The following is a 72,089-nucleotide window of genomic DNA, read 5'->3' on the forward strand; positions in this document are numbered from 1 at the left end:
TGTCTTATTTAGAGTTGGGCGGAAATGGGCCAAAAAAGCAGCAGGTGTACCATCCACTGCATCTATGTCAATAGAACTGTAAATAAGACGGATTGGACGGACTTCAGCTGACATAAGATTCACCGTAAAATAGTACAGACACCTATGGGCCTCATTACGAGATCCCTGGATTTTTTACTTGTGTTCCCCTTCCTTTTACAAACGTATCAGGTGGCAAGAAATGTCCACTTTTTGGCAGATGTTTAGCATTGCCAAACTCTACATTTCTTATCTTGGTACATGGGAACAGAGCCACGGGACCATGTTTTGTGTTCTAATTCAAAGTTAAATATTTACTTTTCATGCTTCTATACCAAGGATTGTGGTGAACTCAAATTAAAAAAAAATCCAATTGTAATTGCTATGTGCATTTTTATGGACGTTCCAAAGACAGACAATACAAAATTGTTAAATCTATGGGTTATTTTGTTTCTAAGCATTGTCATGAAGATTGTCTCGCAGATTAATTATACAAGAGACCAAAATGTCAATGCCTGTCCACCACTAGCTTCTTTGAAACCAGTTTGGCTTTTGTCAACAGACAAATAATTTAGTTGTCAATGAGTTTGGTCCCGGTAGAACTATCTTCTTGTAAGAGTGGAACAACAGTACTTTTGGCTCTATCTATGGATTTGATGGGACAATTTTGGGTCATTAGTCTGTTGGATGATGGCATTTGTGTAACCCCTCATTTCTGTTTGTCTTGTGTTTTGCCTTTAAAGTAAAAAGCATGTGCTTTCTTGCATGCTCCTTCTCGCGTGTTGTATTACTTTGTTTAACTCTCTGATGCTCAATACTAAGAGATATCTCCATGTATATATTGTTGATCAAATATATCTATATTTCATGAGTTAAGGTCTTAATGATCCCCTTGTCAGCATTTTGTTATTTAAAGTTTAAATCTAGCAATCTTGAGACTTTTGGCCTACTTCTCAGCAATATGTTGAAATCCTGTACGCAAATCTCCAAGCATCAATACTGTGTGCACACCTTCTCTGGAAAGTTGTTGAACCCAGTTCCGAGAGTTGTCCCATGTAATGAGAAACAACATCCTCAAGTGGTCTTTGCAACCAGTTTTACACAGGCTATTTATTGCGCTGTTTTGTCCTCACTAGTTCCTCAAGGTAGAACTCGAACAATTACCCCATACGAAAGCCGTTACCAAGCTCAATCTGCACCAAATCCACAATATGTTCAAAGTGAAAAATCAGTGCAATAAACAATTTCAACTTACAGCTTCATGTTTAGCTGCCCATATTTTATATGTGTAAATTGTGTAGCTGGTAAAAACTGATACCTGTGTGATATTTGCCAGGTACACAATATTGCACATCACTCCAAGTACTAGGCATTAGATAAGTGATAACATGCTTAGAGCCTATATTTCCATCAAATTGAGGTGCACAAAACTCAGAGGGGCATATTATCAAGTGGGTTTATCTCCGCTTTTTTGGCTTTAAAAGCCAAGAAAGCGGAGATAAAATGATCTCCCTATTACCTAGCTGTCGCTAACACCAGTTATCGACAGCTAGTAGGAGATAGCGACCATCTTGGGCCCCACTTTGCATGTCAGTGATATTTATCACTAATGACATGCAAAGTGGGCGTGCCAAGATGCTAGCGACTGAAAACAGTCGCTAACATCGCTAGCTCCTATTACCAACTTTTGGAGATATTCGCGCTAAGCACGAATATCTCCAAAAGCTAACACCTGCCCTGAGCAGTTCTTAGCCATGTTATCCAATGGGAGGTGGATAACATGGCTAGGAGCATTAGCTCGGTAATGCATGAATATCGCGGACTTTTCAGCGATATTCATGCATTGTGGCGATTTTTATCGCATTTTCGATAAACCTTGGTAATACCAAGGTTTATTTGCGGTAAAAATCACCGCAGCTCAGCGGTAAATTTTTGTCTCTAACCAAGCAATAGCGATAATTTTCGCTATTGCTTGGTAATATGCCCCATTATTCGTACAGTTTTGCTGTATGATTTGCACCATTTTACCTGGGCAAACCCCTTGTTTTATTAAAGCGTCATTAGCGCTCCATTTGTGATGTCACTTTTGTTGCAAACAGGAGTTTATGATTGAATCAGGATTTGTGGGTCACTCACAACGGGGGCCTGAGTCTACTCTTAGTTCAGCCATACACCTCACAATGTGTCTTGCCTTCTGCACCCCACACTCTCTCCCCACTCCCCCGTTTGTTGATGTTCACCTCAAAGACTGACTTTACCTTTTCCTTGCATCTGAAATTCATCGAAGTGGGGTTGACGCCCTCATTTGCCGTGAAAAAACTTCTAAAACAGCCCTTTTACGGACCTGCAGGAGCAGTGAAAGGTGTCTGATTTGAAGAGGGTGAATGGACAGCAAAGAATACAGGGCCTCTACCTGGTAACAGTGGTCCGAGTCAGGGCCGGCTTTCGCGCCGGTGGCGTCCGGTGCAACAACGTCTGCTGGCGCCCCCCAATGACCATCTCCACCGCGGATTCCCTCACCACCCACACCCTTTAATAGTGCCCCTCAAATTTCCAAAACCACTCTCTCTCAGATGCATTTAATTAGTTATATAGAGCCGCTCATACCAATGTAGGGTGTCAGAGTACTTTGCATCACACACATTACACAGAGACAACCAATCATACGTTTGAAAATCAGTGTATAGGAAATGTTACATAAGCCAGAGGACTACAAGGTGTAGGAGTGACTTGTCTTCCATACTGGTAGGCAGTATAGTATAATTGTGCTTGGTCTGGAGAAGCAAAAACTCACAATTTTAAATGGAACACCATAGTTGGGGGTTCTCTTTAATAATAAGAATCAATGTCTATTGAAATGAACCCTTTTTGCAACATTATTATATTCTCTTATCTATGCTTTGCAGTGTGCTGCTTGCAGTTCATTGACGACAGTTAATAGCTCACTGTATTAGGATTTTAACTTATAAACTGTAAGTAACAAAAGGTTGTCTCTTACAAAAGCAGTAACCCACTGACCTATTTACCTTACATGCACTTTGTGATCTGCATGGTACACGTTCTTTGCAGCAGGCACATTAAACCTCTGCACTACTTTATGATGAGTCAAAACCTCAACTAGACAAAACTCCGATCTCTCTCTAGGAAGAACATTAATCAGTGGAGTTACTTGACATTTTTATTGTTGCCTGTAAATTGTAGAGGCAAGGATCGCGGCAGCAGGTACTTTTAAAACCATGACAAGCTTGCAAACACAGCACCGTCCTAAGTCAGAGCCCGGTGCGGTGGCACCGGTCGCACCGCCTTAGAGCCGACCCTGGTCTGAATAACAATGGTTCAGCAAGAGTGCTATGATGCTATGGGACCTGATACAAAGAGAGAATTGTGCCCCCTTGCCCACTGCTTGGATATTAAACTACAGTCACATCGGGGTTCAGTGGGCCCATAAGACTCCTGGACCCCGATGCCATTATATCTGCTGCACTGTTTCTAGCAACACCCCTAAACTTTGCACTAATTCCTTCTTTTGTACGTCATCAAAAATGCAAGATTACTTTAGTTTGTGAAGAAACACGGAAACACACATGCAGGTTGTACCACAAGAGCCATATTGGTTTGGCCCAGAAGGCAAATGTCTTTATTTCCCAAGAACCCCCTCCCCCCCACTGACCCCACCCCTGCCAGAAGGCTCACTACTCCTGACTTAACTATTTAAATGGGGGAAAGTTTGATCCAGTTGTTGTGTTCGTCCAATTAAGAAGAAAGACCTGAACCACATCTGCACCAGTGAACATGTCAGGATCAACAGCACCACTCTGGTCAATGCACAATATGACGTGTTATTTGAAACGCCGGGTTCACCACGTTGGGAAAGCTTGGCGCTGATTAACAGATGTTTATTGTCAGGGCCACTGGAATAAGGCGACTCTGTAGCAGAGGCATTTTTCCACAGCTAAGGATTTGCCGCTTTTGCCACATGACATAATCCATCATCTGCTGCATAATCTGCGGATTTTGACAAAAAACATTGGGGCATATTATCAAGGACGGCGTCAAAATTATCTCCGGGTTAGCGGCAGAAAACCGCCGCTGAAGCTGTGATAATGGGCTTGATAATATGCCCTGGAGAATTCCAATGGAAGCCCATGTTCACACCAGAACATGGGTTTCTATTGGAATTCTCAAGGGCATATTATCAAGCCCATTATCGCCGCTTTAGCAGCAGCTTTCTGCCGCTAAACCGACGATAATTTTTAAGGCCGTTCTTGATAATATGCCCCATTATTTCTAGCTCAAACGAATAAAAAAAGACTAAAAATAGAGCTCCGTGTTCCTGCACACTAGTAGGCCCGTCCCAAAGCATTTTTCAGTTACTTATTGCTGTAAGTAGCTGTTAAATTTGTGCTAATAAGGTGAAATCTTTTCCCACACATTGGTACCAAAATAGCATTATGCTGCATTTGTATGCCTTTTCTTGCTGCATTATTGAATAAATCCTGCCGCATAATGTAGTCCTCCTCTGCGGCATAATTGAAGTTGCCGCTTATTGTTACCCTGACTGAATGGTACTCCTGTTATTGACCTTAGAAGGGTGAATGAACCAGCTGGGATGTGCATCTGCGAACCTAGGAGCATATTATCAATGCTGGCGATATGCTATTTTTGCCGCTTTAGCAGCCGTTTTCGGCCGCTAAGCGGCGATAATACTATCGCCCAATTAGCAAGCTGTCGCTAACTGATGTTAGCGACAGCTTTGAGGCGATAGCGAGTGATTTGGGGCCCCCTTTGCATGTTAGCAATAATTATCGCTAATGACATGCAAAGTGGGCGTTTCCAACCCGTTAGCGACTGAAAGCCGTCGCTAACGTCGCTAACGCCTATTAGCAAGGCAGGCTTAGCGATGGCAATATTTGCGCTAAGCGCGAATATCGCCAAAAACTAACACTTGCCCAGACCAGTTCTTAGCCATGTTATCCATTGGGAGGTGGATAACATGGCTAAGAGCATTTAGTCGCTAATGCGTGAATATCGCTGTATTCTCAGCGATATTCATGCTATCACCGGAAAAATTATCACTTTGGAGATAAACGTAGCTAATAGCACGTTATCTCAGCGATAATTTCCGACGATGCTTAGCGGAAAAAAATCGTTGCTAAGCCTAGTTAGCGATAAATATCGCTAATCCTTGGTAATATGCCCCTAAAGACTCCTGTTGCAGGTGCATTAGCCCACTTAGCTACCAGAGCCGGCTGCAACTCAGCACTCTTTTAAGCAAACAGTCTCCTGCAGTGCAGCGTGCTGCCCGTCCTCTAATGTGGTTTCGGGATCCCACTGCAACACAATACTTCCGCATGTTAAAAGTGACGCACCGGCGGGGTAAGGAGCTTGTAAATATGCCCCAGAATGTCTCAAGCTGCACATACCTTGTTTGCAACTCTTGCCTCTGCCTCTCAATATGTCTTCCAGATTTGTTGTGCTTTGTGTCTAACTATATTGTGCTCCTTCTCTGTGCTTGCTCATCGACATGACATGCGCCCATGGTAATCGACTGGCACTGTACCAGCCTATAAAACTGTCCTATGCGAGGGCAAAGAAAGCAAGGGTGCCTGGAAGCAGTACAGGCGCCCCGCGCGTGGAAGGAGGCACGTGCCGCACACCCACAGGTACATCAACAAACCTGTCAGCTCAGATTCACACGGAAGCTGGAGAGGAAAGCACACGCACAGCAAATATGTCACACGCGAAGGAAGGTGATAAAACCTGGGAGGGAACTCTGCTGTGCTGCCAGAGAAAAGCCACAAGAGAACGGAACTGCCGCAAGCAAAGGTAATTCTGCTGCCTTGCTCTCCCAGCTAAAGGGTAATCAAATATATCTCGAGGTGTGTTTAAAGGTCTTCGCTGAGAGTGGCATTAGCTGTTTGTTGCTACCCTGATGATGCCTGACATGGTGGTAATATAGAAGACAATGCTACCTCCGTGCTGCCTTATACAAATTGTAAATTAATCACAATTGTTCCAATGACCTCTCACACATTTTTAGATCCGGCTGAAGAGAGCTTTAGCTCACTCATTATCTAGTGCTCTTGGGAAAAATAAGTCCTTCTTGCTTTCTGCTGGGACAGTAATGGACCTGGACAAAAGAGGCAGGGCTCACACTCAAATAGTTGCACTGCTTGTACCTATGCCGTGCCACCCTACTGTTGTGTGCCTGCTTTTTTCACAGCTGCCAAGAATCTCATCATTGTGCTTCCTTACACTGCAAGTAGACAGCCGAACAGGCACGCGTGGACAATGTCAAACGTACAAACACCCACTTAGGCATGCAGCGGAGCTGAGTGTGTGGGTGGCAGGGCGGGAGGAGGCTGCAGGATGTACAGCAGCTAGCTAGACTGCCAACGGCACACTCAACTGAAGAGGGGTACCCACCGCCTGCCTGTACTACACCTGCCAACATCACCAGCCACAACCTCCCATTGGTCCCGTCTGAGGATCTTGTCTAAGTGGAAGCTAAGAGCAACAAAACAAAGCTGTCAGCCCTGGGCACCATGGACAAGTCTGAAAACTGGCAATGCATGTCACAAGTGAAACTCGTCATTTCTGATACCAGGTATTTGGAAGCTGGGAATATCTTTCACCGGGCATATGGAAAATGAGCATACATGCTACTGGGCATATAAAAGGTGGGAATGACTCGTAATAGTTGTGTGAACCCGGCTTTAACTCTTCCTGGATATGTGAAGCTCGACATATCTGATAGTGGGTGTTAGACCTGTCAGCCTTAGTGTGGTCTTTCCAAAACTTTCTGCCTTACTCCTCCATACTTTTCTGATCTCGTTTTTGATGGCCATACGACTCTGTGCATATTACCACGGCTAACTAGTGCTTAAGTGTGTACTCACTCATTAAAATGTGATAACATTGGTTTCTGCCCCGATTAGCATATTTTAATTTACTTGTCAATTCCTAGAAAAGTGGCAATACCTGTGTCCAGGGCTTGCTACTAGTGGGCTTGTAATACTGATTATCCCGCCCTCTTAAGTAGCCCTTTAAACATGTCAAAGGCCTGTCATTGAACTGCTGTCAACTTTTCAAAATAAACCTTTTGCCAGGCTCAAACCTTCCTTTTTAATACATATGTCACCCCTAGGGTGGGCAGTAAGCAGCCCAAAGGGCAGGATGCAGTATATTTTAAAAGTTGGACATGTACTTTTAAGTTTTACCTGTCCTGGTAGTGAAAAACTCAAATTACTTTTTCACTATTGCAATGCCTACATCTCCCATAAGACAACATTCAACAGGAACATAGCCTGGCTAGGACACATGAACACCTAACTCCTCAGGGCGAGGGAACATTGCCTGGAATCCATTCTGAAGGAGGAATTATCTGACTGTCCTGGGTGCCTAGATATCTTACCTGTAAATGAAGGGAATGGGTCACAAAACCCTGCAGGAGGAGCTTATTGTAAACTGCACTGCTGCAATTAAGTCTGGGGTTCATCCAAACGAGACGTGATAGGCAAGTGCGCTGAAGTTCTTGCGGTACTGAGGATTGGGCAGTGTGACCTTTATCATTTATCCCCATTGTAGCAGCGTAACTGAGACACTATCAAGTGTTCGTCAAAAAGGAGGGAGAGTGATCAATTGATCAATCGGACACTATTTACCACTCAGGAGGGTGGAAGGTCCAGTTTCAGCCTGTGCCCGTGTCAAGTATAGGTAAAGCAAAAGGGGTTGCTGAACTGTTCCTTTGGAAGAGGGGAATTAGGTGTAACTGGCGTGACCGGAGCCCCTCTCAGAGGTGAGCCCGTTGGGGATTGCACTGCCTCCCCGATGAGGAGCAACGCCTATGATGAAGCATGACACCCTTATGGGTGTGTGAGGCAAATACATCCAACAAAATGGATGCCCAAAGGTGTTACATCTACACCTCCGGTCACGCCAGTTACACCTAATTCCCCTCTTCCAAAGGAACAGTTCAGCAACCCCTTTTGTCTATCAAGTGTGACATTGTGTTGGATCCAGTACGAAGTGACCGGAGAGGTGCCGTTCAGGTGCTTCATGAAGAATCAAAGTCAATCCCTCAAGGCTCTGTGTGCTGAAGATTGCTCCTGACATTTGCCATGCTAAAAAATTATTATCTGCAGGCATGTGACCAGCAAGCTCAAGAAGCAGCTCCTAGTAATCACCAGATTGTATTAGTTAACTGTGTCATGAATCGACTACCCACCAGATCACTGGAGGGAGCAGCAATCTTCTGTCCGCTGTCCAGACAAGAGATCTCTTCGGAAGCCCCCACTCATACCGTGACCATCCAATTGATGTGTGTATGGCTGGCTGTCACACTGGCTTCAGAAGACTGCCATGTGGTGCCTGGAGGCTCCCGTTTCCAGTGATACTAAGTGCTAAGACAATGGTGGCCAGCAACAATAAATTATGGTGGGGTGCGATGCCCAAAAAACTCACCATACAAGTTGCACGGAGCCACATCTAGTGTCTCTCTTCTCGGTGGTGACTCCAGCAGGAAAGGGAAGGACGTCCTCCCTTGTGCAACGTGACTCAAACCAATCTTGGAGCTGCAGTGCATTATTGATTGTGTAGTGGAAGTTTATGTTTCTGTCTAATTGAGTAAGTGTATTCTCTTCAAAGCACTGGGCTGATCTTATTGTGCTGCTGGGGTGTGGTATTGATTCTTGAGCCTGAACCTCCCTGGGAAACTTGTGACTGCTCACCCTTGTTACTACTGAGAGTCAAGTGCTGAAGGGTTATACTTGGCCCACTTTGCAGAGCCGCAGTAGGGCAATCCCCGGGACAGTATCCGTAAAAGGCCTCAACCCTCATAGTTGCAGCCCCTGAACTCCTGTTTGCACCATGGTCTCAAAAACTGGGTCTTACAATTGATATGTTTTGTTGTGCTATGTTATGGTATACTGTGTTATGTTATGTTATGTGATGTCAATATATGCTATGTTTGGTTACGTTTATGTTAACAAAGGTTTGTATAGCACTGTATTGCCATTCCTAGCCATAACTCACGGGGGACCATATCTTCATTAGGATATAAAATAACTCCTGTTGTGATTATACTACAAATCTACATAATTTTCAGTTCCTTTACCGAACCAACTAATAAGAGTGCATGCTCTACCAATTTACCATTCAGACTACCGAAATACAGTACCTCTCAAAGCTTGAAATGGAGGAACGAACCACTGGTCAACCACCAAGAAGTGTCATCATGCATCCCTCTTTGGTCGTAGGCTATGAATGCATTTTTACCATGTTCCTGTATCCTTTGGCAAGCACATCAAGCATATATCTCTGACCAGGTGATAAGCTATGCCTTGGGCTACTATACATGACGCTAGTCTTTACAGGTGGACTTCAACCAGAAGACATCATTCCATCAACCTATGGGTTTAGGACAACATTTTCATGTGCTAAAGTCACTACAAACATTTTTCATATTCTGTTGGTAATTACTGAATGTTGTGCGGAACATTAGGGAGTTACTAGAATCACCTACACAATCTATCATTCAGATGTCATCCTCTTAGTAGCATTCAAATGACAGGCAGTGGGCACCACCCCAACTTTGAGGATTGTAAATGGGTCCTCTACATCCAGGCCTGTGCACTAGCAGGCTTGCATAATGGGGAAAGTAGTTTCAAATTTACAATAGGTCCTTCTCCCACCTGAAACCGTATACCATCCATCTAAACACACCTTGCTATACCTCATGCCGCATCACTCCATGGATAAAACAAACACTCTTCTCCTTTAGTACTTTGTTCACAAGTATTACAGCTGTACAAAAGTCAGATTTTAGATATAAGATGGCAGAAGATCTTTCCCCCCAGTTACGTATCACACTATGTGACTTTGGTTTATAAACAATCTTTTGGCTCCACAGGCTTCGACTCTGTTTACAAAGAATGGTGAAAGCTATTTTTCAGCTTTGATGCCAGATTTAACACTTTGGGGCCGATTACGATATGGTCGGAAACTCTTCCGACCGAATCAGTTTCGGAATTGTTTCCATCAGAATCGGGTATTGCGACTCCGACTGACCAATTACGATGCTTCCAAACATCTTTCGGCAGGACTCAAATTAGGAGCCTGTGTTCCGAATGAGAACACAGGCTTCCATTGAAAAAAGTGGTGGTGAGGAAAACCTTGCACACTGTGGCGGGCACCTCGTGGTGCCTGCCACACTGTGCATAGTTGGAAAGAAAGGGCCCTTGGGTACACCCTTTGGGCCCCATCCAGAAGCCTACGGGTGAAGGTAGCCTGCTACTGGCCCCCAGGGTCAGATTCCATCAGCCATTTTGTGTTGGGTAGACCGATTTGGAAGGGCTGTCAGAATTGGATATCGTAATCGCTCAGTCAGAAACGTGTTCATAGAGCTGTACGATTTGGATCCGAACGACTCGGGCTGTCCAAATGCCAATCGGATTCGAATCGGACAGCCCACTGGTTCCTTGTATAATAATTGGTTGGTCGGAAAAGCATCCGATACAGTTGGAAACATAGGTTCTGAATCGGATTCGGGCAATCCGAACCCCGTTCGTAGCCTTTCCGACTGACATCGTAATTGTCCCCTTAGTATGTCATCTATGACTGTGCACTAAAAGTTAGCATATGTACTTAGGATTCAAATTTGAAATGTATGATGTAATAACCCTTGGTTTCAAAAAGGTAACAGGAGTCAGAAGGTTATAGGAGCCTTTCTGCAGCAAGACTGCAGAAAGGCCGCATTTTTAAAGTACACCATTTATTGATTAAAACTGTAAACATCTACAAACTCCATTTTTAAAGTAAACGTGTAAATACATATCGCAATACCAATGGACACATTGGATTTCATGTAACTACGCTGCCAGCATGGCTTTTGTAAATTTCCCATTGCACATGCCTTAAATGTATCTTCTATGGGCAATGTCTTTCCTATGTCAGAATCTCAGGTGGTACAGAGGTAACTACAGACATTAAAACCTCATTGCCTTAGGACTGGGAATGCCAAATATTAATTGTCCTGGCCCACACCCATGCCATATCTGCCAGTTAATAAAAATGATGACATTTGTTCCCTTTGTGTGTAAGGGGTCGTAAGAGGAGCCAGGCCAAGTATTAAGTGGAGGGCAGTCGTGGACAGGAGGGATGGGATTTTTCCTGCACCTTCTGAAGGCAGGAGTAGGCCTGTTATTATTTTATTTATTTATTTATTATTTAGAAGTTTTCTATAGCGCTAACAAGACAGCGTAGTGCTGGAGAGCGTGCAGAGAAGGCTCTTTTTATTTTATTTAAAGTGCTGTGTACAGCCAATCATGCTATTTATGGTAAAGCCTCTAACTTTATTTGGAAACCTATTTCGTAGTTTTTACCGATTTCGAATGGATAAAAGAAGGGCTTCTCCAATTTGTTAGTTTTAGCTGCCAAGAGAAGGAGCTTGTTACTTGGCAGCCCGAGATCCATATATATCTGAGTGCATTCAGGAAAGATTCTAAGAGCTGGCTTCGTAGTTGGGCACATCAATAGCTGGCTTAGGGGCATATCATCAACAATGGGCGATAAATATCGCCAAATGCGTCTGTCGCGTTTCTCAATATCGCCGGATCACATCGCCTGTTTAGCAGCGTATTTTCAACGATATGCCAACATATACGGCGATTTCCATCAATATGGCCTGAAAACCAGCGATATCTGGACTGCGCTGTTGAAAATGTTGATAATAGGGAGAAGTGGATGTAACCTCACAATCCACCTCCCATTATGCACATAGCTTAGTCGACAATTTTGCAGACGTTAGTATCCGGCAATGTCTGCGGTTAGTGCAGCTTTTTCCATCTCTACGCTTTGTCTTGGCCAGCTTGTTAATACTGCGATGTGCGGTTAATGAGCATTTTCATGTTGGTTCCTGTAGGTACGCCTACTTTGCATCTCATTAGCGATGCGAAGCAAAGCGATACCAAAACGGCTGCTAATATGCGCTACTGCATATTAGTGCCCCCTAGTTAATAGGGCGATGTCATTTCCATCCCTTTTTTGGCATTTAAAGCCAAAAAAGAGGCGAAATGGCCATTGATAATATGCCCCTTCAGTTATTTTCTTCTTGAGTAGCATGTGATATCAAACTGTGAGTGCAAAAGCTCCTAAAATGATTACAACAAAACTTATGCTCTTGTTAGCTGGAGGACAGTAAGGCACCTTTGTGAGAAGTATTGTTGTAAAACCTGGGTTGGGAAAGTGCAAGAACTTTAGTCTGATTTGATTAGGGGTTGCCACCAATCATAGCTGAGTTTGTCTTTTAACATAGCCCTCAGAAGCTACAGCTAGCCACGTCACAAGAGAAGAAGTTTGCCTGCTATTTCATATTTACTGTAAATCTCTGGTGGTAGCCAGAAGGTAGCATCTTGCTGACCAACGAGTGCCAAGATTGAATGGTCTTCTTCATGGAAGGCCTGCTTGCCTGTTGAAGCGCAACTCCTAAAGTGGTAAAGGACTTGGAAACAACAGAAGATGCACAAATCCAGAAAGACTACTACAAACTGTATATTTTCTTCAGCCAGCCCATGTGTAATTTTTTTACCTTCGTACGGGGAGTGGCAAAGGCCCTGCAGACTTTTGAAGTGGTGCTGCTAGAGTGGGCAACTCGAAATCATGGATGGTGTGTAAGAAATGTGGTTTTGAAAGCTTAGCATTTCTCTCACTAGTTCTGTTTTAAGCAAGAACATTTGCTGCGACACAGGAATCAAACTCTGTTTCCGATAGGAGGTAACACTTCTAAGACTCAAAATTTCCAGTTTACCATTGCTTTAGTTCATTGCCAAAAACAAAGCGAACTACAGGCAGTAGTACAATGCTTAATTTGATGTTGCTTCCAGATTCTGACTTTTCTTCATATTCGGGATGTCAGTTCTCCAGATCCCTGTAATAGATTCCATTAATTTTAAGGTCTCGGCTTTAGACGACGCGCATGAGCTGTATCAAAGAGACATGCTATATCTACTTCATGGCCTTCGTTGCCAATGGCTTCCCATTTTCGGGCACCATTGTTGCTCCATTTCACGCTCTTCTCATTGGTCAAGGGCATGCATGCGTCATGCCTCTTCCGATGTTTAGCCCTCCCAGAGAGCACCGGCCAAGTACTGTTAAACTTACACAGCGGCCATTTTCATCTATTTTTTCCTGACTACATTTAATTTTTTTTTTTTTTATGGATGACCGGTCCCGCCACTCTTTTTAGCAGCACTGACGTTTTAATTAGCGCTGAGTGCCTTTTTAAATTATTTTATTAACATCCTGTGCTTCTGTATGTGTTTGGTCAACCTCTTCTAAGCACCTCCTTTAACAACGGCCAAAATAGCGGTTCTTTGTAAAGCTTTATATAATGATTTTGGTTGCATAAAAGTTAACACTCGAAGAGGCTTTTTTGGAACCTAAACATTTATTTTAAATGGCAATGCTTTAAGCAGTGACGTCGACATTGCGCATTTACTTCACAACAGTCGTACTAAAGATTACATGCAGACAGTTTTAATGGCCTTCCCCGGCTCCCATCACATTTTATTTCAATACTACTGTGTGCGGTGCGGTGTGGTGAATGAGGGAAAGCACAGTAGTGCACCACTCAAATTAATTTGTGTTGACACCTGTATAGGAAGTGTATACCTTGAAAACAGCTCTGATGCAGTTTCCGAGCAATACACCGGAAAGCATTTCTAAAACTGAGAAAATTCTAAGGGAAACCAAAACACAGACTGCAAATTCCACGTGCCAAGAGCCCTATCCGCGAAGAACACGTTTGCAGTCTGATTGAGGTGTTGTTAGAATGGATCACAAGACACGCCTTATTGGGGGGAGGGAGGAGGTGGGGAAGGGGGAACGGTCCATATTTTTCTTTTGCTTTCCGCTAACAAGCGAGGCAAGACACGGAGGAGGCGAATAAGGCTTCCGATTGAACAATGTATGCACTTTTAGCCTGAAGCAATTCATCCATGCCAGGGAGTAGCCAGGAAAATAAAACACCCCCTACTTTGAGGACCATGGCACTGAACGAGCAAGCAAAGTGAGCGTTCCAATCATTTCTATAAAGGTTTCATTGAATTCTCCCCATGGGGAAAACAAAGGTGCATTTAAAGCACGATTTAAAAAGAATTTGGATAAACACCTGTTTCTTTTTCACTAATGCTTTCCTTTCTATGTTTTCCTTTAATTGTTCAACCATTTTTTATTTTCTATTTTCGCCATTCATTCTTTCCTTCCTTTTGATCCTTTATTCCTTTTTTAGATCCTTATTTCCTTCTCTTCTCTCATCTGTCAATACCTTTTATTTTTCTTGTTCTATTCTTCTTTCATTTTGTCTCACCTTCTTGCTATCGTGCTTCTTTTTATTTTTATTTCATTTGATTTCCTTCTTTCCACTTTCCATTCCTTTTTCCCATTCCTCGTTCATTATTATTTCTTACTTTTTTTTTTGTTAAACCTTTATTTTAGCATTCAGTGGAAATACAAGCATGGGCCTACAACCGCTGAGGCCGGCCGCTAGACAAATTAAAATTCGTTGATATCACAATACGACACAGCTCATCAGCCCACAACCCAAAGGTCCGGCGGCGATTCAGAGTAAAACTTGTATTGGAATGCATAGCTGGATTTCAGGATGAGACAGAGGTTTCATTTTATATTATATAAGAGAGGATCAGGTGCCATACAATCAAACAGGAGAATGCGGGGGGCAGGGTGAGAAACAGGATATACATGTAATGATCACTATAATGGAGATTTGGCGCCAGAGTATATAGGTCGGTACAAAAGAACACACAATATACAGTTCCATGCTGCGCCAATACTCGAGGCCTGCCTGCCCGCCCATAAATCAGGATATCATAAAAGCAAAAGCACGAAGTACAAGCATACTATAAGAATCCGAATGATTCGTAGCTATACTGACCCTGCGAGAAAGAAGAGAAAGAAGAAAGGCCATAGAAAATAAAAAAGGCAAAATAAAAAAAAAACTCCAACCCCCCACCCTGCACCCCTGCAAATGGCTACAGCCTAACCCCACTAGCAGCGTGCCTGTCGCCCCTAACAACTAAAACCCCAAAGGGAAGGAAAAAGAAGAACGGAGGAGGGCATATCCATGTGGTCTCCCAGCCCCTTTAGACCCCCCACCTGAAACAGCCACCCCTATCACTAAAAGACAAACTTATGACAGCAATGTAGAGAAATGAGAGGGTACCGTGAGACACCGCCCAGCCTCTTAGAGCAAACTGTTGCCTGTCCAACACTTGTAAAAGCCATGCCAACCCATCCCGATCCAGCCGATCTCAACCTTGGCCCTTCTGAACGAAAACACGAACCCCTTCCAGCGAGACCCAAAGGCACACAAGGAAGCAATAAAGAAGAAAAGAGTCAGCAGAAATCAGCCCATGGCTACCAGCAGTCAGTGAGTCCTCTGGAACTGTAGATGCAGACGAACTCTCCCTCCGAGATGAACAGTCCCAATGTGTCTTGGACAGGAGTCGTAGCGTCGCCAGGAAAGGAGAAGATGACCACAAAATGGATGGAAAGTCACAGACAAAAGTCTCCGGGAGTGGAACGCCTGACGATATCTCCAAAGCCGGTAGTGGTGGAAAGGTCAGCAATACATGCCATCTTCGGAAACACCGTCCACCAGGGCACCATCCGATGGTTCCAGCACTCGTTTCTTCACGGGGTTCTCGCACGGAGTCAAAATGGCCGCGTTTTGAATGGCTGCAGAATCCCGTTTCAACAATAAGGCCGGGCTCGGTTCAACCAGGAGCATTTCAGATAGGCGCGTGTCCAATTTGCTCAACAAAGTATCCACATGTGAGCGGAATGCCCAAAGTTCTGCCAGTATTAACCTCAGCGATGGCTCATGCACCGTTCGATCCATATTCTCTTGCTCGATATCAATCACTAACACCTCCCCGGGTGAATCCGGCATCCTCGGGGGGGACCAACAGGATCTCGAACGTGCAAATGCGAAGGGTGACCAGTCTTTGTTCGCAACCACGGTCAACCCAGTTAAGGCCGCAGGCCGGTGACCCCGAACCACCGAACCCCGGTGGGCGGGAACCGGGTCCGCGGGACGGGGGCCCCCACTCGCAGCCAGCAGCACGCAGACTCACTCCTCCGTCGATACTGAGCAATGAAAACGATCGCCACCAAATCCGGGCTGAAACAAAGCCTCCACTCCGGTCGACCGGGCCCAGCCTGAGTCTCCTGGCCGATGTTGTTGCACTATAGCCCGGCAGTGAAAGTACTCCAGGCCCCGGCTTCACCGCTGGAGCAGGCCGCAAACTTAAACTCGATGCAACTCCGTCAAACAAGCCGATAAAAGTTTCCGGATTTCACCATCGAAGTGCGGGACAGTTCATGCACACAGAGACTAGGCGTTAAGTCTGGATAACATGCAGGATATCGCGGCGGGTTACGAGGGTCGACGGTGCTGGGAGCCTAAGCAGCCATCTTGCTTGCTGACGAAGCTCCTCCCCCCTATTTCTAACTTTCTGACCATCCTTCTCCCTTTCTTTTCTTTAGTCTATCCCATCTTTAATTCTTTCTACTCTCTCTTCTTATTACTTTCTTTTCATTAAACTTTCTTCCTACCTTTTAATTCCTTCCACTGTGTCACATCCCCATATGTTTAATCTTTGTTAGTTCATTATGTTTTCAAGATTTTCTTGTTTTTCCCCTGCTTCCAATTTTTATTTTTTATTTTGTTATTACTTCCTTCTTTTCTTCTTAACCCTTCTTTAAATCCTTCATTCATTCATTCCTTCTTTTTCTTTTTTCTTTTCCATCTGTCTTTCCTAATCTCTCTATCTCTTTCTTTAATCTTTTCCTTCTTTCTTTCTTTCCTTCATTCCATTCATGGTTAGTGTTAGTCTTTCTTTACTTCCTTCACTTCTGCTTCCTTTCTTTCTAACCAACTTTTTCTCTTCTTTACAATTTTATATCCTGTCTATGTTCTCATTCTGTCACTCCATTAGCCTCTCACTATTTTCTTTTCCATTTACATACTTTCTTCAATTCTGTCAAGTGTATGGACCCTCTGACACCCCTTTGCCTGCACCCCACAGCTATGTCATGTTAGCTTCTTTCCTGCAATATTTATTTGCTTCTATTTTGTGACCTGAGTTCACAGATCAAAGTCTATTATAGGCAGGACCACTAGAATTGTAAAGTATGGAAGGGCCAAATTATGTAGCAAGGGAGGACTACATTATGCAATAAAAGGCAAATTATGTGGCGTAATGCGTAACATTTTGTGATAGTATTTAATATTTTCTCATCTTTACACTTGGTAACTCTGGGCGTAGCTTGCATCAATTAGTACGAGTTTTACAACGAAATATAGCAATAAGCAGCAGAAACCTTTCAAAAAGGCCTTCCACTGTGCAGCTACACGAATCACTGCATTTTCAGTAACTTTTGAACCATTTGAGCTAGAAACCAATTCTTGTTGAAATCTGCAGGTTATGCAACAGATGATGGATTATGTGGAAAATGCGGAAAATTCATATTTATGTGAAAAATGCAGCAGCTGAACAATCACATAATTTCATTTGTCCTGATTATAGGCCATCAAGAGCAAGTCATTCTTACGCCTACTGCAGCTGGTATAGGAGGCGCTTCACTACCCCTTGCATCCAATAACAAGCATTTACAATGCAATGGTCTCAGCACTATTAAAGGTAGAGCTATTGGCATTGCTCATGACATTTCTTTTTTTTTTTTTAAATCATAAATAAATGGCATTGTCATTTACATTGCCAATAGCTTAATCGCTTGCATATGCAAGATCTATTGCATTTGCACCCGCACACACACACACACACACACACACACACAGAGCCCCCTCACACACACACAGAGCCCCCCCACACACACACAAAGCCCCACACACAGAGCCCCCCCCACACACACAGAGCCCCACACATAGAGAGCCCCCCACACACACACACACACACAGAGCCCCACAGACACACACAGAGCCCACCACACACACACACACAGCCCCCCCCACACACACAGACACACACACACACATAGAGCCCCCCCCCCACACACACAGAGCCCCCCACACACACACAGAGCCCCCCCCCACACACACAGCCCCCCCCACACACACAGAGCCACACACACACACACACACACACAGCCCCACACACACACAGAGAGCCCCCCCACACACACAGAGCCCCCCCCCATACACACACAGGCCTCGGTCTTCATCAAATCTCGGACATTTGTTAAGGCCGCTTCCAATAGGCCTGGGGACGTGTGGTTAAAGAAGGGTATGGTGAGGTCAATTGGACCACAGAAGTCAATGCTGCACGTAGGAGGCGTTGGCGTCTTGGGCAGTGGTCCGATCCCCCTTTCAGGAGGAAGTGCGGCACGGAGGCGGCCTGTACTCAGCGTACAGCGCGGCTCCCCCTTGTGCGGTGCGGCCTCGGGGACAAGGTGCGGAATGAAGTGGGTACGCTTCAGGCATACGTCATGGACCTCAGCTCACTCATTGAAGGTTGGTGAGATGTTGGTACGCTCCACCATACGACACGGACCTCAGCTCACTCCTTGAAGGTTGGTGCGATGTTGGTACGCTCCGGCGTACGACATGGACCTCGGCTCACTCCTTGAAGGTTGGTGCGATGTTGGTACGCTCCGGTGTACGAGGCGTACGGCGGCACAGTGCGGTTTGATACGCTTCAGGTGTATGAGGCATACGGCGACACAGTGCGGTTTGATACGCTTTAGGCGTATGAGGCATACGGCGGCACAGTGCGATTTCGGGGGCTGGAGAGTGCGGGCAGTACTTTGCAGGGTACGAGCTGGCTGTTCCGGTGTGGCTTGAAGGCAGTGGCATGACCAGGCATGTGCAGGCCCAACCAACAGATAAAGGGATCCCGGCTGCCACAATGGGTTTTAGGGGGGAACTCAAGAATCCGAAGGTCGTAAGTTCGAATCGAGATAAGACTGTGACCTCACCTACCAGAGGCATAGAACATCAACACTCACTGGAAACGGGCACAGGGATTGAGCACATTTAAAAAAAAAAAAACACTTTTTAAGCAGAATGCGGATAAGAAGTGGATTGTAGGACTTTCAATATAAACTTTTACGGTATGGGCTTTTAGAGGAGAGCGTCTCCACCCACGCAAAACACACGTGCATGATGATGTGCAAGTACTGTAAAAAGGCATTCTCGATAGTGCAAGTACTGTAAAAATGCATTCTCGATAGCTATCACGTCTGAATAAAGGAGAGCTATTAAATGAGGCATGCACGCAGCGTTGTGTCGCAGCTTAGCAAGTTTAGTCGCAGTACTTTAGCGTTAGAAAGGCTGTGCCTCAATAGCAGATGAAGATGCCCAGGTGATTTCCAGGTAAAAAAACTAAACAAGTTTGGGTTTGAAATATATATATATATTCCCTACAACTTGGAGGTTGCTGCGGTCTGGGGGCCCGAGGAGCAAAACAAATTTTGTGGGACACTGTGACGTTGGGTGCTGAGTAAACAACATGGTTCATACTTACTTCCACCACCGCGAAGCCTGCCATCAAATTACACTGCATTCTGGAACCTGTAGGCGCTAGGGCCCGGGCGTCCAACGGAAGGCATATGCAAATGGACTTCACCTGCAGGGGGCGGAGGGACCATCAAGTATTGAGGATGGGGCGGGGTATTTAGAACCCACAACTAACCCCTACATCCCAACAACACCCTAGGTGCTTATGAAGGCGTACACAAGCCGAAATGCATTCGCCAGGAACGGTGTTCTTTGAATAAAGTTTGCTCCAAACGGTTCCCCTGCTGTGGCCTCTTCTCTTTTTAGGAGGAGGTATTTTGGATGTTTTGCGCGACCTCCAGTGTTGCGCTAACGAGGCCCCCGCAGCATCAAGTTGGCCTTGCACCTACTGGCCTCTGCCTCAGCGGAAAACGTTGTTGTTTCCAGGGTTCTGGATTTTGCAAGGCCCACCTTTGGATTGGGGAGGACAGGGAGAGGTGTGGCAGTCATTTGACTGCACGTTGGACTTCGTGGATTTCCAGCCTTGCCCCCACTGTCAAATTCCCTACAAATTGAAGGTTGCTGTGGTCTGGGGACCTGAGGAGCAAAACAAATTTTGTGGGACACTGTGACTTTGGGTGCTGAGTAAACAACATGGTTCATACTTACTTCCACCCCCGCAATGCCTGCCAGCAGTTTACACTGCATTCTGGAACCTGTAGGCGCTCGGGACCGGGCGTCCAACGGGAGGCATATGCAAATGGACTTCACCTGCAGGGGGCGGAGGGACCATCAAGTATTGAGGATGGGGCGGGGTATTTAGAATCCACAACTAACTCCTACATCCCAACAACACCCTAGGCGCTGATGAAGGGGTACACAAGCCGAAATGCATTTGCCAGGAATGGTGTTCTTTGAATAAAGTTTGCTCCAAACGGTTCCCCTGCTGTGGCCTCGTCTCTTTTCAGGAGGAGGTATTTTGGATGTTTTGCGCAACTTCCAGTGTTGCGCTAACGAGGACCCCGAAGCATCAAGTTGGCCTTGCACCTACTGGCCTCTGCCTCGGCGGAAAAATGTGTTGTTTCCAGGGTTCTGGATTTTGCAAGGCCCACCTTCGGATTGGGGAGGACAGGGAGCGGTGTGGCAGTCATTTGACTGCATGTTGGGCTTGGTGGATTTCCAGCCTTGCCCTCGCTGTCAAATTCCCTACAACTTGGAGGTTGCTGCGGTCTGGGGGCCTGAGGAGAAAAACGAATTTTGTGGGGCACTGTGACTCTGGGTGCTGAGTAAACAACATGGTTCATACTTACTTCCACCCCCGCGATGCCTGCCAGCAATTTACACTGCATTCTGGAACCTGTAGGCGCTCAGTATCGGGCGTCGAACGGGAGGCATATGCAAATGGACTTCACCTGCAGGGGGCGGAGGGACCATCAAGTATTGAGGATGGGGCGGGGTATTTAGAACCTACAACTAACGCCTACATCCCAACAACACCCTAGGCGCTGAGGAAGGCGTACACAACCCGAAATGCATTCCCCAGGAACGGTGTTCTTTGAATAAAGTTTGCTCCAAACTATTCCCCTGCTGTGGCCTCGTCTCTTTTCAGGAGGAGGTATTTTAGATATATATATAGCATTTAATTTGAAAAGGGGTCGTTGTCTAAGTGGAATAGAAGTTTTACTACAATGAAGATGCCCAGGTACTTCCCAGGCATAAACAAGTCTGGGTTAAAAAATATGGATATATAGTATTCATTTTGAAAACGAAGGTGTCTTCTGTAATGTAACTGGTGCCCAGGTGATGCGCTCGGCATTTTCGATATACAAACCCAAAACACGAGCTCCCCTAAAGTTGAGCTGCGATTTCTTGGTGTATATTTGATGTAGCGCGGACTTTCCCACAAGGGGTCAGTGCGCGGTACAATACCTTTTGACCTGCGGGTGCCTCAGCAGCAACATGATATGGGTAAAGTAAACACTTGGGCAGCAATGGGGTCCAGCATAGAGCACCAGAACAGGTCTTATTCTATATACAGACCGATGCAGTCAGGGAAGGAAGGTACCAGCAACCACGTTGCGCATGTAAGCACAGGGCTCGGTGCCTGTAGATGCCAAATCAAGTAAAGCATTAGCTGTACTGCCTAGGGCCTTACCACCCTGAATTCGCCCGATCTCAGAAGCTAAGCAGGGTTGGGCCTGGTTAGTACTTGGCTGGGAGACCCCCAGTTGCTATGTGCTTTTGTGTTTCTGGGTTTTGATATTAAAGTGAGTTACTCTGTGGAGCGGGCATCCAGCGCTGATGGAAGCCTTCCCTTTGGTGACATCAGAGTGAGCTAACAGCTAATTATGTATCTCTGACCTTCCCGTTCTTGGGAGCACGAGGGGCCATGTCTGAAATGTAATTCACCCGCAATTAGGCGAGGAGGTTGATAGAAACACTGAACTGCTAGTAGGAAATAAGAATAATAGCCCCCGCAGTTCCTGCAGTTGAACGCACTATTCTAAGGGTTGAATAGGACCACGTGGGGAGGCAGGTCACCATAGGGCGTCCAGTGTCAGACGAGTCCTAGTCAGGTCCTGAGGACCTACGATCTGCCTTGTGCAGGGTAATTGGCAATTGGCACCAAGGCTGGGTAACGGTGGGGAACACCATCGCAACAAGTGCTTATTAAGCGCAGGTACCCTTGAGGCCCAGGAACAGTTCTAAATACAAGCGCGCTACCACAATAGGGAAACCCCAAAGGTGACGCTGCAAAGCTAGCCTTAAAGCAGCCGAGAGTACGTGCAGGCCACAGTCCTAGAGCATGCGTTTCAAGTCACAGAGAAAATGTGCTGAGGCATGATCGGAGCGAGAGGGGTCTCAGTCTATTCACGGTAGGCAGTGCTCAGGGTTAGGAACCAGCTGCACAGAACAGGTAACATGAAGGGGGATCATGCGGGCTGATACTAAATCAGTGCAATGGAGTTGGGCGACAATAAACACCTGTGACCCAGTGCATAGATGGGGGTGGACAGGCACTCTACAAATAGGCGGGATTATGTTCCCTGTGTCCCCGGTTGTGCCAACTCGTGAAAATAAGAAACTTGTACAGTTCAGCGGGGTGGCTTATATACGAAAAGTCTAACATGATAGTACTAAAATGAACTAAAACAATCTAGAGCAGCTTCCAAGACCTGTAGCTGACAAGGAGACAGATGTCTCGAGCTGGTCTCAGGGCGACCAGTCCACGGTGCTGCGGATGGTTCATGGTAAACATAGTAAGGGGACACATCAGTATGAAAAATTAGTACCTTGGAGTCGGGGTGACAATAAAACAGCTGCCATTCAGCCCTAGGACCTCAATGGGTGTAAGTGCACTTTACAAACACATAGGTGTGGCTCTCTGCACCCCCGGCAGTGTCTACTCAGGATTTCATCCTTCCAAAATAAGAAACAAGTAGTAAAGTAGTGAGCGCTGCGTGGGGCGAGTAAGAAAGGAAGGGCATGTACCCGAACGGGGCACAGCGGAGGGACTGCATAAGCAGCATAGGACGATATGGCTCCATCATACCGCACAGAAGAGTCCATAGCAATACGAAGGTTAGGTCCCCGTGCCTCCCGGCGGGGCCAACCTGGAATTTCCACCGTTCCACAGTAAAAAAATAATGACAGTGCAGTGGACAGGGTGTAAAGAAAATGTCCAATGCGAAAATGCCACAACAAAATGCAAAGTTATGTGGTAAAAGAATGGGTCAGGGATAATGTGATACGAATGAGGGTGGAGATCATGAAAGTAACATATGTTGTATCACGCCTCCACAAGTGGCATCTGACTGTGTCTCAATTTCTAATTTCATGTATGGCCCATGGTGAGAAGAGACGGTTCTGTAAGACTCCAACTGGGACACACATGTGCCACGCAGAACGCCAAGGACGGAGCAGAGCACACCATGGCGTTTGTGGGGAAGATTGCAGTCAGACCTTACCAGATGTCAGCCTACTGGAGATACAGCTAGAAGTTGGTACCCCAGCGCTCGAGTGGCACAATAGCATGGGCAGGCCCACAGAAAGAGGAACAGAGGCGTGAAGAGACTATGCAGGGTAGGGGGAGCCCCAGGATGACGGAACCCTCCCTGGCGGCGTGGCGGAAACAAAAGGTGTATTGGTTTAGTTATGGAAACACACCGACAGGGCGGTGTGTAGAAGGAAGGCCACTCACTCTCAGATGCCTCACGGTTGGGTGAGTACACCTGACGACAAATCGGGGTAGCAAACGGAGATGGCACTCGCAGCCCAGCCCCCGCCAGACGGCAGGGCGCAGGAGAGACTAGCAAGGTAGCGAGTTGGGCCTGACTCCGGAAAAAGGCTATCCCCCACACGCAAAGGGGCGTGGAAAACAACAAAGAACAATCTACAAGCTGTCAGGGTTATTTACGACCCTAGGATATGCAAATGAGCAAAAGACAAACCAGTGATTTATGGTCAGTCGATGATTTATGGCGGATGATTTATGATGCCCATGCAGAATGATTTGTGATAACAAAATGATGACAGATTTGCGACCAAATGATTTATGGCAGCCCGATGATTTATGACCATGATTCATGATGACTGATTTATGACAATCAGGCAGAGCAATTTATGACAACAAGATGATGACTGATTTGTGACAGAATGATTTATGATACCCGATGATTTATGACCCACGATTTATGATGTCCAAATGACACTGAGCGGTAACCAATTGTGATAAAGTATGATAATAATTCATGACCCCCGGCCTTAGACGGTATCCAGGGGAGTTGTACAAATATGACGTATGTCATGAGTAATAAAACTGCGGTCAACAACCACCACAAAAAACAATGTCTGTTGGCTGTGTGAAGTAATACAGGTACACAGGTATGGTACGGTTACGGGAATGGGCGCAGTGCGGCCGTTAACAAAAGGTTGGTGCCAACTCTGTAAAATACGTTTACCTGGAATTGTTTGAGGTGTGCAACATCGATAGCCAGTCATGTCTTATTGTTTGGAGCAAGTGCACCATTGTGCAAACTGAGGGGGACAATATTAGAGGCTGAAAAAAAAGAATAAAACTCTTGAAATGTAAGATGGGTCTTGCTACCTTTTGAGCATTGTTATGTTGTAGAAGAGTCATCAGCTAACATTCAAGGAAGTAAAAACCAACTCAGTATCCAGTGGACTGTTTCCTTGTATATAAACTGTTCTTGCGCAGATGTTCACTTTTGTTACACAATTGCACTTACACTGTGTCATCACCAGGTCATGCCTAAATGCCTAAAACTAACAGTTACTGCAGAAGTTTTACTATTGTACAGATCTTGGACAGAGGCATGCCCCCTGAGTACTGGCGAACAGGAAAATTGGTAAGCCCTATTCTCAATGCCTAGCATACTTGGTTGTAGGCCCAATAGATGGTGGCACAAGAAACAATTCAGGCTGGACTCTACCCATGAGGCACAGGGTCAAGGATGATTTGCATATGGCTGGGTCTGCACTGGGGTGGCGAAGTGAGCTAAAGAACGATGAAGGATTCAACCTAGATCTTTGACTGGGGGTGAGTGTCTGAAAAGTTTCAGCGCTCCGTCCATCATCTCCTTGTGTTTGCAATAGATCGAGGGGCATTAATGGTGAGCACATGGGATGGTTGAATGTTTAAATATATAAATAAAATAAAAATCTGAAATGAAATAATAACCGTTCGCTAACAAGCTCTAAAAGGTAAGTGCTGAAACTTTTCTAACACTTTAGGAATGGCACATTCCTAAAACTAACTGTCCATATTTTCTGAGTTGAATCAACAAAGATTTTTTAGGTCTTGGCTAGACAGCGCTTGCGCTGTCTCTTCAAGACATGTTGTATATACTTTGTGCGTTTCAGCCCACCCATAGGCTTCCCATTTGATGGCTCTCTCATCGCTCTGATTTTTTTCTCCTCCTTTGTCCATGGCATGCATTTGTCATGCCTCTTCCTGTGCTGAGTCCTCACAGAGAGCAGGGGTGAATGACACTATCCCTCCACTGCTTTTATTTTAGGATCTGTTTCAGGAACTACTTTTTTCTTTGTTAAAGAGCACCTAACACCAGAGCACGTATTTTCACTTGCTTCAAACTCCTCCGTCAACATACCTGTTAATCTTGTTCGTATCTCACATTTGCTGTGCATTAAAAAATTGAGATCAAATGTCCCCAACCCCCACCCACTTCGCTACTTGAATAGGGCTTGGGTGAGTGACAAGTCTGCTTTTTTCATTTACATTTTGCTTACTGGGACTGCTTGCATCAGGTCACAGGAGCTGCCGCTGTTCATTCAAAGACCGAGATCAAATGTCAGATGATGTTTTCAAGGGTGCCTGTTCTGTCCCCCAAATCCCCTTCCACTTCACTGCTTGTTTTAGTTTCTTCACCCCTCCTGCCCATGCATGCAATGTTGCTTCTTTCCGTCCCAAAACACCTACCTCCTCTGTCCCTGTTTCTTATTATCCCGAACCCCTGCCCTCCATCCCTGTTTCTCGTTTCACTGCTGCGTTGCTTATCAGCATCATTTAGGGCACTAAAGGAGTCACACACAAGACACCAAAAAGCCATAAGCACACTGATAAATGAAAAAATACAACTTGTTCTGCTTTTGTAGTCTTTCCAAGAGGGCTTTAGTGTCAATGAAGTTGAATATCTGCCAGTGATACTCTAATCATGCCTGCCATCTCCTACTCCTCCCCTAGGCCTGCTTAATTGAGGCTAAGCCCCGCCCACTACACTATTTGCAAGTTCTATTTGTTGTAAACCAGAACGCTGCAGAGAAAAGGCAGACGTGTCCAGTCAAAGAAGTCATGTGATGTTTCTGCGCTTCTGCAGCACATGCTTGCTACTGGCTGAGGGGATGCTTGTTGTCTGTTGTCACGACTGACCGGAGAGGAGACGGGAGAGACGTATAGTCTGACAGCTGGCTTTCACTTTTTCTTTGAATGTGCAATGCTGTCAGCAGAGTTTTTTTGAGAAATAGAGAAAATCCAAATGTTGGGTCAATCTTTAATGCAAGCAGAGTGGAACAATAATATTTTGTGTTGAGTCCTGTCCGTTGCATCTGTTGAAGGGTTTGAGGAGGTCACTCGCTAAATCCATATCCGTTTGAAATGCTCTTTATGTCTCTTTACTATTGATGAAGTGCACAGTCTCAAAGGGAGTTTCTCCTTCATGGAGGTGAGGTCATGGTTGCCAGTTTCTAAACCATGAGGAAAGGGTTCTTTCATTTTTTACTTCATTATCACACATGAAAGAGCTTTCAAATATGTAAGTTCAGAATATAGGGCAGTGTGCTCTTGCCCAAATATTTCATCTCAGAAAAAAGTTCTGATTCATTATCAATGATAAAAACGCTTTGAAATTTCTGAGTTCAGAATACAGCGGAGTGTGCTCTTGACCAAATATTTTATTACAACAAAATATTTCTCTTCATTATCGTGCATGAATTTTTTCCTTCATTATCGCGCATGAAAGCGCTTTCTAGTATATAAGTTCAGAATACAATGCAGGCTGGATCACATTGCTTTTTTATATAACATTCAGCTATTCTGAAAAGCAGACGTGCTGCTACATGGCTAGAAGACAGTGACGTTGGCAATCTCAATTGGTCTTGGATTGCCGAGACCGATTGCTTGAAACTGCTTATTCTTTCCTGTTGCTAAATTAATCCTTATCTTTTTAACTAATTTGGCTTAGGGATGTATTGCTTCTTTGGTCAGCAGATTTCAAAAGAAGGGAGGCAAGCGGACACTATTTACCACTCAGGATGGTGGAAGGTCCAGTAGCAGCTGAGTGTCCGTACAAAGTACTGGAGATGCAAAAAAGGGGGGTTGCTGCACTGTTCCTATTGAGAGATAAGGTAGGAGGGAAAGTTTTATCTAGCGTGACCAAGGGTGTTCCAATGATACCCTGGGGCATCCATTATGTTGGATGTAATTGCCTCACACACCCAGAAGGGTGTCATGCTTCATCATTGGCGGTTGCTCCTCGTCGGGGAGGCGGTGCAACCCCCGACGGGCTCACCTCAAAGAGGGGCTCTTTAGCGGAGATCTTTTTTCCAACAGCCTTATGGTGAGGTGGGGGTATGTGGGCAAGATGGTATTCTCCTGTGATGGGATAATTAAAATGTAGCAAAGGGTACCGGAATTGACTTTATTCTGGGGGTCCCTTGGCTGCAATTAAAAGGTGGGGCTAGCTCGCTAGGTGTCAACTAGTGAAGGTTATGTGACCCTAGAGGAGACTAGAAGTGAATGTGGTCGACATGTTTCTCGCTGAGGGTTGATTACCCGCGATTCTTCAGGACCTATTTACAAAAAGTGAAAAGAAAGGAAAACAACGACATGCTAGTATCATATGTGTTGTGTTTGTTACCTCAGTGGATTCTCCTATGCCTAATGGTCATAAACTAATGGCCGCATGAGGGTTCGGCGGGACAGTACATCAGAGCTGAGCCCATAGGTTAATGGCTCCAGTCCTCTGTGTCCGTGTGTTGTGACCTACCCATTACCGCCGAGCTCGAGTTTATGACCATTAGGCATAGGAGAATCCACTGAGGTAACAAACACAACACATATGATACTAGCATGTCGTTGTTTTCCTTTCTTTTCACTTTTTGTAAATAGGTCCTGAAGAATCGCGGGTAATCAACCCTCAGCGAGAAACATGTCGACCACATTCACTTCTAGTCTCCTCTAGGGTCACATAACCTTCACTAGTTGACACCTAGCGAGCTAGCCCCACCTTTTAATTGCAGCCAAGGGACCCCCAGAATAAAGTCAATTCCGGTACCCTTTGCTACATTTTAATTATCCCATCCCAGGAGAATACCATCTTGCCCACATACCCCCACCTCACCATAAGGCTGTTGGAAAAAAGATCTCCGCTAAAGAGCCCCTCTTTGAGGTGAGCCCGTCGGGGGTTGCACCGCCTCCCCGACGAGGAGCAACCGCCAATGATGAAGCATGACACCCTTCTTTGGTCAGCAGTCATATATGAATTGCACGCCTTTCTATGAGGGAAGCCTTGCTAATTAAGCCAGAAAGAGTAGTGAGACAGGTATTCCTCACAGAATACCAGTTTATCTCACATGGTCTAGATTTTCAGGCTTTTGTGGGTGTCCAATGTCAGGGACTCTGGCAAGGTCTGGTGGCAGGGTAGAAAAAGTAAGCAGAATAATGAGTGCAGAGCTGTTCAAATTCGCACATGGATTTAGAGGAGAAAAAGGGATACAAAGGGGAAGTTCTGCACATGGGAACACGATGGGTAAGACTCCGAGAGGACACGCACTCAAGACACAATTTAGCAGTGGGACTAACTAACATCCAGGAAAAACATGCACAACATACATTAACAATAAAGTGAATGTAGGGTTAAGTACTTGGGAGCTCCAAAAGGTAAGACTGAAGCTCAGTAAATTGCTCACCCACAATTGCTGTTACAGATACTGACTGCAAATACCCACATAAAGGATATACCTGCAAAGGCATGGTGTGTGGAGCTGATACATATGGGGATGTTATAAAAGTAACTCAAAGACGATACTTACAGTGGACAAGAAACACCACCTTAATTGTCAGCTGAGCCCACTGATCCTGCCGATCAAACAGGAATACACAAGGCGGTAACAACAAGGGTGTAGAACTAAATACTCAGCCACACTAGACAACGAGCTAGCAAGGAGAAGTGCTGAAACTAAGGTAAATGGAAAGAAAGGTATAGACTGGGAAAAGATTAATACAGTAGGATAGAGAGCTACGGTTGCTCTAAATTGGTGCCGGCTCTGGAATTAAGTAAACATGGAAGCACTGCAGTCAGTGCTAGTACAGGGAACAAGGAATTAGCTACAACTGAGGAATCAAGGAACAAGGAGAGCAAACAGGGACTAGCAAATGCTCAGGAACTCAGGGACCTCAGGGTTGGTTGAACAGGAAGATCTTTACAATGACCAATGCTGTGCTGAAGAGGACTCGGGCTTCAAAGAGTTTCCTGTGATCACAAGCCTCTGGTGTGAGCAGGTTAGCAGCTGCCAGCCACAGGTGTTCTTAATTCCTCATCCCATCCTAGGTCTGCAGGGGTGGAGATGCAGGGCCGGTCCTAGGCATGGGCGGTATTGGCAGCTGCCCAGGGCCTCGCGCTCAGGGGGCCCTGCCGCCGACCCCGCAGTTGCGGGGAATAAATGGTAACGGAAACAGAAGCGCTGCGCGCGCACTTCACAGTGCTGCACTCTTGCGCTCGCGCAGGGCCCCAGGCAGTAAGACAGAGGCAGGAAGGGAACTAGTCCGTCACTAGTCTGCGCACGCACGCACCCCACCCCACCACCTAGCTTAGTGGTGGTGACTTGCGCAGTACGCGGGCGGTAGGCCTTGCTTCTTGATTCATGCGGGTGACAGTGGGTCCCAGGGCCGTCAATCTGGTAGCGCGCGAAAGCTCTACCAATGACGGCCCTGTCCATCAAATTGTTTTTTGTAAATTTCTCCCTGAGTGTACTGGGGTAGCTCAGACGTGGGTCCCAGAGCCTCCACACCACTGGAGTCAAGCTAGCCGGGCTGATGAGAGGTGTTACCTCGAAACCGGTCCGGTCCTCGGATGCTTGATTCCGGTCTGGGAAAGATATGGCTGTTGTAGTTCGGACTGGACTGTTCCCATGGGGCATAGGGTCAGAGCTGATTTGCATAAAGCCATTATCTGACCAAGGGTGGTGTGGAGTGCAAAAAACGATGGATTTAGGCCCAGATCCTTGTACTGGGGTGAATGTAAGACATTGATCTACATTCTGTCCATCAAATTGTTTTTTGTAAATTTCTCCCTGAGTGTACTGGGGTAGCTCAGACGTGGGTCCCAGAGCCTCCACACCACTGGAGTCAAGCTAGCCGGGCTGATGAGAGGTGTTACCTCAAAACCGGTCCGGTCCTCGGATGCTTGATTCCGGTCTGGGAAAGATATGGCTGTTGTAGTTCGGACTGGACTGTTCCCATGGGGCACAGGGTCAGAGCTGATTTGCATAAAGCCATTATCTGACCCAGGGTGGTGTGGAGTGCAAAAAACGATGGATTTAGGCCCAGATCCTTGTACTGGGGTGAATGTAAGACATTGATCTACATTCTGTCCATCAAATTGTTTTTTGTAAATTTCTCCCTGAGTGTACTGGGGTAGCTCAGACGTGGGTCCCAGAGCCTCCACACCACTGGAGTCAAGCTAGCCGGGCTGATGAGAGGTGTTACCTCGAAACCGGTCCGGTCCTCGGATGCTTGATTCCGGTCTGGGAAAGATATGGCTGTTGTAGTTCGGACTGGACTGTTCCCATGGGGCACAGGGTCAGAGCTGATTTGCATAAAGCCATTATCTGACCCAGGGTGGTGTGGAGTGCAAAACACGATGGATTTAGGCCCAGATCCTTGTACTGGGGTGAATGTAAGACATTGATCTACACTCTGTCCATCAAATTGTTTTTTGTAAATTTCTGGACATGATTTTTGGCCAGCCCCCGCTCTGCTGTGTGTGACGCGCAGCATGCACGCACGCCATACGTGAGGAGCAGCGTGGAGTCGGGACTCGGATCGGGCCGTGTGGATAAGAGTCGGTTCGGGCCTCCGTGTTGAGTACGTTAAGGTAAGAGAAGACCTGCTCCGCTCCTGCTAATATATTATAATAAATTATAAATACATACAAGATACTACTACATACTACTTGCTATACTGTACCGTACCTGTCCTGCACTGTGCACATACTATACTTGCACACTGCTGCTGGGCCTACTGCCAATCCTTCCTTAAAGGAAGCCAGCTAGATCTCATCCCACCCCGCCATTCGACATTTCATTCCTGGCTCGCCACTTGTGAGAGAAGCGATGATTGCGAATGAAAGAGTTCTGAAAGTGTGAGGTCTCTTTTTTAATTTTTTTACAGATACTTGTAAACGGAGATTCCTCTCTCCTTTCATTTATTGCCCCCAGTCAAGGCTCTGGGTCCGGAAACGTTTCCCGCCGCAGTTGCTCCTGTGTGTGCCCACTGCCGGTGGCGCAGTCAAACTCTGGGTCTGCAGCAATCGCCTGACCTCTCGCCCCTGGAAGTCCCGTGTGAGGACACGGGTTACTTCTTGCTTGACTCCACACATCATTTACTGAGGTGTCTTTTCAGTGTCCCGGGTTGTGTCTTCACTGCAATTTGCTGTCTGCCTGATTAGGTTGTTTGCCCATTTTTCGTTTGCAACGTTCAATATACTGTTTGTAATTAAATAGAAGCTACCTACATTTGTGTTTAATAGCGGTAATAGCTCTTGCTTGCTCTCATGACTGTGACCTTCAATTTTAATCAAAGTACGGCTCTGATTGACCTTGTGTGCACTCTATCTGTTCTCCCACCAACAGAGATGGGTGACTCCCTCACCAGTCTAGGCAGATTCGGTGGCGTCTGATTCTATAGTGCAGGAATAAATGCCCTTTTCGTTGTTCCCCTGGGAAAAGGTCTGCCCACCTTCTCAAACAAAATCCACTCCATTCCAATCTAAATGAAGTCATCTCCTTCTTTCTAAACAGACGGGTGGTTCATGTAATGTGTGCCTAATGTGACTGTGGTTGTATGCTGCATGCTTTTGTGTCCTTGTGCTGCATAGACAGTGTTGTTATCTAGCCTAGGGACCACGTGCTGCAGTACACTTTGGGGCCACCCTCCATCCTGCGTTCAGAATGTCACATTCAATTCTAGGGTTCATTGGCAAAGCCCTGTAACAATGTCTCAGAGTTTAGAAAATTATTATTTTGTATCCCCTGGCCCAGAGTCTGCTTTAGAACACAGCACTGGTTAGAACTGGATTGGTTGCCTGCGTAGCTTTTTTTGCAGGTCTTTCCTAACAACAAGCTACCCCTACTTGGGATAACAACATGGTTTCCCACCCAATAATCAGAGAAGAGGGTATGCAGTTCCTAAAGGGGTAAGGGGACATGGAGGGAGAGATGCACACTTATTTATTTATTTATTTTTTACATTTATATGGCGCGCAGCTACCCAACAAGGCTCGTGGAGACCAGAGCTGGCCCGTATACATGCATCACAACACCAGCGCCTGCTGACTTTGGTTTCTCTTTTTTTACTCCAGAATTTGAATGGTTCTTTAAGGACTTCCCAATGGAGAGAACAACCTAGGCGGAAGTCTTAGATTGCCTTCACAATGGTCACAGGAGAAAAACTAGAAAAGTACAGTTTCCAATAAAAATTATGCTTTTTTTATATACTAAATAAATGTATTATTGAGCAAGACAATATAAAAAAATACATGTATATCAAAACAAAATAAAATTACATTTCAAGAGTATAAATCACAATAAAAAACACATATTAATTCCTTCACAAACTACAAAAAGATGATGTGTCAAGTTGTGTTGACACATCATCTTTTTGTAGTTTGTGAAGGAATTAATATGTGTTTTTTATTGTGATTTATACTCTTGAAATGTAATTTTATTTTGTTTTGATATACATGTATTTTTTTATATTGTCTTGCTCAATAATAAATTTATTTAGTATATAAAAAAAGCATAATTTTTATTGGAAACTGTACTTTTCTAGTTTTTGTCCTGTGACCATTGTGTAGGCAATCTAAGACTTCCGCCTAGGTTGTTCTCTCCATTGTGTAATTTCCCTGACCTAGGGGTGCATGTTTCATTTGCGTATGCAGGGAGCCCTTGTTTGATACAAGTCTTTAAGGACTTCCAACATGTTTTGTACTCTGGCTGTGTTAGGGATATATATCTTCACCGAATGCCACCGAAACCTACCGGTTTCAGTCATCATAGCTGCACCTGCGGAAAAGCATGTGTCTGTCTGCATGTGTGTTTGCTCACCTGTTTTCCATTCCCTCTCCTTTTTGTCCATGTTACTGATATCCACATTAGTTTGCTTCAGTGATGCCAAATAACTAAGATCAAAAGTCCTGCGAAGTCACTTTCTGTGATGTCACTTCTTGCGACGTAATATGCAATTAGAGGGGCCTCACATCTTCCCTTTCGCCCGGGGCCTCAGAAAGCCTAGGACCGGCCCTGTGGAGATGAAGCAGTGAGCAGGGATTTCTAGGTCTTGGAGTTTTTTACAACAGCAGGCTGGTTTCCACTAAAGCCAGCATGGATCGGGAATGGATGGGAACTTCAGAATAAAGTTCAAATGACTGTAAGTCAGTACATGCATACAGGGGAAGGTCCAGAAGGTGATTAGAGTACTGGAGAGTCCCACAATGCGTTCCCCTGGTGGTGGGTATGAGAGCGCATTGAGCGAATCAGGACACCCAATCCTAGTTCCCATCAAAACTATGACCTCTCTCTGCTGTACGTTAGCAGTGGTGTTTCTTACTGGATACAACTGGAAACCCAGATGGCATTATTGATTTTGTCTTGATTTTAATGTGAGCAGTCAAATATTCATCAAGGCATGGCAGGGAGAGGCTTCCCAATGTGTGCATGAACCAGAGTTTCTGGGATTGTACATTGAATTGAATTTGATTTGAAATCGATTTCTAGAGTGTGCAATTATACACTTTGGCATCCTAATGCTAATATTACTGAACTATGAACCATAACCAAGCTAACTAGTATGTAACTAGAGGCAACAAGATACTTTAATATCATATGAACATAACACGTTCCTCGTGCAAATGCGCAATAAAAGGTAGTCAATTCCAATGTTAATCCACCAGAAAAAAACCACAATCGACCTACCATCATTCCTCTACGCAATGGAGGAACCACCACAAGATAGACGTGGAGGGTGAAGACATGCATTATCCTTTAGTCTTACAAGTGCTGGAGCCATTCTCAATAATTCTGGAGGGGAAGGAATCCTGTAGGGATATCGTGAAAATAGCTGAAGAAAATAGCCCAGTGCCATGATCCAGGGCACTTTCTTCAGCGATTCATATGTATGCTGTACTAGGGACTTTATTTTGGGACCTTCTTTAACCCCTCCCCTGCTGGTGACGGAACCACTCCATCATCAGCCGCGGTCACGCTGTGCTGATGACGGAGCAGTTCCGTCACGGCCCGCTCGGAATGCCTGCGCGGCGCGGATTCCGCGCCTGCGCTGAACGTTCCATTGAACGGGCGGGCCGTGACGGAACCGCTCCGTCATGAGCAAAGCGCAACCGCAGCTGGTGACAGAGCGGTTCCGTCACCAACATGCGCCCGCCGCCTGGCCGCCCCACCCCCTTAGCACTGTGGCGAAATAGCCGCCGCAGTGAAGGGGTTAAAACCACCCCATTTCTTGCTCCTCCCTCTGATGACATTTCAAATGGGGGTGACATGCTACTTTATGAATAAAATATTAAGATAGGATCGAACTATAGCAATGGTCATGTCTTGCAAGCTCTCTAGCGGACTTGACCGGAATGAATGGATTAAGGCACACAAAGCCACCTTTTTGTTTAAAAATATAAAACAGACGGTTAAATAAAGTCTGTGAGCAGCATTAGTTCAAACAGCCAAATTCAAAGAATGAATTCTTGCGAGCTGTATTCATCCCAGAATGGCTCTCTACAGGTGGAAAACAAAAGTTTTAATGTGTATAGTTTTAGCTCTCAGCCTGAGACGGGGCATGTGCGGTCACTTGCAAGATGTTTTGTTAATTATTAAAAAAAGAAAAAATGTCTTGGAGCCTGCCCATTAATTGCCTTTGGTTAGCTTTATTGCGACTCTCATTTCTTTTCTTTTGATTGGTCAGTGGCAACTGGTTTACTTTTACTGTTCTTGCAACAGACAGCTAGCTATAGTAGGATGTTGGTTTCAGCTGCTCTTGATTCGACTCACATGCAATCCTTCCTTAACTCAGTCTCGCTAGACATTAGGAGGATTTTTGGTTTCATATTTTTTTTGGATTCAACACACATACAATCTTTTGTTGACTGAAACTTAAAACCTTTCTATAAGCGCGTGTTTTAAAAGTAAATCACCCACTCTCAGAATTAATAGCAATCTTGCACCGGCAAATTAGCTATATTTACATTCAACGAAGTGTGTTTGTTTTTATTCAAATTTTCCGGCACAACATTTATTATAATTCCGAGTGCGCATGATTTACTTTCAAAGCACACACTAAAATCAAGGCTTTATGGGGCATATTAACAAGATGTGCGTTAATAAAAGCACATAGCACATTTCCATATCGCCGCTATCGCCGGATTTAATCGCCGTGATAGCTCGTAATTATCAATGCGCAACACGTAGGCAAAATTAAATCCGGCGATAGTCGGTAATAGGGAACATTAGCGCATGAAAACAAGCGTTGTTTTCACACGCTAATATGTGCCTTGATAATATGGGGGGGGTGGATTCAGCTTTATGATCCACACCCCCATGTTATCAATGCCTAACACCTGATCAAAGCAGGCGTTGGGAGACCTGCGATAAACGAGTTTATCGTAGATCTCCTTCTCCCAAAGAAGATCTCCTTCGCCCAAAGCCTGCCTTGATAATAGGGTGTTAACACCTCCAACCACATTTTACATGTGGTTGGACGTGGGAACGCCCACCCTGCATCCCATTAGCGTTATCTATCACCCCCAGCGCGGGGCGATAGATGACATCAAGAATACGTCTCTAACTCAGGTTAGAGACGTATTGGGAATAGTGCGATAAAAAGAAATGCGTTAGCGACTTTAAAAAGTCGCTAACGCATTTATCGCGGGCTTGGTAATATGCCGCTATATTGCTTGATAGCCGTTGTACACGTGCGCCGAAATAAACTCTTTAAATTGCAGTAATGGCAAATCACACTTCTATCACTGCAATGAAAGGAGTATATTTGGGTGTGTTTACAAAGAAAATCAAGTGATATTTACCCTTTAAGTGTTTGTTTTGATAAAAAATCATGCGCCCTCAGAAATAAAAGTAATGCTGCGCCCGCAAATCAGTGTACCAAGAAACGCACAATGTTAAATCTAAATAGATCTCTGATTTTCTTTTCGAACACAACTGTCTAGCATGGCCCAAAAACATTTACAAAGACATTAGCTCTCTCGTAGGCGAGACGTAGGTATGCACCTGTTACAACGCATTTTTTACAACGCACTACCACTACAACGCAGGCATTACAACGCATACCATTACAACGCATTGCGCTGGGGGGCGCTCTAGGATAAGAGGTAAGTTTAATTTACTATCCAACACCTTCCCTAGGGTCCACGGGGACTGGAGTTAGAATAGTAAATTATACTTACCACTATCCAGCACCCCAAAGCGCTATGCGTTGTAATGGTATGCGTTGTGAATACCGCGTTGTAATGGTATGCGGAGTAAAAGTATGCGTTGTAACGTCATACATCCCGAGACGTATTCACTTTGTCAATGCTTGTTTTGTAGCTCTTATCAGTTTCAGGGAGGTTTATGGACATTTGAACTTGTGGACAATTTATTGCATTTCATGAAGGTTTGGGGTGGAGAGCAGGATGTGTGTGCCACTTATGGAGACACGTTGCAGTCAGGGTACCATGGTCAGCCTAATTGGGGTGTTTGGGCCTGGGTGGACTGCGGGATGAAAGCATGGTGGCACTTACACCTTCTGACCTACTTAAAATATAGCCGTAGCAGACCCAATAAATGGCCCATTTAATTCAACACACGACTGTCGCTGTAACGTTCAATTAAATATGAACTGTGGCCGGATATAAAAAGCAAATCTTCTTTCCTTGCATCAGGTACAAGGGCATGCCTGAGTGGGCACATCTTATTGAGTTTATCGTTGCCTTGAGTTAAGTGAAAGGCCTGGGCAGCGGCTCTCTAGGGAGACGCCATTTTAGCTTCTGCTGCTGCTGCTGTGCCGCTCTCATTGACACTTGCTCATCTCCTTGTCAGCTCAGATAGAGGACGAACCGGAAGCAAGCTGGGCCGCTGCTGCCAAGGAGACAAAAACAAGCAGGTCCTTCTGTTGCCCCCTGCCCATTCCTGTCCTTGCGAGGCTCCCATTTCCAAAATCTGAAATTTAATTTATTACCTAAAAGGGGAAAATTTAAAGGTTTCATCCTTTTTACCAGAGAACACTTGATCGCCTTTTAACATCATTCAATGCAATCTAAACTACTCTTTTCCATTCGATTTCTGCTTGGCCATTTAACAAACCAATACACTGTGAGACTTATAGTCTTAAGTCATACGTTAACTGAATACATCGGATAATAGCTATCGGGGCATAGCTTCAGGGCGTGAAACTCCCCCAAAAATACATTCTTCTATTGGAAGTTGGCTCTGGGGGCCATGTGTCTGCTGTGTCTGTTTTGGTTTTTCTCGTCATACTGATTATGCTACCATGTTTTAACTTGTTCATTTTTGAAGCAACTTAAATGCATATACTGACCTGCTTACCTAAAAAGTAGCAAACCTGCATCCATAGAAGTATTCGCTGAACGGATGCAAACTTACAACTTTTTAGCATCCACAAACATCGGTCATAGTAGGCTTGGAAAGCTGTATCAGATTTTTAGGCATACTACTGGCAACCAAACACCCTAAAGTTGAAGGGTCTAACGCTTGCAAATAGCTTAACCAAAGACAATGCCTTTGGGTAACATTCCAAACTATTGTTTTTTGCCCACGTCGCATATCTAGACAATGGTTCTGTTTTAGTGGAGTGAAGGCAGGCAGGGTGGCAGAGGACTTAACGTCTACCCGCCTGTGTTTACCCTGCACGCTAAATTTAGAGATGTTTGTTGGCCACGTGGATAGGACATGTCTATACATTGGCAGGAAACAACATCGTGGCAGTTCCTGTTAGTGTAGGAAACATTTGACAGATGTCTCTGTCAAACATGATGGTGGGCTGTCAAACTCTTCCATGGTGTCTTATTCTAAAAATAAAAATAAAACTCCCAAATATAACATTTTCTCCCATGGTGTAGGGGTCATTTTTCATTATTTCTTTAACTCTCCCTCACCCACCGGGCAGTGAGGGACAGTAAAAGAAAAAGCCATCCAACCATCCACTCTAAATAGGATGAACGCTCAGATGGCTTACCACCAGCGGCGCCTACTCTGTCGGGCCACTGAGCTGACATTTTACACTGACAGTAACATTTTACTTCATCAGCGTAAAACTTGCAGTCCACCCGCCTCAAAATCAGGCAGGTGGACCTTGAGTTTGGCAGACAGGGTACTCTGCCGCTTTTGCAATGGAGTGCTTGTCTGCCAAACTCTAAACATCCCCAGAGGCCCACCTAGGGGAAATCAGTACTGACTCTGCTAATCATGGGAACAGCCCATCCCAAACCTTGTTCATCTGACCTCGAATCTCACTGACTCAGAACACAATTTTTTCAGAAACTGTGCAAAATGTTATTAAACAATCTATAGGACTCCACCCAGTTTGCTATATGCCAACTTCCGCCTCACAGGGCACTGGAAAATTGATCACATTATCCCCAACCTAAGATAACTACATTGGTTTCCCCTTCCAGCCTACTTTAGGCTCTGGGATGATGTGTTAACTAGAAGGCTAGTTGGCCAAAAACCTATCTATCCAGCATAACCACAGGGCAACCAGCTGGCAATCCTCCTCACAACTAGAGGTCAAGAGAACTAGCAACAAGCATTCTTCACTTTTGCTTCCAAGTTCTCTATTGATCTCCGCTGATGCCCTGAGCCCTCACCCACCCACCCACGTTATTAAGATGCACTCCCTCTCTCCTAAATGTCTGTTTATGCGTTATCTTCAAACCAAGTTGGCAGATCTTGAAATGATCGTTTACAAAGTATACAAAAACCCTTACAACACGCCGCCGATGCATGCAGGCATGAGCAAGGCGGCATCTTAAAATGGTGCTAAAGCCATGTATTAGTGGTTGGAAGCAAACAGCATGTGGGGCAGTAGCAGGATGCAAGAGGGTGCTGTTTGTTGGGAAATTTCCAATAAATAGAGGGGTGTGGGAAAGGAAGGAGGCAGGCAAGCAAGGATATACTCATTCAGTCAAAACACAATGAACCTGAAATGTTCCTTGAGCATGACTATAAGAGAGGAAAGGCAATGAACCAAGAACAGGGAATTGAAATAGTCAAAAAGCCATTCAATATGTGCAGGGGGTAGTATAAAAGCTCATTCTATTTCTGCACTGGATATATTCTGTCTCTTTCCAATAGGCAGCTTCAGTTGCCAGTTGGAGAGACCTAAAATGTGATTAAGATTTCTGTGTTGAGCCGGCCACCAACATATGACAGACGAGGAATGATCCAATCTCCATTGACAACTCATGAGAAATATTTCTAAATATAATCAACATTTTCAACTAGGTAACACCTATTTATCTGACCAATGTCAAAACAGTGTGGATGTATTCGTGACAATAAAATCAAAATTGCAAATCCTAAAAAACCTAATGGTAGCCTTAGAATGTAAGTAAAAGAACAACAGGGAACCTCAAACCAGAATGGCAGCACTAGCAAGTACACGTCATACTCAAATCGAAGCACAAACTAAACACAAGCCTCCGCTAAATTGATGGAGTCTACTGGAGATCTCAGTTGCAAGCAGTCATCCTTGCACTCTTTTTGCTACAGTCCAACCCTCTGCCACTCCCTTTCTCAACCCCCATTGAGTATATTAGACCAAGAGTAGGCTTCAGGTCAGGCAGAGGAACAGAGACAGCCATCCTATCCATTTGGGATGACCTAAAACAGTGGTGATTTAAAAGAGTGCCCACCTCATTGCTTCTGGATTTATCAGCTACATTTGACACTGCCTACCACCATGCACTGCTACAAAGACTCCATCATCTCAAACTACATGAACATATTGTAAAATAGACTGCTTGTTACTTCAGAAACAGACAGAGTGTAGTTTACCTAACACCTTTCATATCAGTTCCTTACACCCAACAACTTACACTTCAGTTCCTTACACCCACCACCTGGAGAATACAATTTGAATAACAATCTGGACCACAGTATTTTGGACACAAGGAGACTTTTACGAAATAAAATGATTTGTTACTGAAGATTGGAACCTTTATATAAAATTTAAAAAGTAATTGTGAGGCTGTGCCAATTGAAACATACTTAAAACTAGGATATGGTCAACAATGGTGACACTTTCATGCATTTATGATAGCCACGAAACTACATTTAAAAGTATGGCAGTCTAAAACACCTCCATCATGACTGGACTCAAGATCTGCTACTACCCAATTATGAACCTAATATGCATTTTAGAAGCAACGAGGAAGGTTTGTATAGCTAATCTATACTACTATAATAAAGGAAGAACTTTCAGCCTTTGAGGCGGGTAAACTCGGGAACCACAGCGCCAATCCACACACCCGATACACCGTTGGAATCGTCAGGGTGTGTAGATGGTTATAGGCTATATAAATTTTTTAAAAAAAGTTATTTAAAAAATTTACAGTAAAAAAAAAAGTAGTCCCTCCGAAGTAGCGCAGGCCGCGACGTGCGTGCTCACGTCAGGAGCGCGGGGAGGAGCGGCGTCCAGGAGCGCGACGAGGAGCGGCGGACATGGCGCGGGGGAGAAGCGGTGACGTGAGGAGCAGCGGACAGGCCAGCGGCGGTGCGAGCAGCGGACAGGCTGGAGGAGCGGTGGCTGAGGTAAGGGTGTGACGGACATGGCACGGGGGAGGAGCGGTGACATGAGGAGCAGCGGACAGGCCAGCGGCGGTGCGAGCAGCGGACAGGCGGGAGGAGTGGCAGCTGAGGTAAGGGGACCCATGTAGGGCAGGCGGGGGACGGGCTGGGCGGGGGCCCGGGCTGCAGGAGAAAAGAGAATGATCCTGTGTTTTTATGGTGAAACAGCAATCATTAACACACTTCTAGGCCAAAAAGATTATCTATGATGTAAGCTTTCCCAGCCAATGTACACTCTGTAGAACGGATTGGTCAGCTGTACACCTCTGCAAAGAAGAACAGACATATTTAAAGCAGTATATCAGCAGCGGACCGGCAGGAGGAGCGGCGGCTGAGGTAAGGGGGCCCATGTCGGGGCAGGCGGGGGTCGGGGACGGTGGGGGGGTCGCAGACGGGGGCCGGGCCGGGCGGGGCCCGGGCTGCTGGACAATGTCGGGCGGGCGGGGGTCAGGGAAGCCTGTTGCTCCCGGACAAGGTCGGGACGGGCTGCTAGTATTGAACTATTTCTGTGACTCAAGTGCTTAATTCCCACATATGATATTCTTCTTTCTTCATTTCCTTTCTGTTCTAAAAAAGGAAAATAAATAGGATAACGTAACTTACTAAAATACCTCCCATGTAGAAAAATGGGCAGGGAGTGTGCCAGCTTTCTGCTGACAAAGAGACACACAAAGAACCCCTTTTTTCTAGTTGAAATTTTGCAAAATAATCGGATAAATAAGCAGCTCACATGCCTAAAAAATGTGCGCATCAATGAACTAGGTAAAAAGGGTGTGGGTTTCCAGAAGCAAAGAGTTTTCAGCCAAGTCTTTATATATCAAAACAGGAGCTGGAGCTTAACCTGGTCTTGGTGGTTCAGCTGAAAGGTCTATCAGCCTGATTCATCAAGCCGAAATCGGCTCGCAAAGGGCCAGATTCTGAGAGTCTGGCCCTTTGCGAGCGCTATTTTTGCATTTGGGATTCATCATCCCAAATGCAAAAATCGGTAATAGCGATTTCGCAATTTTGCGAGTAATTAAATTTAATGAATCTCTATTTGAGATTCCTTAAATGCAATTCATCATCCATTTAAAAATTGAGAATTTGCAATTTCGGCCCGCTATTTACCGCGAGGTCAAACCTCGTGGTAAATAGCGAAAACGTAGAAAAATGCTTTTAAAAGCATTTTTCTAAGTTGCATGTTGCACACACACGTCCTTTGGACATGTGTGTGCGCAACACCTGTTCGTATTTACTTTTAAGGGGTGCTACAGGGTGTCCTTTGGACACCCCTGGCACCCTTTAAATCGCTATCTTATTTGCGATTAGCAAATTGCTAATCACAAATAAGGAATACTCCCCATTCATTCCTATGGGCCTTTTGGCCCATAGGAATGAATGGCGAGTTATTCCTTATTTGCGATTAGAAATTTGCTAATCGCAAATAAGGATTGTGTAGGAATCGCAATTCTTTTTGCGATTCCTACATGAATCCCGTTTTGCGAGCCTGTAATAGCGATTCCTTATGAATCGCTATTATAGACTCGCAAAACGGGTCGTTGATGAATCAGGCTGTATGTCTCATGGTGCTGCTCTCTTAGCAAGGAGACAGGTGAACATCAAGACATGGGTTTTCCTTGCAACAAATACTTTACAAGAAATACTACACCACCTAAAGGACACATTTAAAGACACAGCTGAAGCAAAGCACCTTAATTTGCCTTTGAAAAGGCTTTATAGCAAAAATGCATTTTACCAGCATCAGCCACAAAGAAGGCTTGTCCACTATGTTTTGCCAGTCTAACCGTATTACATGGTTTGGCACTGATCCCAACGCAGGCCCTTGGAGCACAGATTTCACTAAAAAAGCCTGTGAGTACACTTTGATAGTAACGTCTCTGGAACCAGTAAGGCTTCCACTTAGAGATACAGCAACAAAAACAAAGGGCCATATGTACAAATTTAGGGATTGCGAGTTTCTAATTGCAATTCTTACTGAATAATAATTAGGAAATTGTAATTCCTAATGTACAAAAATGTACAAGTCCTAAATAGTGATCGGTAGTGGGTAGCAAATGGGCTTACCTCATTAATATTAATGAGGTACGCCACAGTTTACGGCCCATTAGGAATCACAGTCATCACAGGAATTGTGGCCTGCTGGGGTCAGCAGATCACCATGTCTGTGATTGCTTTAAAAAAAAGCAACATCCTTTTTTAAAGTGCAGCCTATTTTCCTGAAAGGAAAATGGCTTTTTAAAAAATACAGAAAATGAAACCTTTCAGTTTCATTTTTTAAGAGTAGGCAGAGGTCTAGACCAACCTCTGCTCTTAAAAAATATTTTTTGTTGAACATTCTCAAAGGGGAAGTTGTCTCATGGAAACCCCTCCCCATTTGTGAATGGTTACCACTTCTTTTGAGGTGTCGGTAAAAAATGAATGATTTGCAATCCATAAGGATGTGAGCTACAATTAGAAGGCAAGGTCCAATTAGGCTGAAACCAGCCTGGGATTGCTTGTGTTCTGTTCAGATGTGATCTGGTCTTTATGTTTGACTGGACTGTTTCAATGGGAGCAGTACCAAGGCTGTATAGCATGTGGCTGGTTCTTGTCTGTGGTGGCCTGTTGACTGGATAGCAGTCCAAGTTATTACCAGTAGCTGTGATTAATTCAAGCATTCTACCCATTTTCCAAAGTGCGATGCCATAACTGTGATGGGTATTCCTAAATGTGGGTCCACAGCTCACTGCCTCAGAAGTCTCAAGCTATACCTCATTGATAGGCCAAAACACGTCTGGGGATACTTGTGTCCCCATTTGGGCGTGACCTGGCCTAGAAGTGTGGGCTGGACTGTTACTATTACAGCAGAATCAATTCCAAGTTGGATAAGGCTCATGCCCGTCTGAGGTGGCAGGGTGGGCATAAAAAAACAATGGACTTGAATGCATCCTGAGTAATTGCCAGTGGCTGAGATTAATTCAACCATTCCACCAATCTGTTTTTTGTTTTTCTCGACAACTTCACAGTGGTTTTAAACATTTTCAATCAAGTCTATACAAATTGGCCCGCTGTAGGTTTGCAGGGAAATTGTCTTTCATAGATTGAAGGGTTTCCAAGTCTATATTAAGTCAACTCATTACTCTGCAGGTGAATCATGGAGTGAGCCGTTCTCCTCTTGTTAGAATTAGAGAAGTCGCACAATTATTGTCCTAAATGTTAATGATGGTGTTATTGAGCCAAATGACCAGTTGTTGCACACATAAAAACAGACCAAGGAGAAAACTATTCCACCCAACAGACCATGTTTAGCCCTTATGAAATCTGAATTCGGTAGATAAAAGGCTGCATGGTTCTCTTACAGACCAACTGGTGCTTAATTAGTAAAGTAATATGTATAAGAAAACCACATTTTCTTTAGAAGCACTCTGCTAGCAGTGGTGAATGCTAGGGTTGCTGAATGCCATGCCTGCTTAGTCTTGATTCCACCTCACGACTTTTTTACTCACCTCACTGTATTTGCGGCCATCTTATCTCCCTACTGTGTGCTATTTTCCATCCCTGGGTTCTCCTTATGTGGTGCTTTTTGGATTCTTCTTTCTCTCATTCTTTGTCTCTTTTCTGCCTTTCTCTCTCTTGCTGTGGGTCAAAGCTTCAGTCAATCAATCAATCAATCAGGTAGTTGTAAGCGCACTACGCACCCATAAGGGTCTCGAGGCACGGGGGGGGGGCGGGTCAGCAGATCCGTACAGTCAAAGAGCCAGGTCTTGAGAGCCTTCCTGAAGGGGTTCAGGGAGTGGGCGCGTCTGATGTTGATCGGGAGATCGTTCCAGGTCTTGGCTGAGATGGAGGAGAAGGCTCTTTCCCCTGTTCTGGCTCTGCGGATGCGTGGAATTTTGGCGAGGGCGAAGTTGGTGGATCTGAGGTTTCTTTTGGGTACGTGGAAGGCGATCTTCTTGGTGAGGTATTGGGGTCTGGTATTGTGGAGGCATTTGTAGGCATGGGTGAGTACCTTCTAAGTGACTCTTCTAGACGGGGAGCAAGTGGAGGTTCTGTAGGTGTTGGCTGATGTGCTCGTGTCGAGGGATGCAAAGGAAGAGTCTGGCTTGTGTTCTCTTTCGTCTGGATCTTGTGGAGTAGAGACTTGTTGATGCAGGCGTAGAGGGCGTTTCCCTACTCCAGTCTGCTGGATATGAGTGCTTGGGTGCCTGTCTTCCTTGCCTCCGTGGGGATCCATTTGAAAGGCCTTGCGGAGGATGCAGAGGGTGTTGAAGCAGCTGGAGGCGACAGCGTTGACCTGTTGGTTCATGGAGCGGGTAGAGTCGAGTACGATGCCGAGATTTCTGGTGCGGTCCGTGGGGGTTGGAGGGCTGCCAAGGGCAGTGGGCCACCAGGCGTTGTTCCATGCTGACGGGGTGGTTCCTGAGGACGAGGACTTCTGTCTTCTCCGAGTTGAGCTTTAGGCAGCTGTTGTTCATCCAGGATGCAACGTCCTGCATTCCTTCCTTGAAGTTGAGTCTGGTGGTGGTGGGATCCTTGGTGAGGGAGAGGATGAGCTGGGTGCGGTCGGCGTAGGATCCTATGCTGAGGCCTTGCTGTCTGAGGTTGATGGTTAGGGGGGCCATGTAGATGTTGAAAAGGGTTGGGCTGAGTGATGATCCCTGGGGTACTCCACAGTAGATTTCCGTGGGTTCGGAGAGGAAGGGTGGCAGTCTGATTCTTTGGCTTCTGCCAGTGAACAATGAGCGGATCCCGTCGAGGGTGGTTCCTTGTATCCTGGCATTGTGTAGTCTGGTGGCGAGTGTGCGGTGGGAGACGGTGTTGAATGCGGCTGACAGGTCGAGTAGGATCAGGGCTGCGTTGTGGCCTTGGTCGAGGAGGGTACGGATATCGTGGCAGCAAGTAGGGCAGTCTCGGTGCTGAGGTTGCTGCGGAATCTGAATTGGGAGGGGTCGAGGACGGAGTTGTCTTCGATGAACCTTCTTAGCTGTGCGTTGACGGTCTTCTCATTGACTTTTGCCCCGAAGAGGAAGAGAGAGATGGGCCGGTAGTTCTTGAGGTCCATTGGGTCTCCTGAGGGCTTCTTAAACAGGGGTCTGACTTCTGCGCATTTCCATTCGTCTGCGAAAGTGCTGGTCTTGATGGTGGTATTGATGGTGCGTCATAGTTCAGGCATTTTACAGCACACATAGAAAGAGGAAAAAACCTCTTGTGATTGTTTTTGTGCTGGAAGGCTTCCCATCCTGAGCAAAAATAATCCTCCCTGCAATGCAGGCACCTTTGCGTCATGGTGCAAAGGTGCCTGCATTGGTGCACATCCGCCCATTGCACCCCAGCACAAGGGAAAAGAACAAGAATGCACCATATCTGAGAGATACAGAGCATTCCTGCCCTTTTCTTTTGCCGTAGGGCAGCGCAGCATGAAGGTCTACGGCATAACCTCATAAGTGAGGGCTTTAATTCCTTACATCCTGGGATTAGTGGTGCCCATCCAAGCTGGGTCCATCTCGGGTAGATCAATTGCCATCATTTGCAAATGTTTTGTCTCCTTCACCAGACTGATGCTGACCTCCCTTGGCCATAATATTTGTAAACACTGAAAAAATGTTCGACCTTGTGGCATGGAACTTCATTTATAGTGCTCAGACGTCTGGGTATTCTTCTAAGATAATTGTAATCAACAGGGGCACAATCAGGATTGCCCCAGTCTCCTCTGTTCTTCACAGCTGCAATGGGGCCTCTTGTGGGCATCCTTCGAGAACATTAGAGGGGACTGCGTAGAAGGTAAAAGCAGCTAATGGTGTCTCTTTAGACAGAATGCATCCTTATGTTAGACAATCTGATGAGAACATATCAACAGTAGTGAGTGAGAGTGCACAATAGGGATCTCTAGTCTCTGTGGATATTTAAGCAAAATAGAAATCTTTCTGCTGACATCCAAATTGTCTCGTTCTGAGGTGGAGTTGCCAATGCAGTGGAGGGAGGAGTCTGTGTGGTGTCTGGGCGTTTGAATATGTAGAGTACAAAATCGTAGTTCGTAATAACTTTGGGACATGTGGAGAGGTGGATAAGGCTCCCGCTTGTAGTTTCCTGCTGGGCACGTTCTAGTGTTCAGGCAGGCACTAGTTTACCAGCCACTCCTTGAGGGCTGGTCCTTACACCCACCCCACATCCATCCAACACAGGCGTCACCGGTCAGGTGACACTGCTAATAAAAGAGCAAGAGTGCACGTGCTTGTCACCAGTTCAGTACAGTAACAAACGTGTGCCTGTGTCATCACTCACAAAGTATGTATGCCTAGATCCCACAACTTTACACCACTATCCATGGCAGCTAGAAATTGCTTGATAAAGATGGTCACACTCCTCAGGTTCCTACATTTATCAACTCCTCTGCTCCACCACCTCATTTGATTTCCTACACGATTCAGTGACTGTTAATTAGACTGGTGTGGGCTGGTAAACAACCATGAGCTGCCAGGGACTTCTTGATGGTCCCATAGATAAACAGAGTGATGGCAGTGCCTGGCATCAAACTCTACTATTATGTGTGCAGGCTTATTCTACCAGATGTTCCCATCACCTAATGCCTGGGTTACAAGAAGACAGCAGTACCATGCCCTTTAGACATGGTGGTATGAGTCCAGCAACTCGACCAACTGACCTAACAAACACAGTGGCTTGCAAGGTGTGGGTGTAGCACAGACTGGCTTAATATTACAACTCTGCGTTCTTATATATCAAATTGTGAGACTTGACAATCCACAGATACCAGTAGTGGAATGGCACACTCCCAGCCTGCTCGCTTGTGCCTTACACGCTGAAGGTGCAGAAAAAGAACAATGTCCCAACAGGTAATAGTATTAAGACAGTTAATTATGCATGCATACAGCATTGCTGGCACGGAAATAAGGAGAACACTCTTTGAATTGAATTGAGATAGTCAATCATCCTATATTGTAATACAAGTTCATGGTAGGGTATATACAGTTTCAAGCAGCACTGCATAAAACAAATTTGTGACAACCATAATGTACTTGGTGCTCAAAAACGTGTCTGTGGTGAACGTGGCGACGCAAGTGAGGGAGTGAACAGCATGAAGTAATGTACAGTGGGTGGCTCAAATTGTGTGACAAAGTGATATCACAGATTACAAAATTCTTTCAATTGGTATTGAGCCACATTTGAGAAGCTCGCCTGTTAATAAGCTGTTAAGTCAACGGCGTTTCGATCCTCATTAGTTCGGATCGTCATCAGGACTTGGTAGTCTGAGTAGGGGCGGGCTGAGAAGGAAATTAATTTGTACGCTCATAGACAGGATCATCTGGGAATAACTTTGAAGCCTGCATGGGGGCAGGGCAAGGATGCGCTGGGTGGCCGTCTGCGATCCGCCGATGGCCGGGCACGGGTCCTTGAAGGATCGGAGTGCAGGGGCAGGAATGAATCCGGAGGTTACCACGCTGAAGGATACCAATAAAGCATGTTTGGGCACTGCCTCAACTCAAGCTAGGAGAGATGACCAGTCTGCAGGTCTTTTTATGCTTCAGATTAAAACACGCATTGCAGTCACATGTTACATAGCTGAGTCCCCTGCGCAGCGGGTTGTCTTTTCACTTGTGCTACATTCTGCAGCACACATAGAAAGAGAAAAATGCCTACAAGGATTGTTTTTTTGTATTGTAAAGTGTCCCTTCCTGCACAAAAACAATCCTGCCTGTAACACAAGCCCCCTTGCACCATGGTGCAGCAGTGCCTGCGTTGGTGCTAGGCAGCCATATGTGCGCCTGCGCAGGTAGAGATGACGAGCACCATGGCTTATTAGGCATGCCGCTTTTCAGCTCTCTCCGATTCATTCAAAGCAGTGCAGTGTAGCAGCTTTGCTTGCTTTCCTGTGTTGCATGAACTATTGATAAATATTCCCCTAAATCTATACCTTTCGCTATTTTGTCCCTCGATATTCTGTGCACGATATTCTGATACCAAGATATTCCTATGTTTGATATTCCGTATTACAATTTCCATACTAAAATGAGAAATGCTGAACTGAAGTAATTACATAGGTAATGCATTGCATTGATTTAACTCATGGATATGTACAATATGACTAGGCTGCGATGCTTCATCCGACTGGACCTTTACTTGCAATATAAAAAATAAAGTTAAAACGATTAAAATAAAAAGAAGCATAAAAAGGCCAACTGTAAAAATGGAGTGAATACACTTATAAAAAAAAGTGAAAATATCCAACCAAAAATAAATTTAAACAAGGATGTACAATACTATAATACAATAGATCTAACATTTGAGAGAGTTAGAACTGGTGATGTAAATTACAATGTTTTGTACCTATATATTTTGGGTTGGAGTGTTGTGGGTGTCAGGGCTGGACTGGGAATTGAAACAAGCCCTGGCAAAGAGCTTGGTCGGCCCTGGGGTTTGTCGTGTCCACGAGGTTGGCACTGCGCAGCGCAATCACTCACGGACACAGGTAGGTGCAATCACGCTTCTTTATTTCGGTATTATACACAGCTAGTTACATGCACGTCCTTCTCCTTGGTCGCCCTGGTCGAATCTGTCCTCTTCCTGTCCCCTGACCGGATGTGGTGTCCGGTGACCTGGTCACCTCCCTCACGACCCACAGGGTCCTAGTGTCTACTGTCCCTACTGTCCTGTCGCCTTGTCCGTCGTCTTTCTGTCAGGTCATGACATCTCCCCCCTTGTTGCAAACAAACAGTTCGTGTCCCAGTTCTACTAATCACTCCGTGTCACCACCATTTACATTATTGCTCGTCGTTGCAGTGAGAGAGAGAGAGAGAGAGAGAGAGAGAGAGAGAGAGAGAGAGAGAGAGAGAGAGAGAGAGAGAGAGAGAGAGAGAGAGAGAGAGAGAGAGAGAGAGAGAGAGAGAGATTGTCAGTCTCGTCAATTCTTCTCCCCAATCTCTGTTTCCTACTTCTTTCTACGTAGTCTCTTTGTCCCTTTGCATCCCTTTCTTGGTCGTCGTTGTCTGCCGCCATCTTTCTTTCTGCTCTTCAGTTGTTCTCCGTCTTTTTCCAGTTTGCCAGTCGCTCTTTCTCTTTGTCGTTGTTCTCTCCTCTTGCTCTTCTTTCTGTCCTTCCATTGTCCTTCTGCTCTCTTTTTGCCGGCCTCTCGTCGCTTTGATCGTTCTTCTTTTGCCTCCGTTTTGTTTCTGACTCCTCTCTTTCTACAACCGCCTTCTGTTGTATTTGTTCTCTCTATTGTTCTTTTTTGTTCTCTTCCTCTTTCTTTGTTCCCTGAGTCTTCTCTTTGCTTGCTCTCAACAGAGCTGTTGTCTTTCTTATATGTCATTGTTATAAGGCCCATCGTTTGGGCGGTGCTGCTGCTCATCAGGCATGGCCCTGGTACATCACCTTGTAGAACATGAATGTCCTCCGTGTTTATCTTGTCATTGTATCTCAGTTCCTCTGTGAACTTCCCCAAGTTCGTCACTTCTTTCCTTGCCCCCCATGTGAAGATCTTTACCTTGGACGCTCTCAGGGTCGGCTTGACTTCCATTTTCTCATACTCCGATGCACACATGACATTGCAAGTTGCACCACTGTCCAGTACAAAGTCTGTTTCATACACCCCTACTCTTATCTTTGCATGGTCTGTCTTTCCTCGGGTGCTTCTGTCTGCTGGCTGTGGTGTTTCTCCTGTTTCTTTTTCCTTGCTCTGCTCAGTGTGCACCTCCGACATGTGATATAGTCTTTCTACTTTCTCTGTTTCCTCTTCTTCACCTGACCCTCGTGATGAACTCCTCCTTTCGTTGTCAACATATCTGACATGCCTTGTCGTCGATTCCTGTGGTCTTCCTGTTCTCACATTGTCGTCTCTTAATGGGGCACCTTGGCACATGCTGGCGTAGTGATTTCTTCCACCACATCTTCTGCACGTCTGGCCAAAGGCGGGGCATTGACCTCTGTGTGGAAACTCCATTCCACATTTGTAGCATGTTCTTTCCGGTCGTCTCCTCTCTTTTTGTTCCCTCCAGTCATTTCTTCGTTGGTCTGTGCGATATCTGCTTGTCGTAAAATGTGCGTTTTCCGTTTCAACGCTCTTCCCTCTTTCCATTTCCTTGGCATGTTCATCTGCTCTCGCCTCTGCTCTCGCTAGTGACAGGATGTTCTCCAATGACGTTGGTTCCTTAAGTATCCTTGCTCTGAATCCTGTGTCACGACAGCCTTCTATGATCCGTAGTCTGATTGCTTGCTCGTTATCAAATTTATCAAATTCACAATGTGTCACCAATTTCCTCAGCCGTGTCGCGAAGTCGTCTAGTGTTTCGCCGACATGTTGACATGCGATGGTAAAAGTATACCGTTCGAAATCAATGTTTCGTTGCGGGTCGAATTTGGCTGTTAGACATTTTTTTAGTTGGTCATATGTTTTTGTTTCATCAGTCGGCAGTGTCACCAGAAGTTCTTCTACGTCGTCCCCTGCCAAATTCAATAGTAGTCCCAGTTTCTTTCCAGCTGCTACATCTGTGTCGTCTACATATCTTTCGAACCGTCTGATCCACTTTTCCCACCTTATTCCTATTTGTGGCTCCGATAGGTTGAACGGTAGTGGTCTCCTGTATTGTGCGTTAGGCTTTGGATCTGCCATTTTCCTTCTTTGTTTATCTGTTCGTTCCTCTTTTATTTCCTCCTTTTCTTCTTCTTCTTTTGTTCTCTTGCTTTTTCCTTTGTTTTCTTCTCCTTTTGTTTTGTTTTATTGTAATCTTTCTACTTTCCTTTTTTCTTATGTGTCTCTTTTATTGTTTTCTTCTCTCTTTCTTTGTTTATTTCTTCTTTGTCTTCTATTTTTTTTGCTCTCTCTACTTTCCTTTTTCTTATGTGTCTCTTTATTATCTCCTTTTCTCTTTCTTTGTTTATTTCTTCTTTGTCTTCTGTTTCTGTTCTTTCTATGCTTTTTTTCTCTTTCCTTTATTGTTTTCTGCTCCTTTTTCCTTATTGCCTGACTCCTTGATGGCCACTCTCCTTATTTCTGTGCCTTTTTCGCTTTTGTCCTTTTTCCTAAAATGGCCGCCGCTCTTCTCGTGAGATTTCGCGTTCGAAATCTCGCTTGCCTGGCCCCAAAATGGCCGCTTCCCCGTTCTCGCCTCTGATTGGCCTAGCCGCCTGATCTCAAAATGGCCGCCGAGACTCTCGCGAGAGCTCGCGCCTATTTTGAGATTTCGCGCGTTCCTTCGCGCTTACCCCAGTTTTGCCGGATTGTTCGTCAGAGGCGGTCGGGTGGGCTCCGATGTCGCTTCTTTTTGCTCTTCTTCTTCACTCTTCTTCTTTTGGGCACATCCAGGGTGGGCACCTGGTTCTTCCAATGTCGATGGCGCCAAGATGCACGTCGGTTCCCTTCACACCCTTCGTCGCCAGTTGTCGTGTCCACGAGGTTGGCACTGCGCAGCGCAATCACTCACGGACACAGGTAGGTGCAATCACGCTTCTTTATTTCGGTATTATACACAGCTAGTTACATGCATGTCCTTCTCCTTGGTCGCCCTGGTCGAATCTGTCCTCTTCCTGTCCCCTGACCGGATGTGGTGTCCGGTGACCTGGTCACCTCCCTCACGACCCACAGGGTCCTAGTGTCTACTGTCCCTACTGTCCTGTCGCCTTGTCCGTCGTCTTTCTGTCAGGTCATGACAGGGTTGTGGGGGGAGATGGGGGGAGAGCGGGGTTGTTGGTGGAAAGCTTTGTGTCTCTTTTGTTGCTGGGAGCCGATATTGCAGCCAAGCTGCAAAATGGGCCCCCGGTAGCAAAAGAACGCCCCCCCCCCCCAGGGGTCTAAAACAGGCCCCCACCCTGGCGACCTACCGGGTAAATGCCTGGTGCTCACTACAGCCAGTCCGGCCCTGGTGGGTGTATGTGGTGTGAAGTGGAATCATGTGGGTTGTATTGGAATTGTGTGGTGTGGAATGGATGTGTGTAGTGGAATTATGTGGCATGGTGAATGGATAGGAGTGAGAGCTGCAAAGAATAAATAGAAAGGAAGAGAGAGGGATATGTAGTTTGTGCTGGAAGTGGTGAAGCAACTCTGGACAGAGGAGCAGAAGGAGTTTGTGAGAAAGAAGGGGAGAGAAGGCGACAGACACATAAAGACTTTTAAAGAGGAAGCCTGGGTATGCAGAAAACACCCCAAGAAGAGGAGGAGAGCATGCGATTAAGGGATGTAAACTTTGAAAAGGCACAGGAAAGAAACTGTGTTTAGTAGGTGTGAGCAGGCAGTATATAGCAGAGATAGGAAGTTTGGGGGATTACAGGGGTCAGTGGGATTGTGAGATAAGAGGGGTGAGGCAGTAGACAGTTTTGTTTTCAAATATATCAATTTAAGTTAACATTCCTGACTATAAAAAACGTACATTTTTCACAAGTGGACTGAGAGCACAGGTTGGTTAAAATGTATCCAGTTTATGGGTCAAGAGGACACACTCAAATTGGTGGGGGTTGGTGGAAATTGAAAAGGGAGACTGGTTTTATAGGAAGGTTTGAGATGCAAGGAGAAAAACTCAATCTGGTCACAAATATGTGTGGACCTGTAGAGAATGTATGTATTAGTTAAAAAATACGATGCAAAGAGCTGATTTTCTGAAACTACTGTACTGCAAAGATATTTTCTGTTTATATAACGGTGTCCTACAACATAGTTTGGCAAGTTAACAGTTTTCTCAGAATTCTGAAGACCGTTCAAAATGATACACAACAGTCAAGAAGTCTGCCGAATTCCTTTAATGAAAAGTAAAGTGAATGTTCATATGGCTTTACAATAAGTCAACGACTCCACATATTTTTAATAAAATCTACTTTTAACCAGTTTACTGCGGCCCCGATTTTCCCGCAGTGCGGCACTTCCGCAAAACGGGCGGGGACGCGTCGGCCATTGGCCGACGGCAGCACTGGGGAGGTAGTGCTGCCGTTGGCCAATGGCCGACAGCAGCAAGGAAGGGGTCATGAAGCATATATGCTGGGTTTGACACATGGGATAAATTATTCTGCTAACATTTTTCTGTTTTAATAGTGTACGCATGCGGATTTAACATTTTGTAGCTGGATTTGTTTATGAGGCGATGCACAGATACCAATCTTTACGCATGCTCTTTTCAAGCGCGCGAAAACTGGAGAATGTTTTGGCAATAACCATTCACCTGCACACACTCTCACAGAGACCACTTACTTAATTTGGCAGTAGTAACATATCTGCTGAGATAGGTGCACCACTAGTAGTGCTGGAGTTAGGAAACATGTGAAAAAATGTCCACCCTGCCTGCAACGCGCACCAGGAACTGAAGTTCTGCAATGATGTTGGTTAATAATCATAAATCAGCAAGCATATGTAAACCCTATTTCTATAACTTGCCATGAAGAGGGTCGGTAGTAGAAATTCCGCTCTGTTTTCCAATACTGCAGTGTTTTTTTTGGATGCCGTGCCTAACACTACTGCACAACACACACAAACAAATGTGAATCCTCCGCCCTTAAAAAAATCAGACTAGGCTAAGCAAGGCTGCAGGTGCAGCAGCAGATTGAAGGGCTGATTAGCATCACTTGCAGAGTAATGTAGCTCTGAAAAATAACTCTTTCCAGAGTGGACCGAGAAGCCATCTTGGTGAGGTCCATTCCCTTGGAGCATGCCCAGTGGCACAAAGAGCTAACCATAACACTTATGTTGATAGTGCCTCTCAGATATCATTCCCTGTATACCTATGCAGATCCATAATACCAACTTACTGCTGACTGAAAAGGTGCTGTGCCAATTCATGTGTGGATCAGGTTGTCAGTAGGCATCACGTGGTTCCTGGCAGCATGTGAGGACAGGCAGTGATCTTAGCGTAAAAAGAAAAAAAAACACGTCCGCGCTCACTCCTCCTCCCAGCAGCCCAGCTGAAAGTAACAGATGACAACAAAGAACCTCCTCGTCCCACACACTACATGAGGTATTGTTCTTGAGAAAAGCAGGGATGCATACACCTCCATCAAGGACTATAGCTAACTTTTCACTGTGGAAATGCAGAGAAAACACACTTGCTTAGTCTTGACCAAACGCACAAAGTTAGGCTGCATAATATGTTACAGAGGTTTTGAACTAAAGAAAAGCTGGGATGCATACACTTCCATCAAGGACTGCCGCTAACTTTTCACGGTGAAACATCCAGAAGACACCACCTACGTCCAGTGGTCGAATTGAGCGGGAACGGCAGGGCACGGCGTGCCCCTACTTCATTAATTCTGTAGATTCCGTTCCCCTACTTTTTTATTATGAACATGCGTCCCTGGACGTCAGAAATATTCTGTTCGTGGACGGGCAGGGAGCAGAGAAGGAAAAGGTCTCTGTCTCCTGCCGCTGGCAGCTGCCCCCTCTTTCTTACTCCTATTCCCTCTCGTTCTGTCTAACTCCTTCTCACTTTTCCGAAAATCATGAATCAAGAAATGGTTCTCACCGTCTCTTCCTGTCGTCCATTTGTACCCCGTAAAATGGATGCAAAAAAGAAAAACACTTTTGCTGGAAATGCCGTTTTGAAATTTTTCTAATCCAAAGTGCAGCCTCGGAAATAAAATGTTCAAACTCTGAAAAATAATTAAAGAAAGCAAGATGGAGTGTTCTTAAATTGTTCAGGTAATTTTTTTCAAACCCCAACACATTAGCGCCACTTTACAGAGTTTGCCAGTAAAGCGCTACTTTTGTTTTCTTGTCTTTCTTTGAACAGCATTGTTTTCCTCCAGTACCTCCTACCTGGAGGCAGGGCCGGCACTAGGCTTGGACAGTGTGGGCAGCTGATGGCACTCTGCCTGCCAGGATGGGGCCCACCACAATGGCAATTAACACCCCACTAGTCCTCGTGTATGTCTGCCGATCAGAGTGAAAGAAATGCTTCACAAACGGGCTCATGGGAGGTCGTCCCCCTTCCTGGGGCCTCTAAGGGATGGTGTGGGAAGGCCTAGGGGAGGGTACACCTCTCAGGCAGCCAGTTCAGAGACTCGGCAGGGCGCCCATTGTCAGCACTTTAGCCACACAGGTTTAACTCAGCCCCCAAGCAATTCTCACACCTTCAGTTCGAAATGGGCTGTACAAGAGTTGCTTGGGGTGGCTGAGAAGAGGAGCTGCGGCCCAAGTGGAGTCTGCACAAAGCAGCTTCCCTGAGATCAGAAGGTGTCACTTATGTAGATTTCAGGGGCCTCCCACATTCCCTTTTGCCCAGGGCCCCGAAAATCCTAGGACCGGCCCTGCCTGGAGGTACTGCAATACCTGGTTGATGGGTGGATTGGAAAACGAAATGTGTACGGCGGCTTTGTGTTCACAAATGTGGTCTTTTGAAACCATACTGCTTACGTTTTGTAAGCATATAAGCAGTGGGCATTGAAATGGGTCCTTTCTGGGCCCTGTAGTTATGTCCTTAACTTTTCAGGCAAAAATACTTGTTGATTTCTGAATAATGACTGTAAAAGCGTTAAGTTCACCATGTTCCTGCTGACATTTTACATGCTTTATTAAATCTTTCATTCCTTATGAGTGTTTTGCTTTTCCAGGATGTTGTTACCTTTTCTTTTAGGCAGCATATTTCTCTTGCCTAGTGTGTAATTTGAATTGAGTTGCATCCAGTTATTTATAGCAGGTCAAATTGGATTGTAGCTGAAGGCAGTATGAGTTTCTCTCAGTGGAGCAGTATGGTGTTCAGTGAGGGAGCAGATGTAGCACTGGGGGCAGAGCTGCTAAATTTAGAACTGGGGAACCAGGTTCAGCCTTCATGAACAGTCCCCCAGACCACTCTCCTGAGGGAGCACATTCCCATGCCAGACCTTAGAAGGCACCTGAAAATCACTGGTGTGTTAGCACCAGCAGGTGAACCTTAGCAGTGGCAAGTGTGGGTTCACCTTGAAGGCTTCCCCACCACAATCCATACTGAAGTTCACCTCCAGTCTTGTGGGCAGGCCTACGAAGTAGCAGACCCTAGAGCAACAGTGACTCTGTCACCGAGGTCAATCAGTAATAGGACACGCACAGCCTGTATTCGCTGAGTGTAGCTACTGTTGGTTGTTGTCGCGTGCAACTCGGGCTTCTCTTTCTGGACCAAACTGAGTAACATGAAACACGATTAGCAAGCAACCCCTCTGTCACTGAGGTCCCAGGACCCCTGAGAAGAGCTGGCTCTAGAGCGGTGCGACTGGTGTGACCGCAACGGGCGCTGACTTTGAGTGGGGGCATCGTATATTATGGTTTTAAAAGCACTTGCTGCCTCCTTCCTGGCCGCCAGCTATTTTCGGCAATAATAAAAATGTCATACTCTGATGAATAAACTTCTTCCTAGAGCGAGATCTGAATTTTGTATATTGGAAGTTTTGACTCATGGAAAGATAGCGCAGAGGGTTAATGTGCCTGCTGCAAAGAAAATGTACTAGGCCCATCACAAAGTACACATATTGTAAATAGGTCAGTGGGTTAATTGTTTTGTCAGTGAGATCCTTTTGCTACTTGCAGTTTATAAGTTAAAATCCTAACAAAGAACACTGAGCTATTAACTTTCATCTAAGAGCTGCATACAAACTGTAATTGTATAAACTAGAGCGTTATAGTTTTTTCCCTAAGCCTTTGATTATCCTAATGTTGCAAAAAGAGTTATTTTTGATACAAATCAATAATGATTTTTAAAGAGAACCCCCAATCATGGTATTAAGTTTTAAATTCTGAGTTTGTGTTTCTCCAGGCCAATCACTATTAAACTATACTGTCTACTAGTATGGTTATCATGTGACTCCTACACCTTGTAGTCCGTTGTCTTATGTAACATTTCCTATACAGTCATTTACACACGTAAAATTGATTGTCTCTGTGTATATTGCTGACGACAGAAACTCCATGGCTCGGAAACAAATGGCTCGTGCTTCCGGTTTTAAGCATTTTTGGGACATTCTGTGATTAAAATAAATTCACAAAGTGGAATATGTTTCTAATGTCAATAGCTCATATTAATCGTTAAATAATCATGTGTATCCATTGGTTGAATTACATAACATACTAAGCTGTAACTGGTCAGTGAAATGCCACACAAATACTAAAGATTGGGATGTTTTGCGCATCCTGGCCACACCTCTAACTCCGCCCACTGATCCAATCCTCAGGTTATTCCCGCCCTCTGATTTTCCACCCACAGTTCCCCTACTTTTTTTCCCCACTTCGACCACTGCCTACGTCACGTTATGTGTTGTAACTTCACAACTGGGATTCACACTTGCGCAGTGATTCAGCTTAAAGCCCTCCACACTTCAAATAGTGCTTGTTGACAGTAGCCAAAACAATTAATAAAAAAGAAAATTTGACGAAGCATGAAGTGTATCTGCCTGCCATGGAGAGGGAAGGGAGCGTCTTACTGCAGATTTGGCTTGTTTACGTGACACAGAGTATTCTGTTGTTTTCCAAACAGTGTGGTTGGTGCGGCGCCCCTGGCTACGTTTTACGGCGCACTGGGGTGCCTCGACACACATTGTGAACCACTAAAAAGCTGTTAATTTTAATTGAAGTAAAAAAAAAAGAAGCAATCTCAGAGGGGTCCTGTGGGTGGGCAAGCAATGTTGTGGGAGGGGTAAGTGGGTTGGCATGCTTAAAGCGAAAGCAAAAAATCTAAGAAAGCATAAAACGAGGCAGCCGGCATGGAGTAGGAATGAGCATCTTTAAAAGATAAAGAATGGCGTCCATGATCGGGTGCCACACTGAGCCATGAAAACACGTGGACTCTGGCTTCCTGAAGCGGAGAGCAGAGAGCCTGTTGTGCTTGCAACAGCAGCTAGGAGAAAGTGATTAAGAAAATAGTGCTCACTAGCAGTAAATAAAACCTACATGTAACAGGGCAGTCCTCGTGGGAGGTTACAACAGGAGAAAAGGAGGGACTAAGGAGGGACTACTAAGCCTATTAACAATTCAAAAACCACCATTTACAAAGGACAGTATTAGGAGCCAATTGAAAAGATGGCCAGAAAGTGGGCACAAGCGCTGCCTAGGCAAGACCTAAAAAGCCTTAAATGAAAGCCGAGATTGGCTCACCAACATTAGCACTGAAGTGACAGTTTTCTGGGCTGTGCACATGCTTACAAGCAAAATGCCATCAATCACAGTAAAGAGAGGTAACAGCTGAAAGAGGTTTTACCCATTTCCCCATGCTGTATGTTGTGGTGGGGAGAAGCAAAATATACATGACACTTAAACAGACCAATGGAAGAAGAGGGCTTACCCAAAAGCCCTTTATGCAAATATGTGTATGTATTTCGGCGAGACACCTAAGTTACCTCTAGGTGAGAACTAAAATTTAGAGACCCAGACAACACTATGTTCTTCTCCTAATCACTTCTTTCAGCACATACATTCAAGGTAATTACCTTTTTGTTGGCTCTTTGTACATTTATTTTAAAAGGTTCTGTTATGGACAGCTGAATTGACTTTTTTACAACTTACCGCTGCAGTGGCTAATAAGGTATTGTAAATAAATAGCCCGCCTGTAGCAAAGCATTCTCCTACACTGACCCTTTCTCTAAAGTTCTGCTACATTGCATCTGCCAGCCTCAGTTATTATTCCCCAAGGTGTAAACTGAAGCCAAAGCTCCTCAGCTCTATTTTTTTAGAACTGGCGTTCAGGTCCTAAGCTAAAACACATTTAGGACTCCAACGCAATGTGTCTCCTGAGACAGGGAAGGTATGGCTTGCCAGAATAGACAGGAGCTGTAATAGCGACTAGGCATCTGCAGAGAACATTCGCAGATCGCTTTAGAAAAGCACATCCATGATTTAGATACTTCTAACCATGTTCTGGGACAATTTCTCTGGTCTGATTTAAGAGTTTGGAGAAAACTGAAAATCTTCCAAATTCGGAGCAAACTCAAAATGCAGAGTAGAATCCACCAACTCATTTTCCTCCATCATAGAGATAATCGTGTGGAGAGGCACTCGGGCTTCGCGTCACGTCCTTTCTGCTGATGGACATTGCACCGCGTAAACAAACAAGGCAGCAGATGCAGGTGGCATAGTGCCATCACAAGGTGGCAAGAGGGAGTGGGGTATATAAAGAAAAGAGAGAAGAGTGGGGGCAGGGAGGGCACAAAATAAGAAAAACGAGTTGGGCAGTAGAAACATCTGGGTCACAGACCCCTGGAAACAAAAAACGCAGCCGCTCTTCCACAGAAATACAGAAGAGAGGCAAAAAAAGCAGGTATATGGATAAAGTGGGAGGAACAAAGAAAAATAATGTAATCACTTCAGGGCAAACACTGGCACCTAGAGAATGGCAATAGCAGATCAGGAACTACAGATCAGTTTTCTCTGTATATGCTTAACTTATAGATTTTATGTGGTCTCCAGCTGCAGGTTGTATGACAGGAGTACGCATGGCTAAACCATGCGTGCCTCAATAATGCGGTCCCACCAACAAATGCATCTTAACAACGCATTGTTTACCACGCATGACTTTACCACGCAATTTTGTTTAAAGGCATGATTGGTAAAGGAATAGTGGTTAAGGCAATTCACCCTGAAAACTGTCTCTCCCCCCTGCCCTGAGCCCTACAACATGCCCCCACATCTTTAAAACTACCCGACCCCAGCCCCCCCGGCCTGAGTCCTAAAACTGCCCAAATTTGTTCTGTTTCCCCTCACCCTGAACCCTAAATCTTGGCTCCCACGTCCTAAAAACTACCCCGACCCTAGGTCCCTCCTCAAATCTCTAAATCTCGCCCCCCAACCCTATAAACTACCCTGACCCCAGCACCGCACCCTATGCTCTAAAAACTGACCCACCAGGAAAACTTCGCCCCAAGCCCTAAAACATGGCCCCCAGCCCTAAACACAACCCTCACCCCAACTCTAAAATCAGCCCCAGTCCTAAAAACTCCCCTTCTACATCCCAAAAATCGGAACCAGCCCCACTTACCAGACTTCCTCTCCCGCTCCTTCCCATTCCTCTCCCTGCCCATCTGCACATCTGGACCGGTCACTGCCTTACCCAAGGATATGCGATGTTACGCAAACGTGGTTCCGCTTGTGGAGAAAGAGCATGAGTGGCTCAGCCCTCATTGTCAAGGCTGTGTCCCCCAGCTGTACTCTGAGTTCTGGAAGACTGGGATAAGAAACAGTTTCTTGCCTGTGTAACTGCTCCACCACTTACTGACAAGCCCCAAACGCTGTTGCATTTTCATGATCTGTGTCGCTCACATGCACTAGTTGGTAAAAAGACAATCTGACTTAAGAATGACATATAAGCAGTAATAGTTTTGCCTGGCAACACCAAATAAACATGGGTCTAATGAACGAATTAAATAGAAAAGGAGTTCTTAGAGATCCATTTATTTCCTTCAAGTAGATGTAACATTAAATTATTTAAATAATTTAAGTTAGTAAATTACTTTCAACAATGTCAGACACATTTCCTCCCTTTGAAAAGGTTTATTGTTCCTCAGTTGCACACATTAAGGCAGTGGTACGTAAACAATCTATACTACTATTATAAAGAGAGAACACAAACCTTTGAGCCAGGTAAACTACAAAAGTAATGCACCAATCACTACACCCAATACACCATTTGAAAGGGGAGATGTGGCAGAAGGACATAGGCTATAGATATGTACACCATATACATTAAAAAAGCAAAACGCCAAAAGTGGTAAAGTAGTCCCTTGGGGGTGTGGTCATGGCCGTGGGCGTCTCAAACAACAAATGTGGGCATTTACAGGGCCACGCTAAGTGCAAATAACAAACGGTAGGCCAAGCGACTTCATAACACACTTAGGTATGCACACATAGAGCGCAAATGCGCTTTCACTGAATTTAGAACGCACAATATGCAGACGTAGAGCGAAAATGCGCTTTCAATGAATTTCTAACAAACATTTGCAAATCCCAACACATACAGCGGAAATGCGCTTTCAATGAATTTAAATTCACACATACAGCGCGGTAACACCAATATACAAAAACAGCAGAGGTGCGCGATAGAAGAAATATACACACATATGTTGCAGTTACCCAGACAACTTTAACGCCTTCGCATTAAAAACCGGGCGGGCCTTCCATCGACGAGTGTCAAATGACGCCACACAGGGGGCAGGATTAATCGCATACTACACCAATCACATCGCACTAAAGAAAACACACACACGACTTCGGCTTACCAAAAAAAAAAGTCTTTAACCATTGGCCATTGACTAACGACGTCACAGGGGGGTAAACACGAACAAAAAAAGTCGACATTTCTTAAGGAGAAACGCAATCGACTGCGCAGTAACGAGACTTTCTTCACATCTTGCGGACAAGATAAAACGCTTACAATAAGATATACGAATAACGAAAATAACACAACTGCCCATAATCACTCTAGCACTGCCAGGACTTCACCACACAATTGACAAAATGAAAGGGAAACTTCTTTGAAGGGATACAAAAACGAACACACGGAAAGAGCCTTCGAAAGAAAAAAAAACATTAAACAGGTGACACGTCACTTTCCTCACATCTTGCGGACAACATAAAACGCGGAAAACAATACATACAAATTAAAAAAATAACACAAGTGGGCCAAATCAGTTGAACAGGGCCTTGCACAGACAACTCTTCTGCGGGGCGGGCGGGGGCCCTGAAGCAGCCTTTTGCTCCCGGACATCGTTGGGACGGGCTGCTAGTAAGCAATAATTAAAATGTATCCTGCAGTATTTGAATCTGTTTCATGAAGAGTTCTTGTGCCAAGCTGCTGTTTTGTAGTCCTCCGACGGTGCTAGGATTGTGCTGTCAAGTCATCAGAAATTCCAGAGGTGAAAAACTAGGACCCTGCAGCCACTTATCTCTTAAGTTAAAAAAACAAATTCCTACAAACGATGTATATCACCTTTCCATATTAAACTGATGTCAGCCTCCAACCGAAAGTTAAAACACTTTGGAGGGCTTCTCAGGTCTTTGGGCCATATGTATCAAGGCCAAATGGGTTCGCAAACGCCGAAATTCACAGAATTTCGGCGTTTGCGAACTCATTTTCGCAAAATGGTATGTATGAAAGAATTTAGGGGCAAAATAAGGAATTGCAAAATTTGCGATTCCTTATTTTGCGATTTCATTTAAGGAATCGCAAATTTTGCAATTCCTTAAATGCAATGTATTAAGCAATAAAAAATTACAAAATGCCCTTAAGGAATCGCAAATTACCACCAACTTCTAGTTGGTGGTAAGTTGCGATTTCCTTGAAAAATGCAAATTCCTGCATTTTTCAAAGTGCCATGTGACGCACATACATGCCCTTGGGGCATGTATGTGCACCACATGTGCACCCATGCTTACTTTTGGGGTGCAACAGGGTGTCCTTTGGACACCCCTGCACCCTTGAAATTATTCTCAATTTGCGATTAGCAAATTGCGAATCGCAAATTGAGAATAAATTCCCATTCCTTCCGATGGGCCAGGAGGCCCATAGAAATGAATGGGAAAGTATTCCTTAATTGCAAATTCGCAATTTGCGAATTTGCAATTAAGGAATATCAAGAAATCGCTAAAAAAATAGCGATTTTCTTGATACATACCAATTAGCGATTCTGAAATAGCTAATTGGTATCTTGATACATATGGCCCTTTGTGTTCATGTCCTGATGAAGGGAAGGAATTGAGTTAAGGCCGACACACATTGACACCCTAGACATGAGGACTGATAAATGAGAAACTCGTATATAGTGCATGACATCAATTTTTTTTTTTTAAATCTTTATTAATAGGAAGGAATAGTGGTTAGTCAGCATCATACAGTCATATGGTATTGGTTACAGTTTGTACATTTAACTTTTCGTACGTGACAAGAAGCATCACTGTAGCAAGGACTGTGCTGCATTAAACCTTTGAAGACTCGTAGACACGTTATCAGGTGGTCCATTCGCATGTACCGTAGTCTTCTATTTCCCCCCCCCTTCGTGTATGATTCAACTGTAGCATCACTTTTTATAGTACAGAAATAACAAACATCCCTCCCCCCCCCAACTATGTGTCATCATTGCCATTGTGTCTCCACCCACTTCCCGTACCAGCATTTTTCTCAGCGTGTACGTCGGTACATAGCTAGGTCAAAGCTAATAATATCGTACTGTTGTTTTGCTGAGATTAACACCCCCTATCCGCTTTGCTACTCCTCCTCCCCTTCTGAGTCCAGGTCGTCTCCCTCCGGTAAGGGGTCGCAGATTTCTCCTCTGTATATATTCCACGCCGCCCAGACTTTGTTCCACTTGCGGGGCGCCGTGCGTAGGACATAGACTGCCCTTTCTGTTACCATCAGGATGTCCATGTTCTTAGCCCACCTGCTTGCGGTGGGTAGTTCTGGTGCGCCCCACTTCTGTACTATATCCCGCTTGGCCACTGTCATAGCCAAAGTTGCCCAAATCAGTTCATATCTACCCAGGTCATTGGGGTCCCAGATGTTCAAAAGGCATTACATCAATTTTTAAAGGTACGGAGAAAGGCATTATCTTCTATATGCAACCAAAGACACTGACATTTAAGATTTGTGCATTGAAGCAGTTTGGCACAAGGGCACCACTTAAAATAGAGTCAAATACTACAGAACGTATTTTAATTACTGCTGTACTGCTGTACAGTACAAAATGGGAAACCATGTGTCCTCAGATCAGAGCCAGTCCTGGGGTTTCCTGAAATCCCTGGTCATGAGAGAACAAGTGACTGATTTACTGGGCGAGTTATTGAGTGAATTATAAATCTTTTCAAAGGAAGACGATGTCCTTGTCATGGTCGAGTATGCGAGGTAAATCAATCCACTAACTACTGATTTAAAATTAAACAAACAGTCAGACAACACTTGCGATGCACAATAGGTCGCCAAATGTAGTACATGTACCTGGCTTCTCGATTAATAGTCACAGACTAGTGTTTCACCCCCGTCTTCCCAGCCAAGCTATGCTCTGTTGCTTTACCTGCTCCCAGCTGTAGCTGTTATGGGATCTGTTGCCCAGTTTGATGAAGTAATTTGTTGCTGATCACACATATGATTATGTGGAAAGTTGGGTTTATGAAGCAGGTTCACTCATATCAGAGCTGACATTGCAACGAGGTAAACTTTTATACAACACTGTGGTGACAATTCCATACCAAGTTGAACTTAAACAATTCAGCAAATGAGGTCTGGTTCTGTTGTACAAGGTTCGACCCCCAGATATCTGTGTGTCACAAGCATGGGGTTTCAGATTACTCCATGTGTTCTGGCTGCCATGTTTCACGTCCCAGATTTCCCTTCCGTAAAGTCATTTTGTACATTAGTCCTGTTAGTATAATAGAAGTGAACCAAGATTATAACTTCCCAAAATGAATTTAATTCTTAAACAAATAGTTGTTGCATGGTGTCATCTGGTCGTGATTTACTCAAATGGGAAGCATCTGCCCTTACCTCAGTGACTGAAATCCCTGGCCAGGAGTGAGTGAGTAAGGGAGGGAGTGAGTGAGTGACCAAAGCACCATAGCATCAAACACCCAAAACCTTATTACACATATGGCGCAATATTCCTTTAAAGAGGAGCACTGTGCACACAGAGGGAAAGTGCGACCTATTATAAAGAATGCACTGCCCTTGTGCTGTCCGGGAGGCGTGCATCAAGTGAGACACGGAGCAACTGCTTCAAAGCTGCTCCATGTTTCACCCGCAACCAGCCTGCAATTTTAAGGGGGATCAGAGATCAGTGACTGCACCCGCTTGCAGGGGGATTTCTTGAGGGTCCAAGGAACCCCTTTTCCCCCTCCAGAGAGCTGTCTTTATGGGGCTGCCAAGCATATTACTAGTTTCCTCTCCACCGGGGGAAAGAAAGGGGGCCCATCATTGGTTGGCTACTGCTCCCTCTCCATAATATTGTGGATTAGCAGATAGGGGCAGCTCATAATCAACGGAACGGTTTTGCTTATTTTCCTGAACTGTAAGGAGAGGAAGCAAATTACATTTAGCAAGACACTTCAATTTTTGTGTTTCGGAGGCAGGCACACTGGAATTATGCGATTTGCAGCTGCTGAATTTTTCTGCATAGCTATGAACTTGCTGCATTCGCCACATAATCCATCATCTGCTAAATAAATTGCACACTTTAACAAAAGAAAAATTCTAATCCAAACAGGGCAAAAGTTACTAAAACTGAAGTGACCTGTGTTGCCAACCAGTGGAAAATGCAAAAAGAACAATTGATGGACAGAAAGCAGAACAATGTCATCGATTCACCCAAATACAGAGATCTGGGAGTAAGTCCATCGTTTTCTTGCTCCTCATGCCATTCCAGTTTGAACCCAGCCATATGCAAATCAGTCTTGACCCTGCTCCAGTGTTGACGTTGGTCCTAGGCTAACTGTACCATTGGATTAAAGCTAGCCTGTATGATATGGGGTTATGTCCCGAAACCGGTTCCAGGATGCTTGTTTCCGGTCCTGGGAGGGCCAGGCTTGGCAGTTCAGTCTGGACTGTTCCTATGAGGCACAGGGTCAAGACTGATTTGCATATGGCTGGGTCTTCACTGGGGTGGCATGGTAAGTAAAACAACAATGGATTTAACCCAGATTTAACATTCAAACCAGTGAATGTTTGATTTGCTGTGCATTCAGTCCATCACCTGTGTGTCGTCTGCTTTCTCGCCCTAAGTGTGCAAGGTGTGCGCAGACGTGGGTCCCGGGCTCACGGTGCCACTGGATTCAAGCTAGTATGGCTGATGAGAAGTGATGCCTCGAAACGGGTCCCAGGATGCTTGTTTCTGGTCCAGGGAGGACCTGGCGTGGCAGTTCGGTCTGGACTATTCCCATGAAGCACAGGGTCAAGACTGATTTGCATATGGCTTGGTCTAAACTGAGGTGGCATGGTGAGCAAAAGAATGATGGACTGGGGGTGAACTTTGTATTTGCTCTGCATTCCGTCCTTCACCTGTGTGTCTTTTGCCACTCAGTGGACGCCTGTATGCAAAGGTTGACTGATCATATTTAATTTGCTTATTACTGTTTTTGGATGTTAGAGTGGTCCTAATGAGGTAAAACCTTTGCTGCAACAGTGTCAAGATGTGAAAAAATGAAAAACGTATGTATTAAAACTACCACAAAGTATGCTGCATAATTTGCCTTTACTTGCTGCTAAATTTTGTAAATCCTGCTGCAGAATGTTTCCCTTCTTTGCCACATAATTCCAGTGGTCTTTGTCATAGAATATGTGTTTTCTGGCAGTTTTTTCCACTTGCCGTGTGCGTGTATCAAAGGCTTGTCTGAATAGGTCTCTTTTACTTCCTTCCTATATTGAAGTCTCCTCACTGGTTGAACTGTGGCTGTTAGGTGTATTTTATTCATGTATATAGTCTTACACTGCGTTGACCAAGGCCCCTGGACATTGGATAGTTGCATCGAGACTTAAAGTAGAAAATGTACAATAGGTACAAAGATACTCATCGTTCAGGATGTACTGATAGAGTCCACACTGGAGTTAAGGCTTTGTGAATTCAAAAAGACTTGTACAATGTGTGCTCAAGGTCTGAGGACAGGAGTACAAAAATCACTGTTTCATAACTAGTTTGGCATAGAAATCACTGGCACAGTGGCTGTCAATCTAGGCTTTTTCGTATTTTGAGTTCGGTGTTAGGGATGTTGTGATTAGGAGCTTTCCTGATAGGGAGTGGCAGCAAATTCCAGGGTTTAGGGCAGCTCTGGAAAAAGATTGGTTCATGGTCCTTTCTTCAAAGCTTTTGGGGGATTCCAATTCCATTTTGCATTTGTATTTATGGATAGATCAAGACACTTTGAGCTTCCATGCAAAGTATCTGAGCATGTTTAAGCACGCTCTCCTGGATTAAAGTATTAGCAAGCTTAAAATGACATCTCAAAATGGCACCTCGCTCCAGTGAGAGCCTCTTGAGGTCCTTCAATACCAGAATGTCGTGAGGTCAGTGGCAGGCTCCAACCACTAAACGAGCAGCAGCATGAAAGACTGCTTCAAGTGGTGTCCACCTTGTTTTAGGAGGCCAGCTAGGAGGTCATTGCCACAGTGTATCCCCTTTAGGGCCTGAACTACTACATTCAGGTCCTGTTTGTTGGGTTGAAGTGGCTGATTATGGGATTCTTGGTGCAATGTATAAGCCATCTTCTATAATAGCCTCGTCCTTAGCACCCAATAATCCCTCACAAGAGAGTTCTGTTCTCTTACGGAGATTGGTGGATTACTTTTAACTAACAAACCAGATACCAATGACCCCCAGGTTACACACTCGCCTCTGCAGAGGGTACATCGGATATTGGGGCAACCCCATGCAAATGAGGGAATCTCTTTGCCTCTGTGACCACTGCCATATTACGAACACAGGCCCAACCTGGAAACTCAGGACTGTTTGAAGATTTGCTTCCACCTTAGTTTCCTCTATCGAGCCGCCAAATGGCCTATATTACATTTTGTTATCAAGTAAATAAGGCCGTATTTTTGCACTTACCAGCGAAGCACATGGTGAAGATTCTGCCTGTGTCACAGTGACCTCCTCTCGCCGGCTACACTTGTTCTTCCACTTGATGTATGGCATTCTAGGAAAATGTATTCCGAGCCATGTACAAATAAATCTCTCTCCTTTATCTGTGACTACGGTCGGGTCTAACTTTTCTCTATTATCTCCCTGCCGGGCCCAGACTGATTTCTTTTGATTTAGTAACATTTCATTTTCTTCCCATCTGTTCTCATAGAGTGTCACTATGTCATTGTACTGTGCAAGTGTCCATGGCCCGGAGCTTCAGCTGAAGTACCGCATGGCCTACCATCCACCACGAGGCTGACACCGGCACTAAAAGGCCCAAAGGTCACGTTTTGGGACTTGATGGTGACCATATATCAATTGTTATCGTATCTCAAACTGGAAGATTGTTTTATACACAGCTATTTCCAATCAGAGGCGTAATAGAGTGATGCTAGTGAAAGCCCAGAGGAGTCTCACTCCGACATTAGTCCTGATAATTTGAACTGTCTCCTTTAGACGTTATACCATGGAGAGTGAAATATTCCTTTGTGACCTATGACTAGGCTCGGTGAACTTCCCCACAGTGGCATCAGGCCTAGGAAATTGTAGTGTTTCATGATACATCACACCAGGAAGCAAGAACTGTGCCAATGTGAGGTTCCAAGGTGAGATGTACATGGGAAATGCCCCATGTAGACACTAGACCAGAGGAAGTGAACTGCCCCACTGTGATGACAGGGCAAGGACAACAAAGCATTCATTTGCGACATAAAATCGGGAAACGTAAATTCTCCTATTCTGACATCCAGCCACGGAAACTAAACTTCTTCATTGTGCATTCAGACTAAGAAAACAGAAGTCTCTCTGTGTGGCATCAGAGGTGGCGTGGCAAGGGTACCATGGGCCCGAATGCAAGCAAACAATGGACCTCCCCCAACACTCTGGTTTGGTCGTGCAAAAGTGCCCTTAACTGGGTCCCCACACCCCCGGGCCACAGTGCCACTTCACCTTCTGCACCACTAGTGGTTACGCCACTCGACAAATGAGAATAAAAAGTGAACTACCCCACTATTCAATTACACCAAAACCATGAAGTGTTCCCATGGTGATATCATCCATGGAACGTCAGTACCTGAAGCGTTCCTTTGTGACATCAGACAAGACATGGCCATCATTTATGCCCTAAGATTGGACATTATGATTGCCCAATTTTGACATGGAACCAAGAGAAGAGTAGCATCCACCGTGACATTAGACTGGGGAATGTGGACCGACATATTGTGACATGAGATCAATGAAAGCTGATCTTCTAATTATGTCATCAGACCGAAGATAATTAACTAGCCTCTTGTTATTTCAGGCCAACAGGAGCAGCCCATGATTGGGTTCTAAAAATGTCCCATTTTGACGTCACACCAAGGAAAACAGAGCATCCCTTTTTAACATAATCTCAGGCAGCTTTTAATTGTCCAATAGTGACATCAGACCAATGAAAGTCTAGCATCCGCTAAGAGAACAGATTGATCATGCCATTCAATGTCACATCAGACAAAGGAAAGTGCAGCACCCTATTCTGACATCAAACCAGGGTTCAAGCACTGTCCTGTTGTGACATCATATTCAGGAAACATTAAGCTTCCTGCTGTGATTGCAGAACGGGAATGTCAACTGTCCGGTTATTACATCAGACCAAAGAACAAGAATTTCGTGACAAGAAGTACGTGACATCAGACTCGGAAATGTGAAATGTTCTATTGGGACATTAAACAAAAGTATAAAAACATCCATGTGTGACTTAAGACGAAGAATTGTAAATTGACACATTGTGACATGAAACCAAGGAAAGAGTCACGTCCCATGGTGACAAATAACTCCGGAATCAGAGCTGTCCTGTGGTGACGTCATCGGGCCATAGAACGTGTAGCGTCCATTCTAACATCAAGCCAAGGCTGTAGAGCAGTCCCATTGTGACATCATAGCAAGGACCGTGATGTCACCCGTTGCAACATCAAACTAGGGTAAGTGAACTGCTCCATAGTGACTTCTTACCAAGGAAATTGTAGCACGAGTTTATGATACGAGGTAAAGGAACATTATATATCATATTGTGACACCAGATCAAGAAATATGAAACGGTTCATGGAGGCATTACACTAGGCCAGTGACAACATAAATTGTCAAATGCCAAGCAGCATGAAACATCTAACGGTGATATCAGACCAGGCAACGCAAACTGTATCATTGTTGCATCTGACAAAGGAACATAAACATGTTGTGACATGAGACAAAAGAATGTAACACATTTCGTTGTGACAATCAGACCAGGGAACATGAACATCGCCACTGTGCAGTCAATCAAACCAAGTGAAGGCAGGAGTCTTTTTCACTAAGCCAGGGAATAGCAGGGGCATTATGGTGACTTCATGCCAGGGAACTAAGAAGGACCCATTGTGACATCAGACCAGAGGCTGTACCCCCCCCCCCTCCCATCACAACTGATTGTAAATATCTGAAGCGTCCCTTTGTGACAAAAGTCTATGAAACGTAAGCTGTTCCACTGTGATATCAGACATCAGACTACAGGCAGTGAATTGCCCTATTGTTTGCCAGCCCAGGGAAACTGAAGAGTCCCAATTGTGATATAGGACCAGAGAAGGAGAACCATGCGGGGTGAGAACACACCAGGGAACAGGAGAAATCCCATTGTGACACAAGAGCAAGGAAAACGAAGGGGCAGATTTATGAGGCTCTTGCGCCACGTTTACGCCGCTCTTGCGTCACGCAAGGCGGCGTAAACGTGGCGCATCCCTACGAGGCATTTACAATGTGACGCATCTATGGAGATGCGTCACGGTGTAAGGCCCTGCGTCACATGAAACCTGCGTCAGGTTTCATGTAGGCGTTCCGGTGCAGGGGGGGAGGGGCGTTCTGTCGCAGGAACGCCCCTGGAAAGTGACTCAGTGAAATCTACAAGATTTCACTGAGTCACTTTCTACGTCTATTCCTTATGCCTGCTTCAAGCAGGCGTAAGGGTGAAGCACCATGCAATGTAGGGGTGGCCCCTGTGCATTGCAGGAGTCATGTCGCACTTGCGACATGACTCCAGCAATGCGTCGCCCGTACATCGAAAGATGCGACACGCATCTTCCCTGCCTTGCACCATGGTGCGTCGCATTGTAAATGCGGCGCACCATGGGTGGCGGAGCTGTGGCGCACTGTGGCGCACATTAACTGGCGCATCCCTGGGGATGCGCCAGTTAACGTAAATCTGCCCCGAAGTGTCCTGTTTTGACTGCAAACTAGGGAAAGTGAATTGTTATATTGTGATGTCAGACCAACAAACATTATCTGTCCCGTTGTAATTAAAACCAAGGCAACAGAAGCGTATCATTGTGACGCCAGATGATGGAATGCAAACTGTAGTTTTTCTTAAACATTAAATCAGTGAACA

Source organism: Lissotriton vulgaris, chromosome 7 (assembly GCF_964263255.1).
Source record: "Lissotriton vulgaris chromosome 7, aLisVul1.2, whole genome shotgun sequence".
NCBI lineage: Eukaryota > Metazoa > Chordata > Amphibia > Caudata > Salamandridae > Lissotriton > Lissotriton vulgaris.